Here is a 72,089-nt window from a genome sequence, read left to right as displayed (position 1 = left end):
GGTCCTGCAATGAAAAGAATTCTGGTGTATAAAGAGCAGGAATTATCCATTTATGTGTGTTTTGGTTTGGTTTTTTTCTATTTTAAAGCTTTCCCCACCACCTATAATAAATTCTATACTATGGTATTCTCTGTATTTCCTGGCTTAAATACATAAGAAAATGTTTTTAACCATTTAAGTTTTATCTCCCTCCAGAATGTCTTTTTCATAGTATTCAGAAGCTTAGTGAATAAATTCTAGAAACAAAGCAACACAGTTAAGTCCCCTACATACGAACCATCAAGTTGCAAACTTTCAAAGGTACGAACATGCATTCCATCAGTGTCAGGCGTAAGTGACATTGCAGCTTGCCCTCTGTCTCCTATTGCTGACGATCCTTCAGCTCTACCATCTCCCACCTCCTCTCCCTCCTCCATGACGTAACTCTTCTTGCCTGTTCACTTGATGCCAGCCCCTGTATGCCAGCTGCTGTACTGTACTACTGTACTTTTCAAGGTACCGTACTGTAAGATTTAAAGTGTTTTATTTTTGTGTTTGTTTTTTTAATGTATTATTTGTGTGAAAAGTATTATAAACCTATTACAGTACAGTACTATGTAGCCGATTGTGTTAGTTGGGTACCTAGCCTAACTTCGTTGGACTTAACAAACAAATTGGACTTAAAAAATGCGCTCCTGGAATGGAACTCATTCATATGTAGGGGACTTACTGTATATCAGTTTGTAATAGAAAACTTATATTTCTACTTTGGTGTCAAAGGTCAGCAGATACTCTGCTCATGGTAAACTGACACCAAGCCACAGAGGAAGGAAAACTGTTCTTTTCTATAAAATTACTGTAAGATCAGAACTGGACATGCTGGGCATTGTTTCAAATCCTCTCTGCCTAACCTCTTAATCCAGTCATCGATACAGTCACGGCCCTTCACCTCCAAACTGGACTGGGACCCTCTCACTTCCTGCCCCAGCTTCTCTAATGCCCTAGGCTGGGATGCCTGCAGAAACTTGTTGCTCATTGCAGAAACATAGTCAGAAAGTTCAGAATTCACTCCTGAGACTGCTAAATCAGTTAATTTGATAATACTCTCAAAACTATTATACTCACCATACGTAACCGTGCTGACTTGACAGAAGGCTACTGGTATGGCCTTCTAAATATCTATTGGACGTGAACAGTCATTTCAAAAAGCCACCTTACCATTTCTACAAATTGTTGATGGATTTTTTTCTTTTCCTGAATTGGCTGATTAATGTGATCCTCTAGAAACAAGCCATTACCCAATGGCTCAACTTAGCCCCTGATACTTCAATTTTACTTTACATTTCTCTTCCTTCAAAGGTTTACTTGTAAAGATATCAGTAATTAAAATATCATACAAAAAGGGGCTTCCCTGGTGGCGTAGTGGTTGACAGTCCGCCTGCTGATGCAGAAGTTCGTGCCCCGGTCCGGGAAGATCCCACATGCCGCGGAGCGGCTGGGCCCGTGAGCCATGGCCGCTGAGCCTGCGCGTCCGGAGCCTGTGCTCCACAACGGGAGAGGCCACAACAGTGAGAGGCCCGCGTACCGCAAAAAAAAAAAAAAAAACTCTCACGTATCTCTGGTTAATCCATCACTAATGTCCTTTGACACACACACACAGACATACTTGACCACCACTGCCACCTCCATTACATATCCTTGCATTTAGTGTTAGCACTTCTAAAAGGAAGGAGAAATTCATCTTTGGTCAAGCGACACAACCAGGGAGAATGTTCCATCATAATATTTCAACTGCCAAACAATACATTCTATCACTACTGTTACAGTATTTAAATTTCCACATGGCACCATTTATTTGGTAACTTCTAACGTGGCCCACTATCACAGAAAGATATCTGAAGGAATGCAGTATAGCCTAGTTCCTTGAGAAAGGATCGATAAACAAACACGATCAGCGTTTACACTTGCCTCAGCTCTGAAATATGCACAATAAACACAGATGAGAATATCCAGAACCCAGCGCTGAAAAAAACATCTTAGAGGAATAAAGAAGTGGTATGTTTCAACCTGTTAGAAAGATGATGATTTCATAAAATCTCTTAATCTCTTAACACAGAGTTTAAGATGTAGAAATTACTCAACATACAGTGCATGTTAGATATTAGGATTCAGAGGAAAATCTGATGTTGCCTTATGTAGTCTTCAAAGCTCAATAAGTATTTTGCATGTTTAACACTACATAATACTCATGCAATGAAACACTTGCAGTTATCTTCATATTGAATTTATTCTTAAATCAGTAAACGGATTTTCCCATATAAAGTTATTTACTTATGATAAGTCAGAAGTAACAACAAAATTTTCAAAACACAAATCAGCAAACTAGAGATTTTCATTCTCAAAAGTCAGCTTAGCCTTCTCTCTATAAGAGGAAACACACACACAAACACACACACAACACCCACACACACACACACACACCGTGCTTAATATGTAATCTAGCTATGCTCTGTACATTTTACCATCCTAAATTTACTTTACTTTGCTCAGGAAAATTTCAGCAAGGAAAAGGACAGCTGTGGGAAAGGGAGTAGGTATTTGATTTAAGTTTACACGCATTTATTGAGTGTCTATTCTCTGCCAGGAACCTGTTACACTTGGAAGATAAATGGTAACTTAAATGCACACACAGTCCCTCTTACAGAGTTTATATGTGGCAAAAAAGCACAGACTCTCCTACCACACTTTTATTCTGCTCGTTTGTTCATAGGACTTACTTTTTATTTGTATTTATCTATTTGTCCACTTATTTGTTTGTAATTTGGGTTCTCCAACATCAGCTGATACACCCATGAAGAAAGGACTCATGTCTACTTCATTCATCACTGTAAATCTTGCCCCTAATAGATGTCTGGCATGTTAGACAAGTAATTGACTATGTTTGGGGTCCCCATACCACCCTCAGTTTCAATGATTCACTAGAAGTACTCACAGAGTTCAGAAAAGCTGTTATATTCATGGTATGGTTTATTACAGCAAAAGGATACAGATTGATATCTGCAAAGGAAAAAGGCTCATACAGCAGAATTCAGCAGAAATTAGGCACAAGCTCCTGGTGGTCCTCTCCCAGTGGAGTCATACAAACAGCACTTAATTCTCTAGCAATGATGTGTGGCAACAGGCATTAAATATTGCCAACCAAGGAGCTCACCTAAGCCTGCTGTCCAGGGTCTATTATTGGAGGTCAATCACATAGGTAGGAAACACTGACACTGGTTACTCAGTGACCTCTCCTGCCCCTTTAGAGGTCAAGCTGACACAATACTGCTCAAGGCCACCCTGTGAATCTCACTGTTAGCATAAAGTATCTGCTGTGGCCCAAGGCCTCAGGTGTACAAAGATACTCTTATCAGGCAGGATATTCCAAGGGCTTAAATGTTATCTCTCAGGAGCCAGTCAAGGGCTTTTTAGAGCGCTTTAAGAGTATATAGCAAAGGATTTAGCCTAATTTAGGGGTAGGGAATGTCTCCCTGAGTATATGAAAGTTTAAACTGTGATCTAGAAGATAAACGGAATGTACCAAATTAAAAGAGGGGGAATGTGAAAAGGGAGTAAAAAAGGAAGTGACAGTGGCAGGGATAGCACACCAGAGTGAATAAGCAGCACGGAGAAAATCTGGACACATTCATCATTTTTAAATTACTCCACCCGATCTCTGTAAAAAACATACATCGATGTTTACAGACAAGAGAAAACTCTCTGCATAAATTTCTTTTAGATGCATCATTTAAATTTCATACCAAGAACAAACAACCCCTTCCTCTGGCCTGTATAGTTTAGGCTCCAATCTTTCCTTAGTCTTCCTTGGTAGTTCACACACTTAAAAAACTATTTAGCGACATTTACAACATACCAAGTATCATGCAGGACTTTGTCAATATAGCAGCTAATCTCAGTTCTTGACCTTAGTGAGGAATTTTATCTAAAACAAATTGGCACGGTTTTACATTGTGAAAGTGTAAAATAAAGGAAAAACTATAAATAGGAATAACGGGTGGAATAAAATTTGTATGATTTAGATGTGGGTGGCAAGGACATCCTCTCTAAGAAATCGCATTTGAACTGAGATCTAAAAGACAGAGGAGTGAGCCAGGTAAAGCATGAACAGGATGGGGAAGAGGAAATGAGTAGCAGTACCGGAAAAAATCACAGGCCCGTCTGAAGATTCAGAGTGGGAAATACCTCGACGTGCCAGGGAACAGAAAGCAAGCCAATATTTCTGGGGTGTTATATGTAGAAGGGAAACTGGTCCAAGGAACAGGTAAAGTGAAAAATAAGGGCCAAATGATGGAAGTCCTTCTGGCCTATCACAAGAGTGTGCCTTTAGTTTGAAATGCAGGTACAGAGCAGAGTTCTAGAACCATTAATAGCCTGTTTGGGAAGGACAGCTAATGGCTAGTGGTTACAGCCAGCTCTGAGTCCCACTCGTGCCTAGATACGGCTGTTTCAAGTCCTTTAACACAACACACTCACATACACACACACACACACACACACACACACACACCAGACTTTGTGCTTTCAGACAAAGAGCAGACTAAGGAATATTGTACACTCCCCATTAGCTTTGGGACGGGGGAGTCCTGGGTTTACGCAAGGTCGTTCTTTGAGTCCAGAGCACCTGGACCAAAAGGATCAGATCTCCAACCCTGGTAAATGTATAGGCTTACCTATGACTCTCCTCCTCAAGGCAAATTTTTCACCTCCTAGCCCTGCATTCACTGGTGTGCTGAGTCACCCAAATTAGGCCCAGAAAAAAAAAATTAATGGCCCTCAATATATATCTATGTACTGGAGACATTTAAAAACTGTAACAGAAGTATTCCCTGTTCTTAAGTAGCTTGGAACATAGTAGGGAAGATAAAACATAGAAATTTTCTCAAGTTCAAGGCATAACTCACAGAAGGGAGAAAACAATAAGATACAGAGGAGGAAAAAAATGAGATCAGACATTATTTCTTGGAAGGAATATTTTAGCTGCAACTCAACTATGTAATAGCTTCAACAAAAAGAAACAGGTAAATGTATTAGGAAAATTTGCAAAAGCTCTTTGAATATACATGGGAAGCTACATGGATTGGTTGATCTTAGCTTCTACTGGTGAAGGCCAAACTTCTGTTTCCCTCCACATGTTCTCAGAACAATTTGAAAGTTCCCCTTTCTGTCCTGGGACATATGCACAATACAATATACTTCGTCACTAAAGCATCTGAGCTATGGGGTTTAGAGCAAAGTCAGGTGGGGTATTGAAAAATTCAAATCAGATAATGGAAATGTTTTACATCGGCTGAGCTTTCAGCTATGATTTCAAGAAGCCCAAAGAAAAAACGTTTCATGGACCTCATCACAAGACAGGAGAATTTTACTGAGAGTTCTCTGAATAAAAAATTAACCAAGGATGGTGATCAGGAGGTTCAAACTGCCGGTAGGTTAAGTCTCTGTGGTACTGCTTGTATCTTGCTATTAAATTTACCATAAACAAAACAGACGGGGCAAGGCTTGAGTTCCTTGTCCTCAAGAAGCAAAGCCTTTCAAAATGACACTGTGACAGGTTAAATTCCGCATGCTCTATTTGAAGGAAAAATAAGAGAGGTCCCTAACAGAGGTAGGTTTGGCAACACTAAAGAAGCATTAAAAATTCAGTTGCTCTCATTTTTATTTGCAGCAGGATGAGGATTTCTCTCCCTGTCCCAGACTTCCTTGTTTTGCAACCTCCTCCACTCTCACCCCTCATTCAGTACTATAAACAGAGAAGAGGGGCAAAGATGTCTTAGAACTCTAACACATTTATTGATTCATACATTTAACAAGTAAGTCCTGAACACTTACTAAGTACTGATAATCCCATAATGAGCTAATAAGGTCCAGCCCACAGAGCACATGTATTTTTATGGATCTTACGTTCTAGATCTTTCATCAAAATTATTTTGTGAAAAATTCTTTATTATCCAAAGAACGATGTGTTTGTCTTTGTGTTTCACCCTAGAGACTATTAAGAACCTACTCCTGCGACACACGGGGGGAAGACCTGGAAGTACCTCCCCAATATGGAACTAAGACCCTCAGGGAGGTGGAAGAAAACAAAAGGACTAACACACTGAAAAAAGGGAGACTATCAGACAAAGAAGTGAACTCCATGGTGCCTAGTCAAGATGTACTGACAAATTATTTAATGGAAAAATCAAGAATTAGCATGTACCATTTTCTTTTGGGTAATGGATTATATCTATACCCTCTCACACATTATAACAATAACCACAGAATTACATTTGAAGAACTCATTTTTCTCCTTCCCCCTGACCCTTTCCTTGGAGGAAGTTCTTCACTAGGGCAGAGTAAAGGGATGTTTAATATCAGCAAAAGAAATTTTGTTTTTATGTAGATGCTCCAATCCAAAAAAGTCTAAATCCTCCTCAACTGATACTCAGGATCCTGCCCTTTGGGGTAGAAAGTGGTTTCAAAGAAAGAACAAAGGGTGGGGGTGAGAATGAGGAAGAAAACAGAACACTCTGCCGTGTACCCTTCTGTTCACGCTATGAAGTGGGCATTGCTTTGGGCCCTCAAAGAGATGGAGCCTCAGTCCCTGTCATGAAAGACCCAGACCTTGAGAGGGTGTATTGTACCTCACAGTCTGGTCCACAGGAGACAGCCATAAGGAAGGCTCAAGTTGCAAAAGGAGAGTTTGCCTCTGTTCTGCCCAAGGGAGAGAGCAAGCTTCATATAAACAAAGATGCAGGAAGAAAGGCATGGTGGTGGTAATACCAGTTCACACAAAGGTACAGATCTAGAGGATCCCAGAGTATGTTAAATGTTGAGCCAGCCCTCCAGTCTCCCTGCATTATAGAGTATCAGTAGAATTTTCTGGGAGTGAGACCAGAAGATATAATTGGATTTCAAGGTTTGGAAAAGTGTGAGAAAAGGAAGCCCATCAGAGAAGTTGGAATTCAATTCAGCAGGAAATGTGAAATCAACCCAAAACTTGCTGTTTAAACAATGACGTCAGGATTAATAATTTGCCTGGAAAGGAGAATTTGCTATTTCTAAACTCACTGAGGTTGGGACAGGAGGACTTTAATTAGAGCCTAAGAAAAACTTAATACCTTTATATAGGTAATATGAGAAAGAGGAACTTTACACTCATTGTTCAGTTACTTCCTTTAGAACTGAATTGGAACATGATGGGAAAACATCACTATGGTAAGAAGGACAAGCTTCTGGACTTCCCTGGTGGCGCAGTGGTTAAGAATCCGCCTGCCAATGCAGGGGACATGAGTTCAAGCCCTGGTCCGGGAAGATCCCACATGCTGCGGAGCACCTAAGCCCGTGCGCCACGACTACTGAGCCTATGCTCTAGAGCCCGTGAGCCACAACTACTGAGCCTGCGTGCCACAACTACTGAAGCCTGCGCACCTAGAGCCCGTGCACCACAACAAAGAGTAGTCACTGCTTGCCGCAACTAGAGAAAGCCCGCGCACAGCAACAAAGACCCAACACAGCCAAAATAAATGAATGAATTAATTAAAAAAAAAAAAAGTTCAAAGTATGCCATTAGTGTATAATAGGAGCCTGAGGCTATTTATCTGAGAATAAAATTTTCCCAAATGCGTTAATACCAAGTGTAGCAGACCTTGAACTGTACCATAGTGAGATAAATCTAAATGATATAAGGAATTCCTAATATCCAACCCAGCAGGCCAATGAACTCTTCCTTGAAACTGTATCAAGCACACTAAGAACACACTCTTTGGAGTAAGATAGGATGACACTAGCTTTAACACCTTGGGCAAGCCACTTAACCTCTGGCTGCCACTGATGCAAGAGGGAGGAGATACGGGGATATATGTATATGGATAGCTGATTCACTTTGTTATAAAGCAGAAACTAACACACCATTGTAAAGCATTTATACTCCAATAAAGATGTTAAGAAAAAAAAAGAAGGCAGTTAAATATTTATTAATCATTGGTTGTGGATCAGGTGTCATGCAAACTACTGGTGTATAATAGAGAAACAGGCAGATGTAACCCCTGGCTTCCTAGAGTTTACATTCACGTGGAGATTATTCAAAATGGGAGTGAACAAACAATGCCAGTTTTGTAAAAGGAAGATATTTTTACAAAACCTTTGTTATGCTTATGTTATAGGTTATTGTGAAAATTATATAAAATAATGTATATAAATCCCTTCACTGGCCTACTAATAAATACTGAATAAGGCTTAGTTATCATTAATATTATTAGTGACACTGTGGGCTTCGGGAAGTTGCATTTGTAAAAGCAATTTGCAAATGCAACTTTTGTGGAAGTCTATAAAAGTCGAGTAAAAAATGATTTCAAAGCAAACAGATTCTCAGTTTCTAACAGGATACATAAGCACAGTGAAACTGACACTGTGCAAAAAGTATATATATACTTTGTTATTTTAAAATGACACCTACTATGGCAGACATCATTCCTTTATATCTAAGTGCTTTGCCATCCAATCACAGAATCAAGATCTAATTTAATGGTAACTGGCTACTTTGGACAAAGAGAAGCAAGAGGCAGGTTAATTGCATTACCAGAACATTAAAATAACCTAGGGAGTAATTTATTCTAAAGACAAAGAATCCAGGGCTAGGAACATTTTCACCAACTATGAAAGACATCCATGGAATGGGGCTGTGTTAAAGAAAAGCCTAGTAAAATTCACAGGCTCCCTTTTCTCAAAGTTTGCAATCTGAAAAAAATATTAAATAAGATAGAGTGGGTAATTTTTTTCAACTATAAGTTTTCTAAATATGGGAAAAACAGGTTAAGATTTAAAATGCAAAGACTTTACCAAACTGTGGTCTTCTAGTAGTCAAATCCTAAAGCTTACTCAAGATTCCCTGGTTCAGTGTCTGCACACAGCAAGCTTTCAGGAATTACTTGTTGGATAAAGCAAATTTTCTGGCCTTGTAAATTCCACTCTGTGTTTTAATAATTCAATAGCAAAGCTGAAAACATTGCTTAGTCATTCCTTATGCAAAGGCCTTGCATGTTATACCACAGTTTTATTAGTAAGCCAAGTATTTCAGCTTTCATGCTGTCTGACAATGAAATTAGAATAAATTTAACTGCACTATTTCCTCATACCCTTTCCTGTTCCTTACTAATCATTTTCCGTTATCAGCTGTTAACACGTGAACCATCACAAAACCCAGCCTAAGCCTCTACTGCAGTTCCCTATGTTCCATTGTCAAATGTTTAAAATAATTTGTTTTGATTTTCCAATGCTCTTAGGATCATAGGTGGTTCCATATTAAAGAGGAGGACTATTGAAAAAAGTGAGTTTGCTTAGTGATCACAAAAGGAATTGTCACAAAATGTACTGAACAAGTGTTAGCTGCTAGAAGTTTCACAGAACTTAAAATAACAGTTCTAAGTACATGTTCTGCCAAATTATTTTCACACTGAATGCCTACCATGGTCTGAAACATTATCCAAGCCACCATCAGTATTAAACTGGACCACTGCAATAGCCTTTTATATGGCTTTCCTGCTTCCATTCCTGTTCCTACAAGTTCATCACTGAGTGGGCAGAGTTATTGTAAAATTTAAATCAGATCATGCCACTCCCTTGTATAAATTGTTCCACTGCTTTCACTGCACTGGAAATTAATCCATATTCCAAACTATGATCTTCAAGGCCTTATATAGGGTTCTGGCCCCTGCAGACCTCTTCAATGCCAACTCATGCTAGGAACCTGGACCTACTATATGTGAACCACACTGGCCTTTCTATTCCTTGGGTGCACCAAGTACCTCTCTTCTTTAGAGCCTTTGCATCGGCCTTTTCCTTTGACAGAATGTACTACTCCAAGGTTTTTCTAATGAGCACCTTCTTATTCAACTCAGTTCTCTGCCCCATGTTTGAAGAGACCTACTGTCAACATCCAATCTAAAGGAGCAGCTACTCCTGAATTCACTCTCAACTCCCTCTTACTTCACACATTTATCACTGTCTAAAATATTGTCTTCAAGTATTTGCTTACCTATTGATTAGCCGTCTGTTCAACAAGCCAAGCCCACCCCTAAGATTTTCAACGCCCACTGACATATGTTTAAACATTTAAAAGTTATAAACCAAGCTAAAAAAACCTGCTAAATAAAATATATTCTATCTTCCTACCTTTGATAAAAAGGTTTAATAATGAAAGGCCCAGTTCAACTTTAGAATGCTCAGACTGCTTGATGTACTGTGCCAGAATGTGCAGCCTGGGAGAGGGGGGCGAACCCTGGCTCACGGCCCAACCCCTTTCCCTTCCCACCGTTTCACATTGTCCCACTCAAAAAAAAAGCCTCATATTAACAGACAAAACACACCATTCAGCCATGTCTCATCTACAGTTCCTCCTCCCAGACAAGTAACAAGGCCCTGGCCACTCCTGAGACAGAAGGGAGCACAACAGTGTCATACTAGAAGGGATTCCTGAAACAGGCTTGTGCACTCTCTACAAGTCGGCTCAGGGTGGTTTGGGCAGGGAATCCAAGTTACCTGGTTTATGATCTCAAAAGAGAGGCAAGTCAGCAGCTTCCCTTGGCCATTCGGACACCATGGCCAGTATGGAGGGATGTGCTGGGTAGGGCCAAAGTGTGATCCTCTTAATGTAAGGCCCAGGACATGGCCCTGCTTGTATGAATTTCAGAGAGGTATTGCAGTCTAAACCCCACCCCTATCCCATCTATAATCAGAATGCAAGTTCCACAAGAACAACTCTATTTTGTGTTTTCATCCCTAAACATTTCTAAGCACTTAGTATGTGCTTAATACATATTTGTTGAATAAATAAATAGTTGGTACTTGAATGTTTATGGAAATGCATACAATGTTTTAACCTTAAAATATCTTTATGAGTGTCTAGATACTTGTATCTTCAACTTTTTAGTCCAAAACTTGAGTACAAGTGTGGGGGGCCGGGGCAGGGGGAGATGAGTTCAAGTTCACATACTAACTGTTAGAACTAAAAACGAGGATTAAAAGGAGCCAGGTATTCCAGAGTAGAGACAGTTACTGCCACCCATCAGATTGCAATTATGTGGAATACATTTTTTTAAATACTAGACTTTGCTTTTTAGAGCAGTTTTGGGTTCACAGCTAAATTGAGAGTATAAAGTGTTTTACCCTTCAAGTAACACAGGAGAAAATGAGAAATTTAAGATCCACACTTCTTCACCAAAAATGATAGGGAACCGGGAACTAAACCATGTCAAGGTTAGGAAGGCCAACAGGCTGACCCAGGGTCCTCCCTGGCAGGGGTCCACTGTTCTTTGGAAAACTTAGAATCCGGAGACGCTAGAAACAACCTGAGATCTGCTGTTGGACCTCTCAGAGCCTATCAGATGGGTTCAATGGACTGCATGAAAACTTTCCCTTAAATGTGATGGTCATCAAAGAATAAACATCTAGAAAACAGGGCTTCCCACCATCATCAAGTTTTTCTCATCAAGGAAAAGCTATTGGCTCCAACTCAAAAGGAAGAATGTCAGTAGTCTGATCATATGGCGAAAGAACCATAGCAATAACAACGACAATCATCATGGCGAATGTATACTGAGTTTAGCTTTGCAAGTCACGAACTTCTTGCCCTCTCCACTCCCCTTTCTCTCTAATCCGAGGTGCCATCAGCCCTCACCTGGTGGACAGCAGTAGCCTCCTCACTTAGGTCTCTGAGCATCCACACCTACCTCCCCTATCTTCATGCTGTGACCACAATTCAAAATGCAAACATACTCATGTCAACACCACCAACACCTTATCCTTCTTAAAACCCTTCTGCAGTTTCTCAAAAATCTCAATTAAAAAAGAAATCAGACTCTATAACATGGTCTAAAAGGCCCTACATGTTCTGACGCCTGCTAGCGTCTCCAGCCTCATCACACATCACTCATCCCTCTTGTTCCCTGGGCTCCAGCCACACTGGCCTATACTCCGTTCCTCAGAAGCCTCCTGCTCCCTGCTGACACAGGGCCTTTGCACGTCTTACTCTCCACGTGATGAAACCTCTCCTCTCTCTCTCCCCATCTTCCCTTAGCTAACTTCTACTCATCTTTGAGATCTAACTCTGATGTCACTTCTCAAGGAAGTTTTCCTGTTCTTTCAGACTCAGAAAATACCTCAGAGCTATAATACTGTATTGGTTTATTTCATATCACTTGTCACAGTTAAAATGTTACACATATTTGTGTAGTTATTTAATTCATAGCTGTCTTCTCAACTAAGCTCACAAACTCCCCAACTTATAGGTTCCATGAAGGCAGAATGAGTGTGCCTTGGCTCACCCCTTTATTCCCAGAACTTAAAACCGTTCCTGGGCAAGTGACATCAGCAACATGGCTGAATAAGACATCCCTCGTTGTATCCAGCCCATCAACAACAACAATTTGGCATCCATCCACAGACAAAAGTGCCTTTGGGGGAGCTGTGGGATCTAGCACCATACACCAAAGAACCCAGGAAGAGTCTCGCTCACCCATACATTAGATAATAGGCATACAGACCTTGGTCCTGACTGTGGACACTGCAGGGTGTGTGAACTGGCTCCAGCCACTCTCAGCCATGGTCCAGGAGGCCCTGGAGAACACTGTCTTGGACAATCATGCAGATAAGAGAGTCCTTGAAGAAGTCCAAGTTTCCGAAAAAGTTCCAGCACACTGTTGGAGAAAAAAAAAAAAGAGTTTAGATGCATTGAAGACTGGAGGAAAAGTTTCCCTTTACCCATGTCATGCTTCCCCCAGGGTGGCACAGCTCAGTGTGCCAAATGAGACCTGCTAGGCCCAGGATTGCTCCCACAAGGAAAACTGAGAGCATGTAGGTGAGTATCCAGCTTTCCCAGCTATATGAGATGTTGCCATAATCCCATTTCTCTCTCGCCCCATCCCAGGTGCTAGGTCATGAGCTGCATGAGTAGGAGAGGGAAAAAGCTGAGAGAGCTGCAGACAGGACTCTCAGATGGCTTTAAAGAGACATAGATCCTACCAACTACATCATAAACTACACCAAGAAGCCTGTCCATGAGACACTGGGGATGCCTCACCTACAGATACCCCCAATTAACCCATGGGTATCCTCGGTGCTCTGGGTGCCTTGCCAACACATATCCCCACCCTGCAGCTAGCTCTCTGTGCCTGCTCCAGATGATGGCAGAGCCAGTTTTGGAAGATGGCTAATGAGCACATGCAGAAAGCTGACCTGAATCTGTGAGCTAGAGACAGACCATAAATTTGAGCTTGAGTTTGGCCCTTGAGAAAGCAACAGGAAGGCTGTCAGCATTTGGCCTGGTGCTTTTCGGGGTGGAGAGAAACCATGCGCTCTTACATATTCTGCTACAAGAGGGAACAAGAAGCATGGAGCAGTTATATCCACAGAAGGTCTGAGAAAGCCTCATATTTCCTTAGTAGGGCTGATGGAAGATATTTATTTCCCAAGGGCAGTTTAGTAAAGACAGGAGGAGGACGTGACTAAAATGTAAATAAGACAGCAACAGAAGACTACAAGGAACATGAAAAAAATCAAGAAAATATGACCAACAAAAGATCAAAATAATCATCCAGTAACCAACCTCAAAGATATGGAGATAAGATATTGAAAATAACTGTTTGAAGGAAGATCACTAAGCTACAAGAAAACACAGAAAGACAATTCAACAAAATCAGGAAAACAATATGAGAACAAGATAAAAAATTTAACAAAGAGACAGAAATCATAAAAAAGAACCAAACAACAATTCTGGAGCTGAAGAATACAAGGAATAAAATAAAAAATGCAACAGACAGAATCAACAGCAGACTAGATCAAGCAGAAAAAATGATCTGTGAATTATAAGATAGGACAAGAGATCTTCTCTAAGACATGTTATAATAAAACTGTCAAATATCAAAGACAAGTAGAGTTTCTTAAAAGTAGTAAGAGAAAAGAAGTTGCAATTTACAAGGGAACCCCCATTAGGCTATCAGTGGATTTCTCAGCAAAAACCATTTAAGCCAGGAGAGAGTGGGATAATATATTCAAAGTGCTAAAAGAAAAAACTGCCAAACAAGAATACTTTACCCAGCAAAGTTGTCCTTCAGAAATGAAGAAGAGATAAAGACTTTCTCAGACAAATAAAAACTGAAGGGAGTTCATCACCACTAGACCTGCCTTATGAGAAATACTGAAAGGAATTCTTCAAGCTGAAATGAAAGGATGCTAACTAGTAACATGAAAACATATGAAAATATAAAACACATCAGTAAAGGTAAATGTAAAATGTAGTCAAATTCAGAATACTATTATACTGTGATATTGTGATGTGTTAACAGCTTAATTCTAGCATAAAGGTTAAAGGACAATAGTATTCAAAGTAACTATGGCTACAATAATTTGTTACTGAACATACAATATAAAAAGAGGTGAATTATGGCATCAAAGACATAAATGGAAAGGAGGAATAAAAAAGTAGAGTTTTGTATGCAAAAACAGTTAACTTGTTATCAACATAAAGTAGATATTTATAAGAAGTTTAATGTAAGCCTCATGATGATCACACAACAAAAACCTACAGTAGATTCACAAAAGAAGAATAGAAGGGAATTAAAGGATATCACTATTAAAAATTATCAATTCACAAAGGAAAGCAGCTGGAGAGAGAAAGGAAGAATGGAACTATGAAAATGCCAGAAAACAATTAATAAGATGGCATTAGTCAGTCTTTATCTATCAATAATTAATCTTAATGTAAATGGAATAAGTTCTGCAAACAAAACACACAGAGTGGCTGGTTGATTTAAAAAACAAGACCCAACTATATGCTGCCTACAAAACGCTCACTTCAGCTTTAAGGACACACTTAGGCTCAAAGTGAAGGTATAGAGAAAGATATTCCATGAAAGTGGAAACCAAAAGAGAGTAGGGATGGCTATACATGTTTCAGACAAAGTAGATTTTAAACCAAAAATTATAACTAGAGACAAAGAAGGTCACTATATAATGACAAAGAAGTCAATTCATCAAGAAGATATAACAATCATAAATAATATATGTACCCAACATCCAAACATCTAAATATATTAAGCAAATACTAACAGATCTGAAGGGAGACATAGACAACAATACAATAATAGAGGACTTCAGTACCCACTTTCAAAGGTGAGCAGGAACAAAAAATCAAAAGGAAACCTTGGACTTGAACTATACTTTAGACCAAACGGACCTAACAGGCATGTACAGAACATGCATCAAACAGCAGCAGAGTACACATTCTTCTCAAGCACACATGGAACATATTCTTCAGGATACGTTATGTGATAGGTAACAAGTCTTGGCCAATTTAAGAAGACCGAAATCATACTAAGTATGTTTTCCAAACATAATAATATAAAACTAAAAATCAATAACAAGAGGAAAGTTGGAAAATTCACAAACATGTGGAAATTAAACAACACACTTAACAACCAATGAATCAAAGAATAAAATCAAAAGGGAAATAAAGAAATATTGAAACAAATGAAAATGAAAACAAAACATACCAAAATATATGGGATGCTGCAAAAGCAGTGCTGAGAGAGAAGTTTTAGTAATAAACGCCTACAAAAGAAGCAAGACAGGTTTCAAGTAAACAAAATAACTTTATACGTCAAGGAACTAGAAAAAGAACAAATGAAACCCAAAGTTAGTAGAAGAAATAAATAACAAAGATCAGAGCAAAAAGAAATGAAGTAGAGACTAAAAAGACAACAGAAAAGATCAGTGAAAGTAACAGCTGGCTTTTTGAAAAGATAAAACTGACAAACCTTTAGCTAGATTCACCAAGAAAAAAGAATGAAAAGACCCAAATAAAATCAGAAATGAAAGAAGGGACATTACAACTGATACCACAGAAATATAAAGAATCATAAGAGACTTACTATAAACAATTATACACCAACATATTTGGCAACCTAGAAGAAATGAATAAATTCCTAGAATTGTACAACCTACCATAACTGAATCATGAATAAACAGAAAATATGAACAGCAAATAATGAGTAAGGATTAAATCAGTAATCAAAAATCTCCCAACAGGGCTTCCCTGGTGGCGCAGTGGTTGAGAGTCCGCCTGCCGATGCAGGGAACACGGGTTCGTGCCCCGGTCCGGGAAGATCCCACGTGCCGCGGAGTGGTTGGGCCCATGAGCCATGGCCGCTGAGCCTGTGTGTCCGGAGCCTGTGCTCCGCAACGGGAGAGGCCACAACAGTGAGAGGCCTGCGTACCGCAAAAAAAAAAAAAAAAATCTCCCAACAAAGAAAATTCCAGGATGGTTTCCCCAATAAATTTTACCGAACATTTAAATAAGAATTAATGCTCATTCTTCTCAAACTCTTCCAAAAAATTAAAGAGATGGCAACATTTCCAATCTCATTTTATTAGGCTAGCATTACTTGATACCAAAGCCAGATAAGGATGCTACCAGAAGGAAAAAAAACTACAGGTCAATATCCCTGATTAATATAGATGCAAACATTCTCAGCAAAATATGAGCAAACTGAATTCAACATAGCATTAAATAGATCACACACCATGATCAAGTGGGATTGATTCCAGGGATGCAAGGATGGTTCAACATATGCAGATCAATAAATGTGATATATCACATTAACAGAAACAAAAACAAAAATCATATGGTCATTTCAATAGATGCAGAAAAAGCACTTGACAAAATTCAACAAGGTTTCATGATAAAAACTCTCAGCAAAGTGGGTATAAAAGAAATGTACCTCAACATAATAAAGGGCACATATGACAAACTTATAGCTGACATGACACTCAAAAGCTTTTAGTTGAAAATTTTTACTCTCAGATGAGGAAAAAGACAAGGATGCCCACTCTCACCACTCTTATTCAGTATAATACTAAAGTCTTCACCAGAGTGATCAAGCAAGAGAAAGAAATAAAAGGCCTCCAGATCAGAAAGGAAGAAGTAAAATGTTTGGTTGCCGATGATGTATCATATAGTATATAAAATCCTAAGGACTCCACCAAAACCTGTTAAATAAATGAGTAGAGTTGGAAGACAGAAATTCAACACAGAGAAATGAGTTGTGTTTCTATGCATTAACAACAAAATATCTGAAAAATAAAGGAAACAATCCTATTCACAATAGCATCAAAAATAATAAAATACTTATGAATAAATTTAATCAAGGGTGTTACTTCTGTGAGAATGGCTATTATCAAAAAGACAAGTAATAACAAGTATTAGATGGGGAGAAAGGGAACATTCATGCACTACTGGTGGGAATGTAAATTGGCACAGCCACTAAGAAAACCAGTATGAAGGTTCTTCAAAATTTAAAAGAGAACTAGGCATTTCACTTCTGGGTATATATCCAAAGAATATGAAATCACTCTCTTGAAGACATATCTGGACTCCTATGCTCACTGTAGCATTACTACACAGCCAAGAAATGGAAACAACCTAAGCGTCCATCTATGGATGAATGGATAAAGAAGGGGTAGTGTGTATATATATACACATACCTATATACATGTACATATATTTATTTACATATATATATAAATGTATATATATAATGGAATACAATTCTGCCATAAGAAAGAAGGAGATCATGGCTTTGGGACAACTTGGATGGACCTTGAGGGCACTATGCTAAGTGAAATAAGTCAGACAGAGAAAGACAAACACTGTATGATGTCACTTATATGTAGAATCTAAAAAAGATAAACTCACAAAAACAGTGTAGAATGATGGTTGCCAGGGACTAGGGAGTGGGAGAAATGAAAGATGTTAGTCAAAAGATACAAATTTCCAGTTCTAAGATGAATATATTTTGGAATTTAATATGCAGAATGGTGATTATAGTTAGTAATACTGTATTATATACTTGAAATGTGCTGAGCAAGTAGATCTAAACATTCTCAACACAAAAATGAAACGGTAATTATGTGAGGTGATGAAGATGCTAACTGACCCTACCGTTAGTTGGGTTTTGCAATATATACATTTTGCAATATATGAGTAGCAAATCGTTACACTGTACACCTTAAACTTACACAATGTTGTATGAAATTATATCTCAATAAAGTTGGGGAAGAAAACATTCCTAGCACACATTTGGTGCTTCATAAATAGTTCTTGAATAAGGGAATAGGTAGAATAAAGGAATAGTTCCTTGTGTGCAAAGAACTGTGTTCTGCATTATTCACATTATAAATGAGGAAACTAAAGCTTAAGAAGTTGAGTGATTTCCCCAACATCATATATTCAATAAACTGGTACTGCAGCCAGGAATCAAGCCCCCATTTTCTGACTGAGAGCTTCTATATGCTCAAAAATACTATGTAATAATATGTCTGCAAAAATTTACTTCACCTGCCTCCCCATATCTAACTTTTCTTCCATATCATAACTTCATTTGGAGATAATGTTTCAGCAGAAATGAAAATATTCCTAAGTTATTCTAGCACTTATTTTCAAATAGCAATGTGAGGCCAGTCTTTCAAAAACATTCCCACTTTTTATGAAATGGAAAAGACGTTCAAAATGTATTTATTTACCACAGATAAATTGAAAAATAATGTCAGGTACCCATGGTGTTATACTAAATCATTCCATTTTCTTTCCTGAAACAAATGGTATTATCAACCTCATGCCACACAAGTCTTATACTACCCTGCTCCATGGTATTGAATTAACCTTTACCTGACATTTCTAGGTAATCATTTTGGGAGCCATCCAATAAATCATTTAATAAAATGAAAATGGAATAATTTTGCAGAAAGAATGTGTGCTCATTTTAAGTACTCCTAAGTGGAGGCAACTGCACTCAACAACAAAAATAGCTCTTTGCATCACCAAACATAAACGAGTGGATTGGCTTTCCACAAAGGCAGCCAGGAAGTATCTGGCCATGAACCAGAATAGGCTTCTTAATGGCATCCTCAAACAAGGACAACTATGCCTGTGGGGTTTTCTTTCCTGCCCCCTTCCCTGTTTGTGGCCACTGAATTTTGCAACTGATCGAAAAAGCAGATTGCTTTTTGCAAGGACACTGCATCACTGTGTGGTATAAAAACTGGTAACTAAAACTCCTTACCATTTAGCTTAAGAGATCACTTGTCTTTTGGAAAGAGAAGCTGACATCTACTTTAAAATATGGAAATGGATGGAAAAGTCACCTTGAAGAGAATTTTGGTTCTGCAAAAGGTCATTTTAATGACTTAGTTATGCCAGTATAAGGAAGTGGGAGTCAGTTGTTACATTCTTGAGTACCTTAGCAAATCTTCACTCCTTCATATTCCAGGTTGGTTTCTCAGAACGAATAGACTAGTATGCCTAAGGAGGCTAGAACCTGAAGGAGGGAAAGGAGTCATACCTGAAATCCTTATCTTTGAGATCTGATGTTTGGAAATTAGAGGAGTGGCCCAGAATAGCTTCAACCAAGGCCCAGTGGTAAGACAAGGAAATAAAATTTCTTTGAAAAATGAGGCTACTACAAGCTGGCAACTCTGCCTCAACTCAAGAGTCTGAGATTGTAGGAAACGGTAGATTTAATAGGAAAAAATAGCTTATATAGCTGCTACTTCCTCTGAAATACTTCCTTTATTGAGTGCTCAGATAAAAAGATCTGCCATTTCACCTCATATGGGATCTTTGAACACGTACACAGCAAAGACCTTTCTGAGGATTTTAAATGATAATAATTGGCTTGAGAGTAATGCAATCAATGTATCTAACAGTAAGTAAAAAGCACACAATAGTGATCAATTAGGAGTCCCCCTTTAACAACAATGAAATCAGGATACTCATTACTTTAAAAAGCACTGGCATTTGTTTACATTCCATAAAATAAGGACGTTTTGCATCTCTGCGAAGTGTATACCTATAGATCAGTGGTTATCAAATAGGGGCAATCTTGCCCTCTCTCACAGAACATTTGGAAATGCCTAGAGACATTTCTGTTTGCCACAACAGGGTGCTGATGTTGACCTCTAATGGACAGAGGTCAGGGATGCTTTGAAACATCCTACAATGCAGAGGCCAGTCTCCCGTAATAAAGAATTGTCTATCCAAAATGTCAGTAGTACTGAGGTTGAGAAACCCTGATATAAATCAAAAAGAAACATCTTAAAGTCACAAAAAAACATACTCAGATCTCATTACAAACTCCACAAAAGTCAATGAATATGAAAACTGACAAAAACTTTGAAATCTTTCCATTTTTCAGACACCTGATTAAGTTCTTCATCCCAGGAATACATTCATAAAGGCTACGGAAGAAAAACTCTTCAGTCATTCTTTCCAGTATAATTCTAAATCCACACTGACATTCTGGAGGTGTATCTAGGACAGGCTCTGAGAATTTTATCTATACTTAAATGGACAAGCCAAGTTACTATACAGTACATTATGGGGCATTTTGTGTACTTGGCAATTTGGCAAAGAAACTGAACAACCAAAACAAAATTTTAATAAAAAGCCAGTGCCGTAAAGTAATATCTAGAAGCAGCCTGGGGCCACCTAAAATGAGTTGTTCTTTGATTTCTAATGTAGTACTAAGAGTGTGAAGTCTGGTCAAACAGAAGAAATTCTGAGTCCCAGCTTCATTTTAACAAACTGTTCTATTGTAGAATCCAGATTCACATACCTCACCTAAAAATAATGATTGTACTTATCTCAGGGGGTAATTATGAAAGTTAAACTAGATGGTGCTTGTCAAAATATTTAGGACATTAACAGCCTGACACTCTACAAATGTAGATAATAGTGACATGTTCCAAGCTAACCTAGGTAAGTGTCACAGGATGAAACTTGATTGAAAGAAGAGAATTTGGGGGATTTTCTCTATTGAAAGTGTCTCTTCTTTTAGAAAGTTTGACTTTCAGTAAGACATCAATTTAAGCCACTAAGATACTGAAAGACAGGGGAAAGCTTATGCATTACTTCATGCTGATTCTAAATCAGGGTATTTTGTTAATGTTGATATAAAGTAAAAACCCTGTCACAAAGAATAGAGTAATAATTACACAGGATTTCCACAGTTTTACTATTACAGAACTTCAATTGTTGGATGACCAATTTAAGTATCTCAGGATCTCACCTAAAGAAATAAGTATAAAAATAAAAGATAATAAAGACATGAAAAGTGACATAGTTCTGTTGGAAATTACAAATTTATGCACTTAAACAAAACACAATAAAACAAAACAAAAATTAGCATAATTGTCAATTTAACATTAGCCATATATGATTTAGAGGTGAATAACTGAATAAATTCTCAACTTCTCAATGAGAATTTCTTAGGGGACATACCTACCTTGTCTAATAGAGAACATACTACCTACTCAATAATCCCAAGATATCTACCCCAGGGTACCTATCCATGCTATACCATTAATATCATTTGATTCATAACCCTTCCAGCTTGAAATCAACTTCATACTTTGTCCAGTTATACACCAATGGCCCAGTACATACACATAATTTATTGTTCCAAGTGGGTAGCTAAATCTATAGCCTTCAAATGATTTACACTTTCCTATGCCCAATCTGTTACACATGTCATAATCTTGATATTAGAGATATGATTTTGGCCTAGGATTTTGAGCCTCCTGGACACTAATAAAAGAACTAGACAGAAGCTATACAAGAAGAAAAGCAGCTTTATGATAGAGTTTGCCCAATCCACCTTTTATGTTGCAATACTCCATTGTCAATAAACAAAAACTCACATGCTTTAAAAAGCAGTGCTTTTGTGTTACCTCAGTAAGCATGAAATTCTCCATAGGTTCCCATCAAAAATCAAGGAATAACAACAACAGGAGCAAGAAAGTTATGAGAGGTACCACAAACTAACAAAGTACCTGGAAAATGGTAGGAAATCAATAATGTTAACTATATTTAATATTACTAAATGAACTCAAAATATCAACATTTAAATCCAGTCATTTTCTAGAACCAGAATACAGAGAGCATAAAATAATTTACCTCACAAACTTTCGACCTGTATCCAAATATCTCCAAGAGACTTTTAAATTATTTCATTATGTGGGAATTTACTGTAGCAAATTGCTTTATATACTTGTTTAAATAAAAAGAACATTAGTTGACAGCTGGAAAATTATACTATATGCAGAATAATTTTATTCTAATTATATGACTAGAGAGAATATGTATTATTTTATCCATTGTTCATCTCTTTCTTTTGGAAGATTTCTCTCCCCTAGTCCATGTAATTTGGGGAACTGAGATTGAGAACCATTAGAATGGCATAAACATGAGCTTCATGGGGACCTTTGCCCCCAGTATGGAGAAAGTATGCCTGAGAAATACAGGGGGTATAGAAGAAATGGGATTCCAAATATAAAGAGAGATAGTCATTACAGTTCCTGATCATTCCTAGCAAGGATTTTAATCTTAAGATTTTATCTTAAGACTAACGGGAAGCCATGAAACCACCGAAGAGAGTCAATGAGGAGACAAGCATGGTCATGTTAACACATGGCAGAGATAACTCTGACTACAGTGTGGGACACAGTTTGGATGGGAAATAGAGTGAGTGTGTGAAATCCATTTTAGAGGTTATTTTTGACATTCTGGCAAGAAATCAAGGCATCTTTTCATGTGGGTCTTCCCTGACCAATATCAAACCTGACAAAGAGTTTATCCCCAGCTACTATGTACTTTAATGGTATCTTTTTTTGCATCATATTTATCTCAATTTAAGATGTATAATTTGTATGCTATAGTTTTTTTTGTAATGCCTGCTCGTCACTAGACTTGCCCATGAGTGGCAGGGATTGCATCAGTTTTATTTACTTCTTTTAACTTCAGTACATAGAAGAGGGTTTAGTTCAGAATTTAGGCCCAACAGATATTTGCTGAATGACTGAATGAATGGCCAGCTTAATAAGAATTGACACTAACCTTCATTGATCTCAGAAATATGGTTTCAATAGAAATGCTATCTCTGGACACATGATAAATAGAGATGAAAATAAATACATGGCTGAACACTTATTTATATCAATAATTATACATGTAGAAGATTTTTTTTCCCATGGCTGTCAGTAAAGGAGACTGTTTTTATCTTTCTTTTGCTCAACATTATACATTCCAACAAACAGAAAATTAGCAGAAGTTGTTGAAAATTGGAAGAGTGGAAAAGAGTTGGACAACGTATAGGGCAAATCCTTTGACTACTAAGTAAAAAAGTTGCCTACAAACTAAATCTACATCAAGATCCTAAAGCAATCTTGACTATCTAATTACTAGTCTGATAGATTTTTGTACATTTTCACTCACTCTCCAGTAAATTAGTTTGATAATATAGAAAAAGAGTTCCTTTAAGGTTACTATAGCTCTAACTGAATTTTCAGTCCCTTCCCCCTCACCACTGTAGGAAAGTGTACTGTTCACGGTGCTGAAACTACAAAGATGGATGACTAAACTTTCTGAAGGTCTAAACACAATCTCAGCTCTTCTTTTTGATGCATGACCACAGGACCATAAGTCTGTTGCTGGATTCCTAATGAACCTCTCCCACTGGCTTAGTGAGATAAGGCACATTCTAATTATTTACTTTCAGGTTCTGAAATCACATTGAGCACAAACCAGCACAGAATCAAATCATGTTTTGACTGACGAATCTCTCAAGCAATACTGAGTCATACTTTAGAGAAGGTGATATTTTGCAAGCACTGCTTAGATTTTCCATAATATGACAATAAGTAATTTGGATTGTTTTACAAAATTTGAATCTGTTTAGATTTAAATAAGAAAGTATTTCATCTCTGTATTAGGAAATATATGCTATACTCCTACTGTGTGTGTCTGTGTGTTTTTTTTTTAATAAATTTGGTTCTACATAAAAGTAATGTGATGATTTCTTTTCACTTGTCTCCCTTGGATAATATGGTTTATTCTATATAAAGTCTCAAACGAAACTTGCAACATTACCTAACAAATGGGATATATAGATTATAAATGCATTATGGGAAGGTATAGGAAGCCGAATTTGCTAAGTATATTATTTCTGTGTGCCCTATCTAGGTTCTAAAATGAGTTGGTTTCTGAAGTTGGAATCATTTCCAATTATTTCCAATGGTTAACATTACTATTATTCACCATAAAAGAAAAATAATCTTAGCTTCCTTTTTTGTTTATCTGTTACTTAGCTACTTTCTTATCATAGAGCTCTAAATTCAGTTAGCAAATGTCCTTTTGAGCTCTGGATGGAAATTATTTTGGCTGAGTTCCTTAAATCAGGAAGATAAATAAGTACTTAAATGGATATGACTTGTGCCTTTGAGTAAATGTCCTGGGAAAATTATTGTCTTTTAATTAATCTGCTTTCTCAGAACAGATAGCTAATTTTTTTAATTTGCATGAAACTTGGGACATTGTATATATTGTGTCATGCTCAGTTTAGACCACAGTATGTCAGATTAAAATCATATTCCTGTAAGAAGAGAAAGAAGTGAGAATTACCGAATATTTCAATAAAGTCTTCACAACAACCTAGACAGAGTTTGGGAACAGATGTTGGAATTCTCTAAAGATAATACCCCAAACTTAACCACATTCTGTTCTTCATGTCCATGCTCTATGACCACCTGATAGGGGAAATTAATTGATTTAAATAATGTCTTAGTACTTTAGGAACTCAATGAATTCTTTAGAACACAGTCACTTCTTTCTAATTTTCATCAATCTTCAAAAAATCATGTGTTCCTTTAATAAATATCTAATCTCTTTTTCTATTTTCTGCACTGTGTTGAGGCATTTGCAAAAGAAAAATAAACACAACTTACATCTCTATACTTCTCTATGGCTTGCAAAGGGTATTTCACTACATTTCATTTAACCTGCATAATAATACAGTGAAGTAGCTCTCTGGAAAACAGACCCAAGGGAGGTTGCTACTCACCCAAGTTCATATAGACAATGACAGAATTGGGACTTCATCTGGGATTTCTGACTATAGGTCCAGTGTGTTTATAATTGTTGTCAACCATGATGTCTGACCTAAAGAATATATGATTGAAAACAAAATGCAAACAAATACGGAAAAGTTTAAGTACCACATTAAAGAGGCAAATCTAAATAATTTCAGGAATTTTTCTAAAAAATCTAAAAAAACAAAATTCTCTCAGAATTTTTACTGGGAGGGTTTCCCAGATGCTTTCATAAAGGAAAATCAAAGAAGCTTCTCTATGACTAAACAAACTAACTAAAAATAATGTAAACCAGATGAGGTAGAAATAGTACTTTCCAACAGCAGTACACATTTAAAATATCATTCCCTATATTTCCATGTAGATGGCAATTCTATAGAAATACTCCATGTTTTGCTGTTTTATTCTTGATGATGCTTTGGAGTAATATACGATGAATTATTATTTGCTGCCATAGACATTGAAATGGAAACTGGAAGTTAAATTTCCTAAACATTTCCAAATGTGCAGATATTCCATATTTTGAAAGCAGTTCAACTAGTATTGGTCTACACTCTTTAGTCTGCTTTCTGATGTTAACATTTAATGAAAAAAATAATTCTTTAAAAATATGGGTCAGAAAAAATTATGCTGCACTTGATAATCCAATTAATTTGATATAATGAGGAAATGAAATCACTAGCTCATTTACTGCAGAGCATATGGTAAGTACTTTACTACTTTTGGCCCACAGTCCACTAAAACTATCAAGAATTACAAAAACTGGACTGATATTATAGAAAGTTGTACATTGAATAATGCTGGTCCTTGCTGAGAAAGAAAGGGTGGGGAAAAAAAAACCCAGACATTGTTGCTGAGAGAGAAAAATAAAGCCCTTAGTGTGAAGGAACCTACATGTTATGTGACTTTTTAGTGACTCACAAAGAAATCACAGCTAATAAGAAATTTTCTATGAAATGAGTGGGTTGGATAAGAAATCCATTCTAAAATTCATTTCAGCTCTTAAGAATGATGCTATTTTCAAAAGTCTGATTCTTTTATTATAAGAAATATTCTGATTGCAAGTAGCAAAACACATTTCAAACTAGCTTGAGCTACGTAAATAAATAAGTTGATAAGGGGTGAGCCTAACTCAAAACTCAAAAATAGTTCGGAGAAAATATTGAGATTATAATACAAAAGAGAGATGATGATGGGGAGAGGCCGCCTGCCGATGCAGGGGACACGGGTCCGTGCCCCGGTCCGGAAAGATCCCACATGCCGCAGAGCGGCTAGGCCCGTGAGCCATGGCCACTGAGCCTGCGCATCCGGAGCCTGTGCTCCGCAACAGGAGAGGCTACAACAGTGAGAGGCCCGCGTACCACAAAAAAAAAAAAGAGAGAGATGATGGTAACCTTGACTAGTATTATAAGCAGAGATGGTTAGAAATGGAAAGGCACAAGAGAAATTTCTGATGGCAAAAACAACAGAACATTTTTACTTTATTTTTTTTTGCGGTACACGGGCCTCTCACTGTTGTGGCTTCTCCCATTGCAGAGCACAGGCTCCGGACGCACAGGCTCAGCGAGCCCGCTCCGCAGCACGTGGGATCCTCCCGGACCGGGGCACGAACCCGTGTCGCCTGCATCGGCAAGCGGACTCTCAACCACTGCGCCACCAGGGAAGCCCAACAGAACCTTTTGAATGATTGGATATTGAAGGTGAGGATGAAAGAAATACCAAGGAAAGCTTGTTCTTGTTTTGTTGTTGTTTCGTTTGTATTAACAATTCGATAGAAGAATTCAGGGCAGTTTGGGGCATGTTAACTCTAAATACTTTTGCATAGCCTGGGGGAAAAAGTAAGATATAAAGTAGTGATATAGTTAAATCCATCATTTTTCCCTTTAGGATTTTTCCTTTGCGAATCAAAAAATATATTCCACCCAATGTCACAAAGGTCCCTTATGTTTTCTTCTGTTGGTTTTACAATTTTATTTTTTACATTTAAATCTTTAATCCACAGAGTGTATAAGCTGAAGGGAGAGTCAGGTTATACAATTTCTAAAATGATTTTCCCACAGATGAAGGATAACTATGTGCCATGAACTGATGATGATCTCACTGCTGGGGACTTAAAAACAAAACAAAACATTTTTTTCAGTAGAGGCATTAATAAATAATTATTAAAAATGGTCTATATTTACATGAGTAGGCTTAAACCATATCCCAGATAATTACACATTGGTGTTGAAAAATGCCATGGAGATTATCTAGTAGTTCTACCTCTGGAATGAAGACTCAGAAGCTCAAAAAACTTAGTTAGTAAACAGTATGTAAGCAGAGCTGAGACCAGGACCCTCTTTTCCCAGTACCCAAATGAGTTTTTCTTGCCCTCTTCCATTTATCGATTCATCAGCTATTTACTCAGCATCTATTATATGCAAGGCATGTGTTAGGTCCTATAGAGATGTCAAAAGGTCGGTCCCCATGGCCAAGATTCTTAAAATATATTGGCAGTACAACAGTATACACAAAATCTATACTACAAGAAAGCACATAAGGACCAAACAAGTGGTTAGACATAGCTTTTGAGTTCAAAAGAGAAAACAAGTCAAAGGTAGTATTTCTTTCCAGGCACTTTGCTAAACGCTTTACAGGTCTTCTCTCATTTAATCCTTAAAATGCAACTCTATAAGATAATTATTATTAAACTCACTTTACAGATGAAGACATGCTGAGAGTTTTGGGTGATGTGCACAAGATAACATAGCTGTTAAATGTTCAAACCCAGGCAGTGACTCCAACTACTGTACCCCACTGTTCACCTACAGTAGTGGGAAGGATGACAAAATTTCGGAAAGAATACGAGATTTGCCCTGGGTCATAAAGTATACATAGTATTTCCAGTCATGACAAAGAGAAGGAATATCATGGACCGAGAGAACATATTGCAGGCATCAGGAAAAACATGATACTGCAGAGTTGGCAAAGTACATGAGTTCATGTAAAGCGGTATTAGAAAATTAAGATGGAAAGTTAGGAAGGGACCAAATAGTCAAAGAGTATGAGTACCAAGCTAAAGTGTTGGGCTTTATATTGTAGGCAGTGGGAGATATTAAAACTTTCTGAGCACAGGAGCAGCAGACACAAAACAGACTTTTACTAAGATTAATCTGGCAGGAGTACGGAATTTAAAAAGAGCAGAAAGACCCAAAGAGGAATTGAAATATTTTGAAATCCAGGACAGCAGCCTACACTAGAAATAATAACCAGCCAGATTTGTTTACGGAGTCCTCACCACCAATAACAACACACCAGATTTGTTTCTTACCAGCTCTGAAAAAAGATGTCCTCACTTTCAATGTTTGTTTTTACTCACTGGCACCATTTTCAATTATAATTATGTTCAATAATGTTTTGAAAAATTGAAATGTTGATTCTTAATTACTCAAGGTTTTTGGTTTTGCTAGAGGATGAAATTATTGAAGATTGACTCCAGTTACCAAAGAGTCCCTAAGTAAAATAGAATAATTGGCATATCTATATAAAATCTGACCTAGACTGCATATGTTCCAAATGTTTCCCATTGTAAAGGACACCTCTATGCATAAATTGTTGAGAATTCAGCACATTACTTGTGAAAAAGGATATTATAATCAAGTTATAATTAAATTTTTAAAATTTTTTTTTAAAAAATTATTCTTACATAAGAATTCTTAATGTCAAGAATCTAAGAACCTGTGTGTCTTCTTTTTAACAAGGCAGAAAAGAATATGCAGTAAAAAGAAATGTTCCAAAAATGAGAGGACTAGAAAAGATAAACCTTTCTAAAGAGTCTCCCCCTCTGTTCAGAGAAATAGAAGGCCTATTCTGAGCATTTCTCCCCAACTCTATTTTCAGTGACACTATATTAGAGGCTAGAAATTGGCCATGCTGGGAAAATACACACCATGGAAATCAGAAAATACTACAAATGTGGGCTTTTTTCAGAGAATTTATTTGCCAACAAATTTGCCTATTTGTTATCCATAATCATATATGTTCCAAATATTTCCTATAGTTAAAAACCCCTACTCTTATAAAAATGTTTGAGGACTTCGAACTTGAAATAGAAATTTTAGAGAGACTTTTGAAATGAAAAATTTCACATACTTTTGTTTTTTAGAGAAGTTTTCTAATATTTATAATGTTCCCTTTGTTATGGCATGGCTCAATAATGTTTTGCCACTAAGTATTTTCCTTAAATATAATAGTCTAGTTCAGTTGTTCTCAAATATTAAAGTGCATCAGAATCATATAGAGAAATTAAAACACAAATTCCTGGTTTGAGAATTTCTGCTTCTGTGGATTTGAATTGGGGCTCGAGAATTAGCATTTCTAACAAGTTCCAGAGTGATGCCCATTTCCTGGTCAGGTACCACACTTTGAAAATTATTAGTCTAGTGTAGTACATTTTATTACCAACTAGAAAGCCATAAACAATTTCAAACATTTTTAACTTTCTGATAAAAAATCTTCTGAAAGGGAAAGGTCTACATTCTTATTTCATAATGCTTACCAGACATAATTTAATGTTTCTTTAATAAAGGATCTCTCTGGATCCCCCTGGGTCATTAAGTCATCATTTGGACATCAGTTCTCATTCTTCAGAATTTTAGATAGAATAGATGATCAACATATATGCTACTGTGACCCCAGGATAGCATCTCTGAGAGTTTTCCTTGGTAATCTGTAGTTAAAATTAAAGTTTTCCTATGATTTTCCTCTTTTCATAGGGGTAAAAACATTCTGCTATAATTGAAAGTTAAGATTATATTGTCTATATTTTTTAAGGCAACAGTAGCATTTAAAAAGTATAAAAATCCCACACATGTGAAAACTGACACCAAAAATGGCAGTATTTCAAAATCTAGCCCTGGTTGATCATTCTCTCTCAATCTCTCTTTCTCCACACACATACACACACACACCATTTCCATATTTATTATTGTCCCCTTAAGTTTGAGCAGTTATCTACCTTTCCTATAATTTAACTTTTCTTCCCCAAAGTAGAAATATCAGTATTTCCTTCTCAAGGATGTTGTGTGAACCAAGTAACTACTGATGGTTAATGTTAAGCAATATTACTGACAATGTTCAAATATTCAAAGATACACTATAATAGAGAATCTTTATTTTTAGCTGGAAACTGAAATACTTTGAAAAGCAAATAGGGAAGAGAAAATAGCTAGTAAAATGTCAAGGGACTCTTTTAAATTATATACCAAGAGTTGTATAATAAAGGGAGCATTATGCATACACCAAAGATTGTCTATTAGTTCATTTACTGATATATGCATTTGCTTGTTCCTTCATTAAACTAATATTTATTGAGTACCTACTATGTGTTAAGGACTATGCCTTGGGGATACAATACTGAAAGTAAACAGACATGGAGCCTGCCCTCAAGGATCTCAGCGTCCACCAGGGCATAGAGATATGAATGAAATAGGCATGTTAACGGATGTATCATTCTAAATTCAAATAATTTATCCAAAGTAAAGAAACAAAATGTTATGAGCGCATATAATGAAAAATGACTGATCTACATTTGGAAGTCAAGGCAATAGTCCACAAGGAAATGACAGTCTTGTTCTGAGAGCTGGAGGATTAACAGGAGTTAACTAGGCAAAAAGAGAACAGCGTTCCAGAGGGAGGAAGCATCACACAGGTAGGTCCCTGGGCTAAGTGAGAGGATGCTAGAGTGTTGGAGGACAGGAACGAAGACAGCTTAGGCCTGGTCGTGGGAACAGAGTGGAGCAAGAGACTGAGAGCGAGTGAGCACATAGGATGGATAAATCATGGCAAGAACTCTACCATGGTAAGAATTTTAATGAACCTGAGAACAGCAGAAAGGCATAGGTGGGTTACAAGAAGTGAGGAGACATGGACAGCTTTGCTTAAAAGATTGCTACTCTTAAAAGATTGAATATATCCTTTGGATATACTGCATCAAATAAAATATAAAATTAATTTCACTTTATTTTACTGTTTTAATGTGTTTAATAGAAAATTTAAAATTTTATATGTGGCTTTCACATTTCTCGTGGACAGTGCTATTCTAGAACTTTATTTTTCTCTACTGCTTTGAGCTAAGCATTGGAGAAAACCCAACTGGTGAAAAATCAGAACGCTCTTTCCTCTCAGATAAGCTGACTACTACTAAACACTTAGACATTGCATATTAAAGATGATGACCAAAAATGAAGATGTTAAAATGCATAACCTCAAGGAACTTAACAAATCTGTGATAAAAAGCAAGGAACCCTATTTATTAGAACTTATAAGTTCTAGGCAATACATTTAACTTTTTCATTATGACATTTATGAACTCATTGAACAATACCCAGTAATGATAGTTATACCAACATAGAAATACTCATATCAAACCTGATTCTTAAATTGTGACTCACACAATATGAACTTAGACACATAATTCATACCCCATACTCAGATGCTTAGCCCAAATCAGTAGAAAAAAAGTTCTACAACAGCACTGTCCTTGAGAAATAGAATGAGAGCCACATATAAAATGTTTAAGTTCTCTAGTGGCCATATTAGAAGAATTTTTAAAAAGTGAAATTATTTTAATATGTTTTATTTAACCCAATATATCCCAAGTCTCACCACTCCAATGTGCTGTCAATATAAAATTATTACTGAGCTATTTTACGTTCCTTCTCTAGTACTGTCTTTGAAATCCAGTGTTTATTCTACTCTCAAAGCACATCTCAATTCAGAGTTTTCACATGCCAAGTGCTCAACAGCCAAATGTGGCAGGTGGTTGCTGTAATGAACATCACAGTTCTAGAGAGAAGTGATTTTAGAATCTTGTTCTGACTCCATCACTAAACAAGGTAACCTTGAAAATGTCACTTAAATTGTAAGTTTCATTTTGTCATCTGTGAGATGGGCATAGTATCCATTGTATCTGCCTTGAGAAGTTATAAGAATAAAATATTAAATTTTAAAGTAATTCAACGTGTTTCACATTATAAGGAATGACTTTGATCTTACTTTACTTTCATGATTTTTATCCCTCCTAAATTAATAATAAACACCTAAAGCACTCAAAAGGATTACTGTTACTGTAACTACTACTACTACTATTATTACTATTATTTGTACTGTGGTTTTAAAAATATACACTATGTGATGTTTAGTTTTCTCTAAGTGAAATTAGAACTCACACAAATGTCCCTTATGAATGGAGTCATTAGCCAATATTTCAAAAAGAACATGCACAGGAATTTCAATAAATTGGAAATACTTAATGATGCTAATGTGCAAATACTGGGCAGATAGATGACTTGCTGATGGGTACCATATGCATTTCCATTACCAGAAAATTGGAAATAGCATAGATTATGAAGGAAATAATGAATAATAGCACAGAATTTTAATTGATACTGAAATACTCTAAGTTTAAATCACGATGACATATAACAATGCTATGGCAGCAACTCTAGATTTCTATCTTTATATAACTGCTGAAAGGTAAGTGAAGTTGAATAAAGTGTTTGGCACTTAATTTTTTTACATATCTTAATGTTATCCATTTGATACAGAAGATTTTGATTGCTTAGTTGATTATATGCAGCATAGCAAAGCATAATAAATGGGGTTTGACTCCTTTCCTACAGCTCGAGTTCGTCACTGTAACTAGTATTTTGTGTGGTAAGGAGACTGGGTGTCCTGTCACTGATATTCTTGAAGTCAGTTCCAAAATTCAAGTCCCTGTTACATACAAAGTGCTCTGCTAAGATGGATATAACACCTCACCACAATTTTTTAAATCTGTTACAAAGGTCAAAGTCACCTGAAGAAAATTAAGTTTTACAATGATTCACTGTGCTTTGAAAAAAAATGTTACTGCCTTTAAAATCCCCTCGGCAGTAGACTGATTGGTTGAATGTCCCCAATTATTTGCTTTTCTGTGCATCCATGCCTATTTTGCTACATGTCTTTGCAGTAATAATTACTAATGAGATTGAATCTATTCTCTCTTTTTACATATTTTTTTATTGTGGTAAAATATACATAGCATAAAATCTACCATCATAACCATTTTTAAGTGTACAGTTCAAAGACATTAAGTACATTCACATTGTGCAATTATCACCACCATCCACCTCCAGAACTTCTTCATCTTCGCAAACTGAAATTCTGTACCCATTAAACACTAATTCCCCATTCCTATCTCCAGCCCCTGGCAACTATCATTCTATTTTGTCTACACAATTTTGATGATTCTAGGAACCTCATATATGTGGAATCTTATAATATTTGTCCTTTTATGACTTATTTCACTTAGATTAATATCATAAAAGTTCATCCATTTTATAGCATAGGCAAAATTTCCTTCCTTTTAAGATGGAACAATATTCCATTATGTGTGTGTGTATACCACATTTTGTGTATCCACTCATTTATCAGTGGACACTTGGCTTGCTTCCACTTTTGAGCTACTGTGAATAGTGTTGTTATGAACATGGGTATGAAAATATCTGTTTGGGGTCCTTTCTTCAATTCTTTTGGATACAGACCCAGATGTGGAATTTTACATTTAATCTTTTGAGGAATGACCATACCATTTTCCCCAGGGGATACACCATTTTACATTCCTGCCAGCTATGCTCACTTCCTTGCCAACACTTGTTATTTTCTTCCTTTCTGATTACAACGAAACTAATGAGTGTGAAATGGTATCTCATTGTGGTTTTGATTTGAATTTATTCCCTTACTCCTGAATCTGACTTTGGTACTAACTTTGGTCAATGGAATATTAGCACAGCAACTCAATAATAATGTTTAAAAAAATGCTTATGCCTTGCTCTCTGCCAATAACATGGGAAGAACAAGCTCAGGCTTGCCTGTTGGAAGAGGGAATATGAGGAACAAAGCTGAGTTGCTCAAGTCATCCCAGACAAGGCCATCCTAGATTAGGTAATAGGCAGCTGATCCTCAAACATGTGAGTGAGGCCAGCCAAGATGAGCAGAGCTACCCAGCTGACCTGCTCTGAGTGCAGAGACACAGTGAGCCCAGCTGACATCAACCAAGCATAGCCAAATCAGCCAAACCCAGTTCAAATCAGAGAAACTCCACAGACTTGAGGCTAAATAAACTATTATCTTTGCTTTATTTTGTAGCCGTATCTATGAATACATAATCTTTTGGGATAAACCAATGAATAAATTATTGCATGAAACTCTATTGTTACATAATGAGTCAAGGTAGAAGTATCAGTGGCAAGAATGTACCAAAACAAAAGATCAATTAATTAAATGTTGCCAGAGTACAGTGGAGCATACCATTAGAATCGAGATGGAAATACTGAATTTTGCTTTTTTTTAAGAAAGTACATTTTCCTTTCTCCATCCATTCTTTCAAACCATGGCCAGTGTGTCTGGCTCCCGAAACCTCTTTCCAAGAATCCATAACTGAAAAAGGGAAGAATCAAGGGCATTGGTTTGTACCTATGGAAGACCCAAAAATTTATGAATCCAGGCATGACCATCTTTCTCATAGTTCGAGATGAAAATCTCATTGGCTACACAATTTTCTTTTCACTTAACCCCACTCCCTGTGACCTATGGTCATCTTATGAGCCCTTCCTCTATTTTGTACCTGGCCTGTTATAGGCTTGTATGTTTCCTGCCTGACCTCTGTCAACATTTGAGTCATAACCCTGATCTGGAATTATGACTTCCTTTGGTTTCTTCTCATTGTGTTCCCTGGAAATGTAAATTTTCAGAAAACAGAAACAAAACATGACTTGGATATTAGGAATGTTATGCTTGGTTTGCTATTGAAGATAGCTTTATTTAACTATGGAAATTCAAATTCCAAGAACTTTAAACACAGTATTAGAAACAAGTATGTTTTTTCCCCATTTGGTTTCTTTCTCTCCAACATTTTGGACGGTATTCTCACAGATGTCATTATCATCATTATTTTCATTACTCATGAAATGAGCCATGTAGCATGCTCAAGTGGAAGCTAAGGAGGTTGGTGCCAATTTTTGTCCTGTGATCAATTTGCAGTGGCTTGCTGTTCTGGTCTTGACTGAGAGAGATTAATAACATCTTAAGGTAAAATGCTATTGATTCATCTACTGTTAAAAAAAATCCCTATTCCCACAGAAATTTGTTATTTCTGATTCATCAGATCCTTTTATTTAGTTCTTTAGTCTAACAACATTATTTTTATAAATAGACACCCTTCCCCAGCAATGTCAGAGTATACCAATACCACAGGATTTTATTAAATGCATTTAATTGAGATGGGCATGCCAAGGGAACACTTCATTTCATAATAATAAAAAAAAGCAAAAAGAACAAAATCTAGTCCCAATTTCCCTACAGAAATATCATTTCAAGGATAATTTTTCAGTGTTATAACTTATGTCATGAGAAATGCATCAAAACTATTTGACACATAAGAAGTCATCTGATATATCTTTTCTTAACCTATGTAACAAGAATGTCTAACCTGGAGAACAACAGGCCACCAAGGAGACCATGGATTAAAGTCAGGCAGTCCACGGGGAGGGGTAAGGGTAAGCTGGGTGAAGTGAGACAGTGGCATGGACATATATACACTGCCAAATGTAAAACAGGTAGCTAGTGGGAAGCAGCCATATAGCACAGGGAGATCAGCTCGGTGCTTTATGACCACCTAGAGGGGTGGGATAGGGAGGGTGGGAGGGAGGGAGATGCAAGAGGGGAGAGATATGGGGACATATGTATATGTATCACTGATTCACTTTGTTATACAGCAGAAACTAATGCAACAATGTAGAGCAATTATACTCCAATAAAGATGTTAAAAAATTATATCCTTCGTTTCTCACTAATCTGTACCTGATTTAGCTTTTCCTTCAATCATGAATGCAGACAACAAATTCCAGTACTGTTAGCAGAATCTATGGTTCTATCAGGAAAAATCAAGATATTTTTGTATTACACTGCAGTTGTTGCAAATAGTTCAATATATTAATGTTCACCACTACTTCAAAATTATGGTAATAATTAGGTAATAATAAATCCTATTATTGTGTTGAAGAAGTATATATGTTACTATGTCACAAGTTCGTTTTTATTCTGTTTTGAGGATTGTATTTAAACATCATAGGTTTCCTTTAATCGTAGGTGTTCTATTTTTTACCTTTAATAATTCAAAAAAGAGGTCCATAGGTTTTACCATGTTCCCTAAGAGGTCCATGGTACAAAATTGCTTAAGGACTTCTGCTTATCAGAAATATATTCTCTGGTGGAAAAGGCTTGTTGAACCTCTTAAGATAGCGAAAATAGCATCCATTTAGGAGAGGTGAAATTCGATGAGTCACTAACCGAAAATTTTGTGTGGGCAGCCCCAAGAAAAACTAAAATAAGCAATATCTGAGGCAGTCCTCCTGTCTCTGAGCTCGATGCCCTAATTCTGCCTGTGCCTAAGTTTACCCAGGACCCCCTGGACAGCATGCCGTTTTCCCTCCTTTCTTGGAAGTTCTCAAATGTTGAGACTTTTATCAATATTCCATTAAAACTAGGTCCCTACTACAAATATAAAGTACTGACAGGTGTTTTAATGTTCAGTGCCTTATTGGAAAATTATCTGCACTTTTACAGAAGCTTTATGGAGCCAGTGTCACAATTGATTACAGAAAATTCTCAAATGTGAGGAAAAGAAAGAAGACACTGTTGACAATCAGGAGTTCATAAGCTCAGGCTTCTCTACTCACCTATATTTCCAAAAACTCTAGAAAAGGTCAAGCTCACAAACTGGGCTACGCATTAGAGGCAAATTCCCAGGTTTGAGTTAAACTAGGGATATGAATTCTACTCTTTTGCTAAATTAGAAAATAATAAAAATCACAATGTAAGTTTTTTTCTTCACACCTATGAGAGACCCTCTGAAAGCAAACAGGTTTGGACCAACATTCCAAAATCCAGATGTTTTCCAAAGCTCAACATATCTGTAGGTGTCTTCAACCTAGCTTAGTTTGTCCCATGTCATGCCCTCTTCTTAGATCTGAATATCTGAATTAACATATATTCGTTTCTAGTAAGACGAGCAGCATACGACATGAAATATCACAAGGCAGCAAATGATTCAGCCAAGTTTTTTCTTCTTCTCTCTCTCTCTCTCTCTCTCTCTCTCTCTCTCTCCATTCCTCTATAATCTAGGGCACCCACTGGATCAGTAGAGGAACATTTTAAGACTTTAAATTTTAAGTTGAAATTGGATAGTTTTAAACAAAAACTGTATTCACATTTCTCTGCCACCCTCAAGGGAAATATACTAACTGAAGATCACATTGAAAGGGAGGTGTATTCAGACACTTCCTGGGTTTTTATATTTAACTTCCTTTAGACTCAAAGCAAGAGCACAGGGAGCCCACCTCCATTTCATAGTCTGTTAGCATGTTTCATAAAGGAGGGAAGAGATGACTGAACAGTTAGAATGTGTAGCAACTCTAACTATGTGGGATGCTGAATAAGATTAGCAACAACCGAAATGCTGAGAGGCCGACAACATCCTCAGAAACAGAGTTAAGAAAAGTCTCGGCATCAGAGATTTAAGAGTGTAGGTCTGTTCCCAACTAGCTTATTATAACAGGAAGATTTAAATTTAGTACATAGTACAGAGCAAACCTGAAGATGGCTGACTCTCTTTGGTCAGGAAATAGATCTTTGACCTTTTTTGAACTGAAAAACTTCAAGAGTAAAACAAACACCCCTGATGTATGAGGTTCACGTATATTCTAATGCACTCAGCAATTAATAACTGCAATGTCATCTGTAGGAGGAATACAGCATTATTCCACTTGGTCACATCCAGAGCCCCTCTGCTTACAGGCCACATCACTGTCATGTTTTGCTTACATCTAGGATCAACATACCCTAAAGAATATGTGTTAGATAAATATAAACATCTTGACAGGTAAATGCAAGTATGGACAGTAATACCTTTGAAAAGCACAAATTAATATGACTTACTTCTATGAGAAATATTTATTCACTTAATTTGGCCCTTTCATACAGCTTCTGTTCTTACCTTCCCCAAATATCATTTATCATTTAAATAAATAGTTGTATTTATTTAAAAGCTTTTGGACTATTTAAATGAAATTACACTTAAACTACTTGCAAGGGCAGAGGACAAGGCCTCAGATTTTGGCAGGATCTCTGCCATTTGTTCAATTAACTCACTGATGATCTGAAAGTAAATATGGTATTACAGGGAGTTACATAATGCCCATCTACGTGACAATCAGCTGAACTTTATTAGCTCTCTCCGAGAAGGCAGAGAGCCAAAGTCATGATGAAATGCAAGCCTCCACCTGGACGCAGCGTGGGGATGGGGATTCAACAATTCACAAAAAGTGCAGGGTTACCTGAATCTGTAGGTCAAGCTCAGGGTTATGGCAAGGATGCCTCCCTAAATTTTGTACCTTGGGTTCCCTGCTTGCTGCACCCAGCCCTGATTTAAATAGTATGATCATTTCAACCACATTTGACATTAGGACACACAGCATACAGGAAGGCAATATTGTCCTTAGTGTGGCTTATAGTACTGAATCAGAAGTACTTGCAAAACCTGGTAAAATTGAAATTTTTTTATACCAAGTCCTTAATCTACTGAGAGAGATGTTCAGAGAAGGAGGCCTGATAATTTTCATTTATAATCACTTGAGGAGATTCTGATGCATTCTAAAATAGATCCTCAATGCAACAGAATGAAACTGGACCCCTATCTTGCGTGATGCACAAAAATCAACTCAAAATGCATTACAAACATGAACATAAGACCTGAAACCATAAACTTCCTGGAAGAAAATACATGGGGTAAAAGCCTTGACATTGGTCTTAGTGATGACTTCTGGGATTTGACAACAAAACCAAAGGCAACAAAAGCAAAAATCACCAAGTGAGACTACATCAAACTAAAAAAGCTTCTGCACAACAAAGGAAACCATCAACAGAATGAAAAGGCAACCTATGGAACGGGAGAAAATATTTGCAAATCCTATGGTAAGGAATAAATAAATCCAAAGTATATAAAGAATTCATACAACGCTACAACAACAACAAAATGATTAAAAATGGGCAGAAGATCTGAATAAACATATTTCCAAAGAAGACATACAAATGTCCAGCAGGTACAGGAAAAGGTGCTCAACATCAGTCATCATCAAAGAAATGCAAATTAAAACCACAATATGATAACATCTCACACCCTTTAGAACGGCTATTATCAAAAAGACAAGAAATAGGGCTTCCCTGGCAGCACAGTGATTAAGAATCCACCTGCCAATGCATGGGACACGGGTTCGAGACCTGCTCCAGGAAGATCCCATATGCTGTGGAGCAACTAAGCCCGTGCACCACAACTACTGAGTCTGCACTCTAGAGACCGTGAGCCACAACTACTGAGCCCGCATGCCACAACAACTGAAGCCCGTGCATCAAGAGCCCGTGCTCTGCAACAACAGAAGCCGCCACAATGAGAAGCCCGCGCACCGCAACGAAGAGCAGCCCCCACTCACTGCAACTAGAGAAAGCCCGTGCGCAGCAAGACCCAACACAGCCAAGAAAATAAAATACGATAAATAAATTTTTTTAAAAAAGACAAGAAATAACAAGTATTGGCAAGGATGTGGAGAAAAGGGAACCCTCGTGCACTCTTGATGGGAATGTAATTGGTGCAGCCACTATGGACAATAATATGGAGGTTCCTCAAAAAATTAAAAATAGAACTACCACACAATCCAGCAATTTCACTTCTGGGAATTTATCCAAAGAAAATGAAAACAGGATATAAAAGAGATATCTGCACTCCCATGTTCATTACAGCATTATTCACAATGGCCAAGATATGGAATTAACCTAAGTATCTGTCAATGGATGAACAGATAAAGAGGTACACAATGAAATACTATTCTGCCACGAGAAAGCAGGAAATCCTGCTGTTTGCAACAACCTGGATGAACTTTGAGAACATTACGCTAAATGAAATGTCAGACAGAGAAAGACAAATACTGTATGACCTCACTTGCATGTGGCACATAAAAAAGCCAAACTCACAGAAACAGCGTAAACTGGCTGCCAAGGACCGGAAAGTGGAGGAAATAGGTGGAGGTTAGTAAACGGGTACAGATTTTCAGCTACAAAATGAAGTCTGAGGATCTTATGTAAAACATGGTGACTATAGTTGATAACACTATAGTATATAATTGATATTTGCTAAGAGAATAGAACTTAAATATTCAAGGAAATAAGGAAAGAATGGAGGGAGGGAGGGAGGAGGGGAAGGAGGGAGGTCCTTCAAATACTTGCTATATAACCGAATGACTGATTGAATAAACAGAAGGCAAGTGAAGACTTAGGCGTAGTTTGGGAGTTACCTTGTACTCTGGGCATTTTCCTTGAACTAAAAGAAACACAAGGCAGAAAGGAGAAAAATATCTGCATGTGGATTTACCCATTCACATAACTTATCACGTTGTTTTTCCTAAGAGAACATATTCTAACATCTTTAAATAATTTCATGTAGAAATATTAAATTTAGTCTGCAATATTATTTTGTACTAGATAAAAGCAAATACTATTTTCTCAGGTAAGTAAATTGAAAACAAGTGGCAATTCAATTTCTTAACTTTTGTGATCTTACGTTTTTTAAATTTCTGGTCCCCAATATTTTACTAGCCTGCTCACCCAGAATGCTATTAAATTAACAAAATATATGTTCTTAAAAAGTCAGACAGAGTACCTTAACAGAAATCATATATGCACTTAAAATGGGAGCACAAAATAAGATACAAGATTTACACTGTTCTTCAGAAAGCATAGGATTGTGATATTTCCCTCTAGGAGAAAAGGTTATCTTTGGAATCAAACTTTAGGTTGTTTACAGAAGAAATACTTCCGTTTAGGAAGCCGGAATAACGACAGGGATTGGCATTAGACTTTTGATTGTGGAAAACACCTATGACTGTATTTTACAGGTTGGCATACTGCTGCTGGGAAAGGAAGTTTTATGTTTTACAGTCTTGAATTCATTTTTGTTTTTTATATAATATACAACTCCTGTGGGTCCACTGAAGCCTTACTCAATAGATACTCTCTGTTATCCCATTTATTACAGCAATGATTATAATATGAAAACATATTTTGGTGCTAACAAAGCCATACTGTAGGCTTAATAGCTAAAGTAGCAGAGCAGAATGGCCCACCAAGGTACAGTTTCTGAGAAAATATTGCCACAGAATGTTCATCTAGGGAAAAAGAGATTGTTTCTGTGTGTTAGTTCAACATAGATTATAGTACTTTGGGGGATTACTGGATGGTGTTTTGGAATTTGGGGCTTCTATGAATGTGGCAAAATCTTTTTCTGTTTTCTAGGAACAAATGCCTAGGTTAAAGTGCAGTAACCAGGGTAACAGATTCTGAGAAAAGATGAATCCTCAGTCTTTTTCACCCAGTCACTAGCTCCAGCTCCCAGTCTCATCAGCTTTGGCCCTTTTCCCATAGGTAGAAGGAGAAGATAAATAAAGTTGTCAACACCGAGACCGATGTGATAAAGAAACCGGAGAGTCAGACAGAGAAAGACAAATACTGTATGATATCACTTACACGTGGAATCTAAAAAATAATGCAAATAAATGTATATGCAAAACAGAAACAGACTCACAGACATAGAAAACAAACCTGTGGTTACCAAAGGGAAAAGGGAAGCAGGGAGGAACAAATTAGGGGCATGAGATTAACAGATACAAACCACTAGGTATAAAACAGATAAGCAACAAGGATATACTGTATAGCACAGGGAATTATCTTGTAATAACTTATAATGGAGTATAATCTGCAAATATACTGAATCACTATGCTGTACACCTGAAATTAACAAGCACAATAAATCTCAAGCAATGGAAATATGAGTTTAACATACACAAGAAATAAGCAAGTAACAGGGATGTTAGGAAAATAGGTCTCTGATTTGTTTAGGGTATTTCTCTAGGTAGCCTTTTTAGTAAGGCTGAAGCATAAAACAATGTTTTCCAAAGTTGAGCCTTGGACGACCTGCACAAAATCACTTGGAGAACTTATTGAAAGTGATGTAGTCAGAAATCTGTTCCTCTCTGTCTCTCAAGTCTGCTTTCCTGTGTTGGCATCATCTTCAGGCAGGCTCTCTCCTGAGATGTCACAGGCTGCTCCAAGATTCCTCGTTCTGCACAGGTAGCAAAACAGAAGCTCCTCTGCCCCAGCCTTTACTAGATTACATTCTACTGGTCTGACTCATGTCACATTGATGATTCCTGTACCAGTCATCGTGGAAGGGGGTGAAATATGTCCACGCCTGGGTTGTTTGCCTAACCATGGTGCCAAGATAGAGGTCAGTCTCATCCAACTCTTAGACTGTGGTAGGGGCAGGTACTCCTCAAAATCAGGCTGCAGCTACTAAAAGACAGGAAACTAGATACTGGCCTGGCAGATACAAGATATGCCTTTTACAAGACAGTTTATATATGTTCATTTAGTTACTTTTTAGATATTAATTTATACATTTATTGGTACCATTCCCGTTCTAAGAAGGATTTAAGAACAAACATCTGCTATTTAAAATCCCACACATGACGGAAAGAGATGAGGTCTCCACACTAGAGTCAACCTAGATATGAAGAAGTGAAGCCTATCTGCTTCGTTTTTTTAACGATTTTATTAAGGTATGATTAACATGCAAAAATCTCTACATATTTAATGTACACAAATCTATGAGTTTGGAGATAAGAATACATGCATGGAACCATCACAACCATCAAGGCCACAGACATATCCATCACCTCCCAAACTTTCTTCTCACTCCCTTTGTTACTATTAATATTGCTATTTTTATTTTCTGTGTCTGGTAAGAACACGTAACATAAGATCCACATGGGTAGCCCTGGAGCACACTGTGCTAAGTGAAAGAAGTTACACACGAAGACAAATACTACATGATACTACTTACACGTGGAATCTAAAATAGTCAAACTCATAGAAGCAGACGATATAATGGTGGTTGTCAGCGGCTGAGGGGAAGGGAAATGAGGAGGTGATGCTCAAAGGTTACAAAGTTTCAGCCATGCAAAATAAGTTCTGGAGATCTACTATATAGAGCATAGTACCTATAGCTAACGGTACTGTATTGTATATTTAACATGTGCTACCAGAGTTACTCATATGGTTACAGTATTAATCAACGTAGAAGCTCCCTGGGGGTACTTTTAAAATTCTTAATTGTTTTTTATAATTTCTGCCCTTGCTCTGCATTTCTTTGCCTCGTTTACTTCTACACCTTCTTACTTCTCATTTTTGCTCTCTATAGTTTGGCCTTCCCACAATCTTCCCATGAGCTTAAAATGGTTTAGTTTGGAAAGCAGACCAAGAACATAAAACTATTAAAAGCATCACATGAATTTGGAATTGCATTCAGCTGCTAAAACAGGCCTCAAATAACAGTTGTTTGAGCAAGATACAGTTTTATTTTCTCAATATGGAAGCCCAGAAGAAGTAGGACAACCAGGGCTGATATGAAAGATGGACAATATTCTCATTGTCCTAAGCCTCTTCCATCTTACTGTCACATTGTCTTTAGCATGTGCCTTTCATTCTCAAGGTTGTCTCAATGGAAACAGAGAATATGCCACTGCAACCATAATGTTCCCAGAGAAGGGTGGAAGATGGGAAAAGGGGGAAGGACAGACAGCATGCATCTTGTCACCAAGCTGCTCCCTTTACAAATTTTTTCCTGGAGTCTCTACCAAATAAATGACTCCTGCTTACACATCAGTCATTTTTATCTGCCAGGAAGACTGGGCATTGCAGGACTTTGGTTTTGTTTTTTGTTTCTTGAGCAGGGCACATTGCTTCCCTTCCCTATCTCCACAATTCATGGAAATGTTACTAATGAAGAAAGAGAAGATAAATATTAAACAATTTACAATGTTCAGCACAAGTGAGTATCCATTGGTTCTTGAGACTCTGCAAATTTAAACCTCAAACTCAAGAGCAACTCATTGTTTCTTTAAGAAACTCTCCCATAAAAATCTTGATAACGCCTCCCACAAATTAAAATGAAAATCAATTTGACTTTAATTTCATCCAGTTTGATTAGACAATAAACATTAAGGAGTAATTTAATGAACAGGAGTGCTCATATTTTAAAAGATAATGGTATCATAAAGTAGAGCCACTATACTATAAATGGGCAATATGCATTCCCAATTTCTCCAGGGGGAAAGGTTTATTAGCCCAAATCCCAGACAGAGGTAACACCTTATTGTTATTGGAAACTCGGTCATATAGTTCTCTGCTACCAGATAAGAAATCTAAGGAAGCCTTTTGTTTATACAACATGGGTAACTCAGTTCCCTAACCTGCTATTAATGTCACCTCATTGGATCCCAGGGCATATTCTTTACCTGAGCCCACCAAATTATGTGTGTTTTCTGGTCAACAAAGGCAAAGGAACTTTTTATTAATTTGAGAGAATAGTGGAGCGTAATAAAATACAGTGAAACAACCATTCCCTTGGCATAAACATCCATTTACTGAAGAACAAACTGCAGACTTAGTCATTTAATTCTAAGAATCCCTCTAGTCCAGATTGCTACATTCACTAATGCTTTCCAGACTGATCATAATTCTTCTACTTTTGCCTCCTTTGCAGCCTATTTTAGTTGGAAAGTTACTAACATCCCCCATTTCTAATATTGTAAATGGGTTGTCCACTGAAATGATGTATGTCATCTTAAAAGTAGGAGAGAAGCAAAAGAGCTCTGCTAGGCAATGTATCCCTACTATTAATGCTGTGGCAATATGTTTTCATAATTTGTTTTGTTTTGTTTGTAGTTTACTGCTATACCAGCATCAATTCCTTTGTGTGTGTGTGTGTGTGTCTGTGTGTGTCTGTGTGTGTGTGTGTGTGTGTGTGTGTGTGTCACAGGACCCTGATTTTTCTTTGAATATAAATTTAGTGGGAAAATAGATCAAGATCCCCTCAACTCCTGGCCAAGGGTGAGCAGGATGCCAGATGCTCTCTTCCTGGAACTTGAATTTTAAGCAGAAAAACCCACAGATTAAAAAGTTCAAGTTCATTCATCCAAAAGAAGTACCCTATAATCCATTTCTGCTCCCTGAATTTTCAGAGCAACTGTAGTTATTTATAAAGTTTACAATCTTTACACAATTGTTCAACAATTCTCTGAACTACTCTATATCCTTTTAACAAATATCTACTTTGCTTAGGCTTATCAGAGTTTGTTTTATTTGCTTTCAACAAAAGAACCATAATTGATATGAAGAGCGAAGACCAAATGTGATAATGCACAAGCCCCCAAAGTCCCTCTACATCCCTGAGTGCTGTGCTTCTAAAGCCAATGGGGAGAAGATAATCCCCCCCAATTCTTGAAAGGAAAATATAGGTTAACTCTACAGAAAAAGTGCTACATAGTTCCAAAAGTTTGATTTATAACTCAGAGCTTCTGCAGTTCATGTCCATGTCTTGGCATACAGGTATTTTTAATGATTTAATTCTAGCTGTCTGATGCACTGAAGGAAATTTAAAGATTTGAACCAATATACCACTGTTTTTAAAGTACAATTTTATTTTTTATATATATATATATATATATATATATATAGTGGTACGCGGGCCTCTCACTGTTGTGGCCTCTCCTGTTGCGGAGCACAGGCTCCGGACGCGCAGGCTCAGCGGCCGTGGCTCACGGGCCCAGCCGCTCCGCGGCACGTGGGATCATCCTGGACCGGGGCACGAACCCGTGTCCCATGAATCCGCAGGCGGACTCTCAACCACTGCGCCACCAGGGAAGCCCTTTATTATATTTTTAAGTAGAGAATTTAGTATTGCAAAGAATTAGATACTCTGACCTGAGCCACAGTAAGAAATAAGGGAAAAAAGATACTCAGTAGAAGGAACTTTGTTCCTAGAGCCCAACTAGCTTCAATCTTTACTACTCTTTATATTACATGTGGCACCTTTCAGAGAGACAGAAAAATAAGCCTTTTCCCTAAATGGTCCTTATCTTTGGTCTTCTTCCTATATCAACTATAAATTACAATTACTGGGAAATTAAAAGTGGCATTAGTTGAAGGTTACTACCTTGGTATAGGTGGATCAGAAGTTCTTTCTTACTTAATCGATCAAAATGCTTGGGCAGTATTATCAAAGAATAAGAAGCCAGCCATGAAGAACAGAGAACAATATTTAGGGAAAAAATAGAATACTATGCACATAAATTTCTATTGTCTTCCTTTACTACACATCTCTTCTTCCAGCCTTCAATTTCATGCACTTATAGTAAGAATTTTTTTCTAGTTCATCTCTATAGAAAAAAATAAATTAAAAGCTCAAACTCTTCTTTACAGATTGCTACTTATCAAAGTTCTGAAGGGCTTTCAAACCATCTAATAAGAAAACAAGTTGTCTTTGGTACATAAAGAAGTGCAAAATAGTATTTGACAATAACAATTTACATTTTACTTACTCAACTGCACATTTGATTACCCATATCCAAACATGAAATTGGTATTTCTTTCACCAAATTTTAAAGCCGAGAAACAGGATATAAAATGATAAATGAGGAATAAACTGGTTTCCTGTGAAAGAATTTTAGGGATGCTTAAAGGAAGAAATAAAGAGAATCAATTTGAATTGTACTAGCATGGGAAAATGATTGCTTTCTGTTTGCATTGTGGAAGTATAGTGTTATGGTGTATTTATGTTTTATTTATTTTTCAATTGTGAACTATTTTGTGCATAGAAAATAGCACCTATAATGCTTAAAGTTTGTTAGATGTATGGTTTAAATAATGATAAAAACAACACCTAGCACCCAGAACCTAGCTTAAGGAAGAGACCCTTATGGGTATTTTGAAGATCTCTGCATGTTTCTCCCTGAACAGAGGCCCTCCATACCCCGCTGAGAGGTAACAGCTGTACTAAATTTCTTTTAATCATCATTTGGTTTTCCTTCGACTTGCCCTACAAACAGATGTCCCTAGTTGAAAAGCTTGCTCATGCATGTTTTTAAGGTTTAGGTAGATCTTTCCACCACTTTTATTTATTGATTGATCCGCATTGTTTTTAAAATCCATCTACGTTTCATTACTAAATAGTAAACCACTGTAGGCACAAACCAAATTTGCTTATCTACTGTTTTTAATGATGGAAGTTGGACTGTTTCCTCTATTAAGAAAAAAAGCTGTGATAAATACACGTATCTTATCACTTAGAAATGTGTAATTTATCCAAGGTGTGAGCGTACAATACCTTATACAATTGCTGTTCTTAAGGTACATGCATCTGCTTTTCTCCTAGATAATACTAACGTTTCCCACGTGATTATACAGTTGACCCTTGAACAACAGGGGTCCACTTATACAGGGATTTTTTAAAAATAAACATACTGGAAAATTTTTGGAGATTTGCAACAATTTGAAAAAACTCGCAGATGAACCTAGTAGTCTAGAAATATCGAAAAAATTAAGAAAAAGTTAGGTACGTCATAAATTCATAAATTATATGTAGATACTAGTCTATTTTATCATTTACTACTATAAAATATACAGAAATCTATCATAAAAAGTTAAAATTTACCAAAACTTATGTATACAAACTGTACATGGCGCCACTTACAGACAAGAAAAATGTAAACAAATGTAAAGTTGAAGAATTAAGTCATAACTGCATAAAATTAACGGTAGTACATACCGTAGTCCTGTTATAATTTCACAGCCACCTCCTGTTGCTACTGCGGGGAGCTCGAGTGCCGCATCAGCTTCACACGCCAGAGACGCCAATCATCTCCACCTGAGCCCGTGCGTCTCGCCCGTAAAATCTCATCTCGCGGGAACATGAGCTCTCGCAGTTCTCGCGTGTTTTCCATCGTATTTAGTGAAATACCTTAAACCTTGAATAACACCATGAAACCCATGCAAAGTGCTACTAGTGGTGCTGGAAGTGCTCCGAAGAAGCAGAGAAAGGTCATGACATTACAGGAAAAGTCTGAATTGCTTGCTATGTACCGTAAATTGAGGTCTGCAGCTGTTGTTGCCGCCATTTCAAGATAAGTGAATCCTGTGTAAGGACCATTGTAAAAAAAGAAAAGCAAATTCATGAAGCCATCCCTGCAGCTATACCAGCAGGCACGAAAACCTTGTATTTTGCAAAATAACTTTTAATCTCTTATTAACAATGCAGCTTCTATGTGGGTGCAGGATTGTTATAAGAAAGGATACCTGTAGACCCTAACAGGATTGGAGAAAAAGTGAAGTCAATATATGACAACTTAAAGCAAAAGGAAGGCAAAGTATATAAAGCTGGAGAGTTTAATTCCAGCAAAGGATTGGCACCATATAAAAAACTTCAGAGAAATTAGAAAGTCAGACAGAAATTACAGTGTATTTCCATAAAGTTTGCCGAGTGTGCCTGCCCCTCTTTTCTCCCTTCACCTCCCCCACCTCTTCTGCCTCTGTGACTCCTTAGCAAAACCAACCCTTCCTTCTCTTCCTCCTTAGCCTACTAAACGTGAAGGCGACAAAGATGAAGACGTTTATGATGATCCATTTCTACTTAATGTAGTAAATAATCATCATGTTGTACACTTAATAAACCTATCTGTTGTGTATGTGTGCGTGTCTTTGTGTGAAAATCTAATAACTATATGGAAAGAACTATTTAAGATGTTTTTGTGTCATCATCATCATCACCTATGTATTCACCATTAGAACATCGTGTACAAGACAGTCTGGATATTAATCCTATGAGAGTCATAAGTATTACAAATACATCATTGTTTTTAGTTTGCACTTTCATGATTTAGTCTTTTGATAAATGTAAGGTCTTACCTTTAATGTAAAGTTAGTAATTTTCTCCTGTATAATTTGACGGTTTGTGTCGTGTTTAAGAATATAATAAAGAATATGTTTCTCGGGCTTCCCTGGTGGCGCAGTGGTTGAGAGTCCGCCTGCCGATGCGGGGGACGCGGGTTCGTGCCTCGGTCCGGCAAGATCCCACATGCCGCGGAGCTGGTGGACCCGTGAGCCATGGCCGCTGGGCCTTCGCGTCCGGAGCCTGTGCTCCGCAACGGGAGAGGCCACGACAGTAAGAGGCCCGCGTACCGCAAAAAAAAAAAAAAAAGAATATGTTTCTCTAAAAATATGTAATTACATCTTTTATAATTAATGTCACCAAGAATTGATGTTTGTGTGTGGGTCTGTAGAAGTGGGATTCAATTTCATATCTTTCCACATAAACAAACGTGTGCCCATTAACTTTTTTATTGCTAAGCCCACCTTTTTTCAAATCATCAGTACAGCACTTCTGTAATATAATGTTTTCATATATAAACATGAAATATTTGGATATATGGATATATTTCTAGGATTTCTAACATTCCATTGATTAATTTATCTATTAGCAAGAGTTTTTTTGCACCTGCTGTTGCTTCTACCTGGAAAGCATCTCCGGCAGGTCTTTTCTTGGCTTACTCTTTTCTCCATTTAGGTCCTTTTTTCAAAGGGTACTTTTCTGACAATTTTAACGTAAAATAGTCCCCATTCTCTCATTTTTACCCCATCTCATATTGTATTCACTATATCCTTTACCACTGCTTTATATTTATACTTACTTGTCTGTTTATTGCCTGCATCTTCCATTAAAATGTAGAACCATGAGAGCTGAGACCTTGTCTGGCTCATTTATGCATATTCGGTGCCTTTGGAATACTTGGAAGATAGTAGGCATTTAATGAGATGTTTTTCAAGGAATAAATAAAGAAATAGGTATAAAGTTTGCTCTGTCACTTATGAGATGAGGAATCTTGGGCAAGTTACTTAATCATTCTAAATGGCACTTCTAAAATGTCCATATTATTTCCTTATTTGTAGGCTAAGGCTTAGGGATAATGTTTATAATGTGCCTACGATGGTGCCTGGCACACAGAAAGTGCTTTGTAAGTGGTATATACTATTATATACCGTCCACTGATAAGAAGAAACAAGATGCAACTTGCCATCAAGAAAACCCCAAATATCAGGGCTTCCCTAGTGGCGCAGTGGTTGAGAATCCGCCTGCCGATGCACGGGACACGGGTTCGTGCCCCGGTCCGGGAAAATCCCACATGCCGCGGAGCGGCTGGGCCCGTGAGCCACGGCCGCGGAGCCTGCGCGTGTGCGTGCTGAGCCTGCGCGTGCGCGTCCGGAGCCTGCGCGTGCACGTCCGGAGCCTGCGCGCCGGGAACCTGTGCTCTGCAACGGGAGAGGCCACAACAGTGAGAGGTCCGCGTACCGCAAGAAAAAAAAAAGAAAACCCCAAATATAAAGATACAAAATATCAAATGAGAATTTTGGACTCTGATTATAAAAAAATGAAAGATATTTAGAGAGAACCCCCTTGAACTACTTTAAATAGAAGAGGGACTCCATTAGGAGATTACAGTGATATCTCATGGAGCACAAGACTGGAAATGGGGAACGCAAGGAGTCCTCCTTCTCCCCCTCTCATTGCTGCTTCCCTCTGCAATTAATTTAATGTCTTCTTCATTTCAACTAGCTTTCTGTTTTTTAGTTAATAGAGTAGCCACAGGCTACTGAATTTATATGTTACAAATTCAGCCAATCAAAAAGAGGTCAATCTTATTTTTTCAAAGTCCCAATTCCAAATTTTCATGGAAAGGATTGATTTGACTGCTTTGATTTATAGACCTACCATTCAACAAATTGGTTGTGGTTAAAGAGCAAGGGTCATATTGTACAAATATAGCAGCTCCCTCTAATCCATGTGGGTGGAGAGAGCAATTACCTGCTCCCCAAAAGGAAGCAGACCTCAATAAGTTAAGGGGGCTGAGAGGATCATGGATAGGCATCCACTCTCACTATATTTTTTTTGAATGTTAACAGTGTCCTTTAAGCATCAGCTCACAAAAGAACCACAATCACAGGCATAGTACAGTGAAAAGACCACTACCCTGAAAGTTAAAAGACTAGGTTTCCAGTATCTAGTTAACCAGCTGGAAAAATTCAGAGAAGTCACTGTACAGTAAAAGGGTTAAATTAAACAGTATTACTTTTTATTGCTTTAAATGTTTAAAATTCAATCCTTTCAATGATGGGCTAAATTCCAGGATATGTTGATGACTATAAATAATATTTATTTTTCTCCAAAGTTAAAGGCAGATAGATATTGGGATTGACTTTCCTATCATGAAACTCTTATTTTACCTGGCATACTGAATGGCTCCAAAAGGGCAAGGCACTGAGAAGGATATATTTTTCTTCCCTCATTTGACCTAACATTCCTCTGGAGGGGTCACTCCCATGGTGACAGCTTCTGGGAAATTTGACAGTACCATCACCAATTAAAGTGCCTCTTTTTCTTGACAGTCAGTACCTATTTTATTCTAGATGTGCAATTTGGCCTCTTTCTGTCATAAACCTTCTCTCTTGGATGGCAGTTTGAGGAAACAGACACCGCTACTTGATTTCTCTCATACCATGCGAAGTTTCAGCCCACTGAAATCTCATCCACATGGCACTAATTCATTTTCCCTTTACAGCCCTCAAATTCAAAAGGCACTATCCACAGGTCCACGAGGCAAAAGACCAAGTAGATAATAGTTTGCAAATGATATAGACAGCAAAGCCATTAAGGTAAAAAAAATAAAATACTGTGTTTTTATTCCCGTCTTGCCCCTAGGTTCTTCATGACCTTTTTTTTTTTTCTTAGATTCCATATATATGTGTTAGCATACGGTATTTGTTTTTCTACTAGAGAATGGATTTGAGGATATGGGGAGGGGGAAGGGTAAGCTGTGACAAAGTGAGAGAGTGGCATGGACATATATACACTACCAAACGTAAAATAGATAGCTAGTGGGAAGCAGCCGCATAGCACAGAGAGATCAGCTCGGTGCTTTGTGACCACCTGGGGGGGGGATAGGGAGGGTGGGAGGGAGGGAGATGCAAGAGGGAGGAGATATGGGAATGTGTGTATATGTATAACTGATTCACTTTGTTATAAAGCAGAAACTAATACACCATTGTAAAGCAACTATACTCCAATAAAGATGTTCAGAAAAAAATACTGTGTTAACAACTGTATTACAGTAATGTAGGCCACATTCATACCTGAAAAAGAATGATTAGAGAAGCTAAGGCTTCTTTTTCTGAGCAACCACCAGAACCGGTATTAAGCTAAGATGTTTAAATAGGTTATCTCATTTAATCCTGTCATAAAATCTCCATTCTTAAAATGAGGAAAAGAAGGCTTGAAGAAGAGACTCCCAAATTACACAGAAAAAAAAAAAGTATTGTTTAGTGCAAGTTTCACAAACTCAAATGTTCACAGGAGCCAAGCAGGTAAGACAAACGAATAAATTAGGTGTGGCACTTGCATATTAAACAAGAAAAATTTTCTTTGCCTCTAGAATTAAGAGTACAGCAACTTTCAAGTATACAATACAGTATTATTGACTATAATTTTAAATGTTCTCACCACAAAAAAAGAAAGGGTAATTATGTGACACGATGGAGGTGTTAGCTAATGCTATGGTGTTAATCCTTTTGTAGGATATAAGTGTATCAAATCAACACGTACATCTTAAACTTAGACAACGTTATATATCAATTATATCTCAATAAATCTGAAAGAAGAAAAAGAGAACACTGTCTCCTTTTCCTTGAAAATCCCCACCCTCTAGATCCATCCTTCATTTTTGAAGGTACATTTTCTCTATTATAAGAAAGGCAACAATGTGAAAGAAATGGTCACTGCTTATTGTCCCAGCTTTGCAGTCAGGACAACAATATAGAAGGATAGATATTATGGCAAACTGTAGAGGTCATGTCTTGACTAAATGGAGGAGACAGAGTAACTCTATAGTTGATAGTTCCCCTAGGATATGGACACATTTTTCAAGGGAAGATGCAAGTCTGGATTTTTACATGAAGTCCTCCAATTTTTAAATGCTGGCTCAAACAATTTAAAAATATAATACATAGGCCAAATAAAATACACCTGTGGATAAGTAAAAAAATGAAGATTCTGGATAGTGCACACCTGGGTTTGAAACCTAACTATGCCACATAACAACTATGTCCTTAGCTTCTCTAATCCTCAGTTTTCTCATTTGTAAAATGGAGATTAAAAATAGTACCTGTAAAAGAATCATTAAAAGGATTACATGAGATAAAAAGAAGCACTCAGTACACAGTAAATGGTCAATAAATGTTAGCTAATGTTTATGCTAAGTAAATGAGTCAGGATTTAAACTAAAGTTTACCTTCCTCCAAAGCTCATGCTTTTCACATTATATCACCATTTATTTAACCAGCTGAGGATCCTTCACAGTGATTTAAGGACCTCTCCTAATTTTGTTCCATCATGTAGTTGCTTTCCCCCCATATAATTGTGATTAATCCCCTGAACTTACTTTAGCTAGCACACTTAAAAAGCTAAACATTGGCTTTGGTCACCAATAAAAGAAATACCCAGAAAGTTTAGGCTCAACTGTATCACAAAAGTTGTTTGTGCATGTGAATGTGTGTATGTATGTGTGTGTGCGTCCCATATCTCACTGTGCATGCCAAGATGTTTACATATTCCTAAAACCAGCGTATTTTATGATCTCAAGATGGCTGCTAATGCATGGTATACATGCTTCCTTATCCACATGTAGCAGGAAAAGAGAATATCTTTACTCCTGAATTCTCAGCAAAACCCTGAATTTCACTTCTATTAGAACTAAGGTGACATGAGAATGGGATGGCAACCCCAGAACCAAAGCATACAATCAATGAAATGAACTGATCTGACTGGCTTAGTCTACCTAGGTTTTTGGCTTCATCACTAGATGCCCACAAGAGAAACTGGCAAGTGTTTTCAAAAGGGATTGAGGAGAGGGTTATAAAAGAAGATATCAACAAATGTCCACTAAACTGGTTTTGAAATTTTGTTTGGAGAATTGAAGGGTAAGTTTTATTACCAGGGGGTGTTGAGATAGCCATGGACTGCACCAGTTATGCTCAGTGATAATTTTACATTAAATAATGCTACACTTTAACACAAAGTAAAGTGATACTTAGTATCACAAACTCTTACAGCTTAAAAACTACAAGAAATCTTAGAGAGCAGCTAATGCAACATATATATTTGATAGATAAATAAAAATGTTTCCTGAATAGCATAAATGTCATGCTTAACATCAAACTTAAAAGTTAATTGTAACTAGAATCCATATTTCTCTATTCATATTTATGTTTTCTTTGAGCAGCTTGGAAAAAAGATACAAAACAAACCTCAATCTTTATAGAGAAAATTTAGATTGATAAAACATAAAGCAATTTTTAAACCAGACTTACATTCTCTAAGTACTTCTAAGAGAAGACAACTGATGGATCCCTGTTTGAGGGAGGAAATAGATAATAGTCTCTACATCTGCCTGGGCACATGCTATGGTCCCACATAGTAATTCATCTGGCTTGATGTATTTTCAAGTTCTCCAGCCTATAATATGAAAAGAGAAAAGAGAAGAAGAAACAGAGAAAGGGGATGGGAAGGGAAGAGAAGGGAAGGGAAAGAAATAGCTTAATTACTAGACCTTGTATTTTGTCAAAGGCGAATCTTTTTCAAGGTTTTCAGATTTAGAAAAAAAAATTATATTGTTCTCGGATTTTGTCTCTGCCAACATCAATAGCAGAATATTGTCAGAAGTGGTAAGCAATGCTATACTAATACAATGCAATACCATACCAGACCATACCATACCATGCCATATCATACCATACCATACAATGCAACACAATACTATATATATATACACACATATACAAATATATACATATATATGCTTCACTTGATAGGGAAACCAAATCCATTATAAAATCTACATCTTTACAAGTTTTTTGTTTGTTTAGGGATAACAATAGTAGTATGATAAACCTGTGTTCTATACTCCTAACTTGAAAGTTAAAACATTGTGTTTTTATAGCTTTCAAAGATATTCCATAATTAAACCCTCTAAAAGGTAAAGAATCTGTGCATATCCAAAGCAAGAAGAAAAATAAGCAAAGATTTTATAATGACTTTTCCCAAAACATACATTTCTCAATCTCACTATTCTTCCTGGTATTTTTCTCACATAAAAAAGTATGATTTATAGCCTAGACTTTTAATGGAATAATGATCCTAATGTTAAGATTAACTATGGTCTGGATGGAACTGCTGTGTCAAACAACAGAACACAGGTTGAAAAAAGCCAATTTGGGGTTTAAATTAAAGATTGAAAAAAAGTTTTTTTATCTCTCTGGAAATAATAGCCTTCTTGGACTACGTGATTATCATTGTGTCCCTAATTCACTGGTAAATAAAGATTTACAGAGTATATATGTGGCTGCACAGCAAATAATCTTCGAACTACTTTTACCACTAGTTCGACCGTTCGTTGGATGTTATTCATCAATGTTTCACTTCAGGGAAAAAATACTTGGAGCAGTGTGAAAATTATTTCTTTAACAGATAGCACCACATTTCTTTTTGTGGAGGGAACCAACTTTGTGTAGGAAATGCAATGAAACAAAAGCGAGTTCGGGAAAAGTGAAAGTGGTGATAGGTTGGCAAAAACAAGCACAACAGAAGAAATATTTAAAATTCTCCGCACTGGAGAAAAAGAGATAAAGTATCCTCTTTTGGTTGCCTTTAATTACCTATTGTATACACAGAGAATCAAAAGTGGGGAAGGTGTGAGAACAAAGAAGAGAGAAGGAGGCATAAAGAGGGTGAGGAAACACAACCAGGGAGCCTGAAACTCAACTTCTGGAAATAGCTACAGGACTTCTGAAAACAGGCATGTCTTACTGTGAATTTTAAGTTCTATGTGTTTCTTCAGGGTAAAACTCTCCATCTACTCAAAAATTCAGGAAAACCTGGACACAAATTCCTTAAATAAATGGTTTGGTGAAAAGTGAGGGGGAAGGCTAAGAAGGCTGCTTCTTGGTTCATGTGGTGTGAAACAGAGACAGAGGCAGAATGGACAGACCATCCCCAAACTGACCTTATTCATCAGAAGATGATGACTTTATTCATCACTCATCTCAAGGACCTTAAATAGTATCTGGCATGTAGTAGGTGCTTAATAAATATTTGTTGGTTGAAGGAATGAATGCATGAATTAATTAATTAATTAATGGAGAATTTGAAAGGCAGCAGTGATTTTAAGAAAGTAAGCCCTTTGGGAACCATGCAAATCCTGGAGAGGTGGTCATACTGTTATATATGAAATGAAGTTTCAAGTAATCTTTTCCAAATCTTACAGGTCAATAAAAGCCTGTTTAACATCTAGGTTAACATTTAAGACTTTTAAAAATCATTGTTTCAAGAATAAATATGACCAAAAGGTTTGGTTTTTTTTTAATCTTAAAGTATCTACTTTTGCTTGCCTTTAATTACCTATTGTACAGAGACTCAAAAGGTTTCTAAAGTTACTACTAAAAATAAATGTCCAGAGCATAATTTAAAACTACTGGAAGAAAAGCATCCTGAAATACAGCTTTATAGACACTCTAGTTAAACCAAAAACTCTATCAGGCTGATTTCAAAGTATTAAAGGGTTAAGGCTAACAAATTACCTTAAAACTTAGTGGCTTAAAAGAGCAAAAAACATGCATCACCTCCCGGTTTCTATGGATTGAAATGTAAGAACTACTTAGCCCAGTGATCCTGGCTTGGAGTGTCACAGGAGGTTGCAGCCATGATGTTGGCCACGGCTCAGTTTTCTGAAGGTTTGAATGGGCTGGAGGATTTCCTCCCAAGGTGGTTCATTCAAGTAGCTGGCAAGTCAGTACTGTTTCTTGGCAGAAGGACTCAGTTCCTCATTACAAGGATCTCTCCTTAGGGCTGCTTGAGTGTCCTCACAAGACAGCCAACTTCCACCAAAGCAAGTGATTCAAAAGAAAGACAGAAGCTTCAGTATATTTTACAACCACCCTTGAAAGTGACACACCATGACTTCCACCACATTTGATTCATTAGAGGAAAGTCACCAAGTACAGCCCATAGTCAAGAGGAGGGAAATTAGGCTCCACATTTTATAGACAGGCGTGCCAAAGGTTTGGGGGACACATTTTAAAACCACCACAATTACTGTGAGTCAAAAATTTTAAGTATTCAGTTAAAAAGCTATATTTTAAATATATGTTGTACTTCAGTAATATAATGCAATTTAACAATTTAATGACCTTTTTTTTTTTTTGGCTCCGTTGGGTCTTTGTTGCTGCTCACGGGCTTTCTCTAGTTGCGGTAAGCGGGGGCTACTCTTCGTTGCGGTGTGAGGGCTTCTCATTGCAGAGGCTTCTCTTGTTGCAGGGCATGGGTTCCAGGTACGCAGGCTTCAGTAGTTGTGGCACACGGTCTTCAGTAGTTGTGGCACGTGGGCTTCAGTAGTTGTGGCTCGTGGGCTTTAGAGCTCAGTAGTTGTGGCGCACGGGCTTAGTTGCTCTGCGGCATGTGGGATCTTCCTGGACCAAGGCTAGAACCCGTGTCCCCTGCATTGGCAGGCGGATTCTTAACCACTGCGTCACCAGGGAAGTCCCTTCACTGACTATTATTTTAGCAATTAGAAATGCATTATTTAGCAAATTAGAAGTAAAGTAGTCCGTGAAGAATATTCCTTTACTGTGTCACATTATTGAAGAATGTTGTTAAAATTAGATCTTAAATACAACTTCTTTAATGCCAAATCAGCAAGGTCTGCCAGGTTGATGAATTTTTATCTCATTTTTCCATCTTTATTCATTATTCCTGACATTTTTATTTAATTAAAACTTGGCCATCTCCAAATGAAATTGAAAATAGTTTTTAAAGACAGACATCAATGCTTTGCATTCTAACAAAGGACAACGTGTGTATAGTTTCATGCATGCATTCCCAGAAAATATGTAGGTATTTATAGGCACTGTAGTGTATCAGAATAAAATTGATAATTCATTAAAATCACTTTAAAGAGCTGTCCTTGCCATGGGTTTGAAGATGAACTTCTAGCTCACGACATTTCCTTTTGAAGGAATCGCTTTAAGAACACAAGTTATATTAACCTTAATGTACATCACAACAAGAAATAAAAAATGTCATAGTAAAAACATTCAGTTGAAGAACTGCTACCCTTAGGCAACACAGAGAATGTTACCACCAGGCTTTGTAAAACAATAAGTATTTGATATCTTTTAGGGACCACTACTAAAGAGTTGTTATGAATGAGGATATTAGATCTTAAGATTCCTATATCTATTTGTGCTTTTGATTAATCACTTATAAATTTAAACAACAAAAAATCATGGAGATTGTTGACATACAAGAAAGAAAATTAGCATTAAATATTAGAGATCTTTCCTAAATAATGCATTGTTTGAATAACCAGACTTGCTTTAATTAATATTTTCCATTGCATGTTTATTCATACCAGAAAGGGGAATAATTCATGTACAGACTATTGAACCAATTTTCTGCAAGTGTTAGAGAAACAGTGGACACCTAATTTGACCAGAAATGGAAAAACATGACTGCTAGCTGATAATGATCATATTTTACTCTGAAATTATGGGTCAAAATTGTAATGTTTACCTCCCTACTTCACTTAAAAACTTGTTGTGCTATTTTCCCACGTGTAATCTCCTCAAGGAACTTCTAATGTCATTGAGGAAATTAGACCAGTATATATAGAAGGATCCCAGAATCCCATTTAAGGCAGTATATGAAGAAGTCCTGGGTTTTAATGATTATGGTATAAGAGGTCACACAATTCCAACACTGAATGCACCTCTAATATATATATTAGTATCCCTTTAGCTGAGGCCCTATGAATAACATGATTCCTGTTAGAAATGGAAGTTATCAACAGATTTTTCAAAGGTTCTAAGGGCAATATAATTAGTAACAATAAAAGATATATAACCCATCAATAGTATAACATTTAACTGTTCATATACAAATTTTAATACTAACGAGCATCTCTTCCTCAAAGCAAGTCATACGTAAGACTTACATTCCAAAAGGAGGACTCCATATGTACCTAGACCAAGCCAGAAACAAAAAATGAAAGTTTAATCTAGTGTTGTATTTGCAAGTTTTAATAACTGGAATCTTGAAGAAAGTAAATAATTCTGGGTTAACCTAAGTTTTCAGCATATTTGCCATTCATCACTGGGTAGAGTATAGTCAAATTTGATCTTTTGCATTGACAGGCATTTTTAACTATATATTTAAGGTAACCACAGAAAATAATATCATCCAACACTGATCCATCATAATAATTCATGATTAGTATTTTCTCAAAAAAAGACATTGAGTTATATGCTATTATAACCATATTAAATGCTTATTCATACTAATACAAAAAGAAAAACATAGTCACCTACTCACACAAAGATTTCTAACTTTATAATAGCTAATGATCTTCCTAATATTAAGAAACCTACAAAACTCTAGACTGACTCAGATGCTCCACTGCAGACTAAACATTCTCGAATAAAAACCAGAGCTGGGCAGTAGTTAAAGCAGCAAAAACAAGTTTTACTCAGGACTATCGCAATAAGGTAAAAGTGACTCAGTACCAAACCTGGATTAATTGCAAATACAGGGCAAGTGGGAATATACAGCCCAGGAGTGGAAGGGGAGGGAGGGTAGTGGATGGAAAATTATTAAGGGGAACACCAGGGATAAGGAGAATTTCACCTAAACTGACCTAACAGGGTTCTTTGCTGAAGATAGGCCAGGGTAATTAGGCATCATCTGGGGGTGGTGAAGGATGAAGAACCTGATCAGATATAGAGGGTGATCAGATATTGAGGATGGGGGTCTCTTGCTAAACTGACTTGGCAGGGTTCTTGCTAAAACTGGATTTTACAAGGAAGTATACAGGTGAGTCCAGGAGAAGGTTCAGGAGCCTAACTAAAGTTTGGTCAATCAAGCAAAGAATCTGTCAACATAAACATAGATGATTTTAGGATACATACTTAGTGATGTACAATCACTGCATGATCATTTTCATAGTTAACATCTAGTTTCAAAAAGTTCTAAGTGTGAACACACTTATCAGTAGAGTTTAAAAGAAAAAACTACAGTCATCCTTCAGTATGTATGGGGGATTGGTTCCAGGATCCCCCACAGATACCAAAATTGGACGGTGCTCAAGCCCCGCATATAAAATGGCATAGCATTTTCATACATAACCTACGCACAACTCCCATATACTTTAAATCATCTCTAAATTACTTATAATACCTATTGCAATGTAAATGCTATGTAAATAGTTGTAAATAAAATGTAAATGCTATGTAAATAGCTGCAGGCATGGTACAAACTCAAGTTTCGCTTTTGGAACTTTCTGGAATTTTTTTACAATACATTTTTAATCCACAGTTGGTCGAATCCATGGATACAGAACCTGCAGATACAGAGGGCCAACCGTATTTTTTTTCATAATTGTGAGCACATGGAAGGTCATTCTAAACATATTTTCAAAGTTCAAAACTGTAAAGAAAGAGGCTGATAGATTTGAAAACAGAAACATTTCAGAAATTTGAATAATAAAATGCCATTATCAATGTTTACAAAAGACACACTGGCCTCAGCACTAGTCCATTGATCCAATAAGAAGCCTCCACCTTAGAATTTCTTATATTCACTGTTGCCCCTACTAGGAACTCTGTTGCTCAGGTCTCCAGATGTCCTTATTTCTCTCACTTCCTTCAAATTACTACTCAACTGTCACTTTCTCAGTGGGGCCTTTCATGACCACTTTATATAAAATAAATGACACGCCTCCCCAAAAGAAGCAGGTATTCTTATTCCCCCTTACCCTACTTTATTTTGTCCAGAGCATTAGTCCCCATCTGACATACTTTGTACTTAGTTGTTTGTTTATTTTCTGTCTCCATTCCCACTCCAAATAAAAGCATGATCCATGAGGTTAAGGACTTCATTTTGCCACTGCCATATCCCCAGTAACTAGAATGGTTGCTGCTCCATAGTCTGTGCTCAATAGGTTGTCATTAAATGAATTCCTAAAAGAAAAAAAGGATTTTAAAATATTGCTACATGCTGTCCAGATTACCTTCCCAAAATGTTGCAGCAGTCACCACTATATGTAAGAATGACTGTAACTGCTTCCCCATACTTTCACCAACACTAGACATTATCAATCTATTGTGTATTTATTTATTTATTATCAAAAGGATAGGTGTAGCTTTTATCAAATGAATAGTCAAACCTAATTTATAGCCAGGAGTATATATTTTTGTTGATAGATTCCTATGTAACACACTATACAGCATGCAAACAGAAACAATGCAGACAAAGTTTCAGAGTTAATATCCTCAATAGTTCATGCTCGTGCCTTTTAGCTCTAAGAATTAAAATGCAAATAAAATACATCTTCAGGGGAACCTGTGGAAGGCAGTAATCCCTCCATTTCAAGAAAGCGTCTTTCAGCCAGCACCATCCTTCTGTGAAATAAGCAATTTCTCTGGCAGGTCTGAAAGAAAGAATGAGAAAAATGAGAGGATCACTCATTATAACTGCCCTCCTGGAATCCTTTCAAGAATATGCTTCCATGACGATAAAGAGAATTCAGAGGCTAAGAGGCACTCTACTAAGATTTACGGGAGGTTTGGAATAGATCCACATGAAAGATAAATACAAATGTGCAAAAGAAAGACGGATGTGGCAGTGGTAAAGACATTCCTCATGTGACATGGAAGACCCCAAGGAACAGTGATTCCGGGGATGCAAACTCAGCCTGATGAATAGCTCTTGAGAATGACAGTTGTAAAAGAACATCGAGCAATTGGAAGACCTATGGGGAAATTGGCTTAGAATCTGAAACTAGATGGTCTGCATGATAAAGATTCTAAGGCACAGATTATCTTTAAAACATCTCAGTGTTCAAAGACCACTGCCATACCCAATGTAGAAATTACAAAGATGGGCCATTCTTTGCATAGTTCTGAGTTAATACAAATAATAGCATAAACCAAAATTAAAACAACTTTCTGCCATTCTTTTCTTTTCAAGTTATTCTTTCCTCTCATATTTAATAGGATTTTAAGAAGTAAAATAGCTGTCTTTCCAAATTGCAAACTATAGATGTTCTATATAAACGCCATAGTCAGGCTTACTTCTAATATTAGCCAAATTCCCCATCTGAGAGACAGAACTTAAGCTGGCATTAAAGCAAAAAAATAATAATAATAATTAATTAATTAACTACTGCCAGATTACAGAAGACTTGGATCATTTCAGTGATGTTGCCAACAGATGGCAAATTCAGAGCAATGGGAGGTAATGACAAAATAATTACTTCTCAAGCCAAGATCCAAGCTAAGAGTGTGCTCTCTGAGAAACAATGATTCTGCTCACTGCTGAGGGAAAAGACATACACACACAAATATTAGGAGAAAAATAATCAAATCTATAGAAATTAAGGCTGAGAACTAAGGTTAAAAATATTCTAGTAGAAGGAAAGGAAAAGGGGAAGGAATATTTTAAATATGCCAATTAAGAATAAAATTATATTAAAATTATTCAATGGTAATAATGCTGACCTTTTTAAAGCAGTTATATATAGTCCATGTCCTTTTACAAGTATGTCCTCATTCAACCCACAGGAACGCTATGAGCTTGATTTTATTATTACCCACATTTTACAGATAAGGAAACTGAGGGATAAAGAAGTTAAATAACCTTCCCAAGGTCACAACTTGTAAGTGGTAGAGCCAAGATTCATTGCTAGACATTCTGATTCCAGAGACCCTACCCTGGACATCACACCACTATGTATCAGGTTAAATGTTGCATGTAAACACCCAAAAGGCAGTTTAACTTCCTGTTTGAAGGCAACCCAGCTCTGTAAGCCTAGTTCACTATGACGGCATTGCTCTGCTCGCATAAAACTCAAAGATTCATTGATTCAAACATTTAATTAGCACTACGTATAACACAAACATCACATCAGGCACTAGAGAGATGACAATTTATTTCCAGCTCAGGAACAGCTTATAGCCCAGCAGGAAATAATACAGATATGTAAACAAAAATAATCATAATGTGATACAGGAAGTGACATCCTATGAGGTACATTTAAAATATAAAAAGTTACAGACTTACCAAAATACTATTGCATTTTTATCTCAGGCAGGGAGGGGGAAATGAGAAGAGAGAAAAGGATAAGAAAGAAATAATGGCTGAAAGCTTCCCAAACCTGAGGAGAGATTCGGATATTCAAGTTCATGGAGCATGAACATAGGTCATGTTAAAACTTCAATTCAAAATAATCTTCTCCAAGACACAGCATAAGAAAATTGCCTAAAATCAAAGTCAAAAAGAGAGTTTAAAAAGCAGCAAGAAAAATCAAATTTCTTTCATACAAGGTAACCTCCATAAGGTTATTAGCAGATTTCTCGGCAGAGACATTACAAACCAAGAAAGAATGGGAAGATATATTCAAAGTGGTGAAAGAAAAAAAACTGCCATCCCGAGAATACCCAGCGAAGTTATCCTTCAGAAATGAAGATGAGATAAAGAATTTCCTAACACCTACCTCACAAGAAACACTGAAAGCAATTCTTGAAGATGAAATGAAAGGATACCAACTAGTAACATGAAAACTTATGAAAATAAATAGCACACTAGTGAAGGCAATATATAATCAAATTCAGAATACACTAATACTGTAATATGGTGGTATATTAACCACTTAACACTAATATAAAGGTTTAAGAACAAAAGTAATAAAAATAGCTATAGTTACAATAACTTATTAATGGATACACAATATAAAAAGATGTAAAGTGTAACATCAAAAATATAAAATGTGGAGGGGGAAATGAAACAGTAGACTTTTCATATGCAATTGAAGTTTAGCTGTTATCAGCTTAAAACAGACCGTTATAACTATAAGATATTTGAGGTAAGCCTCAGGGTAACCACAAAGCAAAAACCTCTAGTAAATACATGCAAGATAGAGAAAGACATTAAAATATACTGCCATGGAAAATAATTAATTTACAAAGGAAGACAGCAAGAGAGGAACAAAGGAATAAAGGAATTACAAAACAGCAAGAAAACAATTAATGAGATGGCAACAGTAAGTACTTACATATCAATAATTACTTTAAATGTAAATGACTGAATGGAGACAAAATAAGACCCAACCATATGCTGCCCACAAGAGACTTACTTCAGCTTCAAGGACACACATAAGCTCAAAGTGAAGGGATGGAAAATGTTATCCCACACAAATGGATACCAAAAGAGAGCGGGGTAGCTATACTTATAGCAGACAAAATTAATAGACTTCAAGTAAAAAATAGTAACAAGAGACAAAGAAGGTCATTATATAATGATAAAGGGTCAATTCATTAAGATAATATAACAATTGTAAGTATATATGCATCCAACATCAGAGCACTTAAATATATTAAGCAAATATTAACAGATCTGAAGGAGTAATAGACAATAATATAATAATAATAGTAGGTTACTTCAACATCCCACTTCAAAAATGGATAGATTAATCCAGACAGAAAATCAATAAGGAAACATTAAATTTGAACTATACTTTAGACAAAACAGACCCGACAAATATATACAGACATTCCATCCAACAGCAGCAAAATACAGTTTTCTCAAACACACATGGCATATTATCCAGGATAGGTCATATGTTAGGTAACAAAACAAATATCAAAAAATTTAAAAAGACTGAAATTATACCAAATATATTTTCTGACCACAATGGAATGAAACTAGAAATCAATAACAGGGGAAAAATAGGAAAATTTATTAAAATGTGGAAATTAAACAAGATGCCACTGAACAACCAATGGGTCACAAGAAATCAAAAGGGAAATCAAAAGAATACCTTGAAATGGATAAAAATGAAAAAATATACTAAAACTTATGGGATGCAGCAAAAGCAGTGCTAAAAGGGACGTTTATAGCAATAAATGCCTACATTAAGAAAAAAGAAAGATCTCAAACAACCTAACTTTACACCTTAAGAAACTAGCTAAAGAAGAATAAACTAAGCTCAAAGTTAGAAGAAGGAGGACATAAAAAAAGATCAGAACAAAAATAAATGAAATAGAGAATGAAAAACACAGAAATGATCAATGAAACTAAGAAATGATCAATGAAACGAAGAGCTGATTCTTTGAAAAAATAAACAAATTTGACAAACCTTTAGCTAGTCTCACCAAGAAAAAAATGAGTACTCAAACAAGTAAAATTATAAATGAAAAAGGCAACAGTACAACTGATAAAACACAAAGGATCATAAGAGACTACTATGAATGATTATATGCCAACAAATTGGACAACCTAGAAGAAATTAATTAAATTTTTAGTAACAAACAACCTACTAACCCTGAACCATGAAGAAATAGAAAATCTGACAGGTCAGTAACCAGTAAAGAGATTGAAGCAGTAATCAAAAACCTCCCAACAAGGAATATCCCAGGACCAGATGGTTTCCCCGATAAGTTCTACCAAACATTTAAATAAGAATGAATGCCAATCATTCTCAAACTCTTCCAAAAAATTGAAGAGTAGGCAACATTTCCAATCTCAGTTTTTTAGGCTAGCATTACTTTATACCAAAAACAGATATGGGGCTTCCCTGGTGGCACAGTGGTTGAGGGTCTGCCTGCCGATGCAGGGGACACGGGTTTGTACCCCGGTCTGGGAGGATCCCACATGCCGCGGAGCGGCTGGGCCCGTGGGCCATGGCCGCTGGGCCTGCATGTCCAGAGCCTGTGCTCCACCACGGAAGAGGCCATGACAGTGAGAGGCCCACGTACTGCAAAAAAAAAAAAAAAAGACAGATATGGATACTACAAGAAAAGAAAACTACAGGCCAATACGCCTAATGAATACAGATGCAAAAATTCTCCAAAAAATACTAGGTAACCAAATTCAACATCACATTAAAAGAATTTTAGGACTTCCATGGTGGCACATTGGTTAAGAATCTGCCTGCCAATGCAGGGAACACAGTTTCGAGCCCTGGCCCAGGAAGATCCCACATGACGCAGAGCAACTAAGTCCACACACCACAACTACTGAGCCTGTGCTCTAGAGCCCGCGAGCCACAACTACTGAGCCCACGTGCCACAACTACCGAAGCCCACACACCTAGAGCCCATGTTCCACAAGAAGAGAAGCCACTTCAATGAGAAGCCCGCGCACCGCAACAAAGAGTAGCCCCCGCTCTCCGCAACTAGAGAAAAGCCCACGTGCAGCCACGAAGACCCAATGCAGCCAAAAATAAATTAATTAATAAATTTATTAAAATAAAACAAATAAAAGAATTTTACGCCATGATCAAGTGGGATTTATCCGTGAGATGAAAGGGTGGCTCAACATACAAAAATCAATAAATGTGATACACCACATTAATAAAATGAAAGATTAACATCATATGATCTCAATAGATGCAGAGAAAGCATCTGACAAAATTCATCATTTCATGATAAAAACTCTCAGCAAATTAGGTATAGAAGGAATGTACCTCAACATAATAAAGGTCATTATATGATAAGCCCACAGCTAACATCATACTCAACAGGGAAAGGTTGAAAGCTTTTGCTCTAATATCAGGAGCAAGATAAGGGTGCCTACTCTCACTCATCCTATTCAACATAGTACAGAAAGTTCTAGCCAGAGCAATTAGGCAAGAAAAAGAATAAAAGGCAAAAGGCATCCAAACTGGAGAGGAAGAAATAAATTGTCTTAGTTTGCTAACGACATGATCTTGTATATAGAAAATGCTAAAGAAACTACCAAAAAAACTGTTAGACCTGGTAAACAAATTCAGTAAAGTTTCAGGATAGAAAATCAACATACAAAAATCAATTGCATTGGTATATACTAACAATGAACTATCTGAAAAAAAGATAAAGAAAACAATCCCATTTACAACAAAGTCAAAAACAATGAAAACTTAGAAATAAATTTAACCAAGGAAGTGAAAGATCTAGACACTGAAAACTATAATACATTCATGAAGAAATTAAAGAAGCCACAAATAAATGGAGAGAGATCCTGTTTTCGTAGGTCAGAACTAACTAACATTGTTAAAATGTCCATACTACCCAAAGCAATCTACAGATTCAGTGCAATCCCTAACAAGTTTCCAATAGCATTTTTCACAGATATGGAAAAAACAACTTTAAAATTGTATGTAACCACAAATGACCCTGTACAGCCAAAGTAATCTTGAGAAAAAACGAAGCTAGAGGCACGATACTTCCTGATTTCAAACTATATTATAAAGCTATAGTAATCAAAACAGTATGATACTGGAATAAAAATAGACACATAGACCAATGGAATAGAATCAAGGGTGCAGATTGAAACCCTTGCACATGTGCTCATATAATTTTTGACAAGGGAGGCAAGAATACTCGATGGGGAAAGAATAGTCTCTTCGATAAATTATGTTGGAAAAAAATGGATAGTCACATGCAAGAGAATGAAACTGGACCCCTATATTACACCATTCACAAAAATGCAATGCATTAAAGACTTAAATGTAAGGTCTGAACTGGTAAAATTCCTGGTAGAAAATATAGCGAAATGCTCCTTGCCATAGGTCTTGGCAATGATATTTTTGGATGTGAAACTAAAAGCACAAGCAACAAAAGCAAAATCACCAAGTGGGATTATATCAAATTAAACAGCTTCTGCACAGCAAAAGAAACAATCAACAAAATGAAAAGGCAACCTATGGAATGGAGCACATGTATGCAAACCATATATTTGATAAGGGGTTAATATCCAAAATATATAAGGAACTCATATAACTCAATAGCAAAGAAAAAATTCTGATTTTAAAATGGGCAGAGGACTTGAATAGACATATTTCCAAAGAAGATATACAAATAGCCAACAGGTACATGAAAAGTTGTTCAACATCATTAATCAACAGGGAAGTGCAAAACAAAACCACAATGAGATACTACCTCACACCTGATAAAATGACCATTATCAAAAAGACAAGAAATAGCAACTGTTGGTAAGGATGTACAGAAAAAGGAGCCCTTGTACACTGTTGGAAGGAATGTAAATTGGTGCAGCCATTATGGAAAACAGTATGGGGGTTCTTGAAAAAATTAAAAATAGAACTACCATATGATCCAGAAATTCCACTCCTGGGTATTTAACTGAAGAAAACAAAAGCACTAATTCAAAAAAATATATGCACCCTCATGTTTGCTGCAGCATTTTTTACAATAGCCAAGATATGAAAATAACCTAAGTGTCCATCAATGAATGAACGGATAAAGATGACATGATTATTATATATATACACATATATATGTATGTTCATATATATACATATATGTATATATACACATATGTACATGTATATACATATATTATACTACACACACACACAATGGAATACTATTCAGCCAGGAAAAAAATGAAAGCTACCATTTGCAACAACATGGATGGAACTTAAGAGCATTGCGCTAAGTTAAATGAGTCAGATAGAGAAAGACAAATACCATGTGATCTTATTTAATATGTGAAATTTTAAAAAACAACAAATGAACAAACAAAAACTAGTTCATAGATACTTGCCAGAAGTGGGGGGTAGGAGATAGGTAAGTGGGCAAAGGGGGTCAAAATAAATGTCATGGAGATGTAATGTACATCATGAGGATTATAGTTAATAATACTGTGCTGCATATTTGAAAGTTGCTGAGAGTAGATCTTAAAAATCTTGATCACAAGAAAACCAATTGTAACTATGTATGGTGATGGTGATGGATGTTAACTAGACTTACTGTGGTAATCATTCTGCCATATATACAAGTATCAAATCATTATGCTTTATACCTGCAACTTATGTTATACGTCAATTATAATTATAATACCTCAATTTTTAAAAAAGTATTCAAATATAAAATGCAGGCTACGGCAAAAGAAAAGGCAAAAAAAATTTTTTTACATAAGCAGTACTCTAGTTGATAACATTTTTTGCCACAGGGGCTTAGATTAACAATTCTAAACAACTATATATGTATACTGGAATTGAACAATGAAGTAAATGGATGGTGGGTGGTGGGAGCAGGTTTTTCACTATTTGAGAGGAAATTATAGACAAGCAAGGGGACAAGACTAGAATGACCCTTGTGGTAATGGATTAGAATGGGAGACATCAGTATAAACTCATGTTTAGCTTAATATAAATATAGATGGAAATGTATAGGAATACTTACAGATATGTGTATATGCACAGGTTTATATACTTACATATACTTCCTTGTTCTGTCAGCTGTGAGGCCTAAGAGAAACAACATGCCAGTAGCAGCTAACACACCTAAAGCCCAAATTTTGATTTCTAATACCATGCTCAATAAAAAGAATCCAAAACTACCTGGAGAAATGTCTGATTCTAGGACTTGGGAAGTAATTATTCAAGATGAGCATGAAATATCTTGTACAGAGTAATTTTAAAAATAAGCCAAGGGCTTCCCTGGTGGCACAGTGGTTGAGAGTCTGCCTGCCGATGCAGGGGACACGGGTTCGTGCCCCGGTCCGGGAAGATTCCACATGCCGCGGAGCGGCTGGGCCCGTGAGCCATGGCCGCTGAGCCTGCGCGTCCGGAGCCTGTGCTCTGCATCGGGAGAGGCCACAACGGTGAGAGGCCCACGTACTGCTAAAAAAAAAAAAAAAAAGCCAAAATTGGTAAGGGTATGTCAAAATGGTACAGAAACCAACTGCAAGAGCTCCCAAAAGCCAAAGCTGGAACAATTTGAGCAGCAAATAATAAAGTTGTATTAGATTATAACCCAAAGTGTAAAATACTCATAAATCCATACTAATCTAAATAACTGATTGAATAAATAAACAGAGGGAAAATATAGAAATCTCAATCTGACCTGGAGAATATTCTGCAAAATACATGAACAGTACTCCTCAAACTATCAAGGTCATCAAATACAAGGGAAGTCTAAGAAGCTGTCACAAACAAGAGGAGCCTAAGGAACCATGACGTGTAAATGTAATGTGGTATCTTGGATGGGATCCTGGAACAGAAAAAAGACATTAAACGACAAAAACTAAAGAAATCTGAGTAAAATCTGGACTTTAGTTGGTAAGAATGTATCAATGCTGGTCCATCAGTTGGGCTAAATGTATCATACTAATGTATATATTAATAATAGGGGAAACCAAGTATGAGGTTTTATGGGAACTCTCTGTACTATCTTCACAACTTTTGTGTAAGTCTAAAACTACTATAAAATGTAAAAGTTTATTAAATATAAACATCTATCATAAGAAATAAAAAGAATTTAAAGAACGTATGAATCAAATTGAATATTTTTACATTTATGAGTTTCTAAAAAGAAAAATAGCATCCTATGAATATGTACCTCCAAGTATTACGTGGTTAAGTACCTTAAAAACTTATACACGAGAAAGATGGACATTTTTCTCAATACGTAAGAATATTACAAGAATAGAGCAACTTTTTAGCAAATTCCAAGAAGCAGGACTTCTGAAAAAAATAAAGGACTCAAGTAAAAAGTTGCAGGACAAACCTGAAGTGGACAGAATTGGTATTATTAAAGAATAAGACTGTCTCCCTGAATGACTCTCGATTCCTAGGAAGGCTTGTTCTTATTTTCTAACCAAAACTTTCAAAAAGATGGGCTTGAAATGAACTGCCAAAGACTGAATGGACAGTGGTCAATTGTCAAATCAACTGAACAAAAGAGGATCATGGACTCTCAGAGCTGGCAAAATCACCAGGGTCAAACCTTTATTTCTTACATGAGGAGGCTGAGATGCAGAGAGATGAGGTGTCTTGTCCTACAAAATACGTGCAGCTGCTGATTCAGGATTCTAGAGCCGAATTCCCTCTATCTCCAGGGCCATGCTTCTCCCAGTGTATAACACCAGTGACAGCGAATGACTGCTACCTGTTACTTCTTATAGCCATTGGTTCCCCAGTACACTCTCATTCTCTTCCTTCTCTTGGGATAGACAAAGGTTTTTCTATCACAATCCACTTACTCATTGAGCATATACAGAGACTCAAATAGTTCTCTATGCAGTACCCCATGCATCCTCTACCCAGGATAAGAATTGACACAATTGATAACAGTAAACTTCTAGTCCATTCCTAAAAGACAAGAAAAGGTACTAATATAAAGCAGCTATGCCCTAAGGTGACAAGATAATACTGGAACTGGAGTGAACAGCCTCCTACCATAATAAACCCAGAAACTTCATTAAAGTAATGTTTGCTTATTAAACTGGAACCAATTAAAAGTAATCAACAAAAAAAGTGATCTATTTCTTCTACTATATTAATTTAATTTGGGTGAGAATAATCTATACCTCGAATTAATCACTTCAATGGGAGTTGGTTAAAACAGTTAGGTTTTCCAGCCTATCAATTTTTAAACTGAAATGGAGAAAAACACAAAAGCAGTTCAGTTTAAATAAAAGTACTTTGAAGCTTTGAACTTCAAAATAATCAGATATTGAGCAGACATAGCTATTTTTCCAACGTAGCTCCTAATTAGTTTTCTTCGGTCTGAGGCTGAGATGCATCTAATAAACTTGCAAATTTAGCAATTATCTGCAAAAATCTTTTCCTTTAAATAACTTGAGAGTTGTCTCCTGGGACTAAAAATATAAGCAACAGATAGAGAAATGTTTAAAAATGACAAATTTGCCTGGCTAAAATATACTTAGAAATGTGAAAAATCTGTGCTTAAATAAGTTACCTCAAAATTGCATCACGTGACCATGAATTTCAAACTTATTAAACTTTCAAAATCTCAAAGGTGTAAGGAAAATGTCAGCAGTTCCTGGCAAGCAAGAGTAAACTTTATACTATGATAATGCTTCACAGACTGCAAAGTCTGAATTTCAGAGCAGAAAGAAATCTCAGCAACCACCTAAATGAAATTCTGTGTTTCACATTTGTTTATTATACTTACAG

The 72,089-nt window shown here is 36.8% G+C and overlaps 1 long non-coding RNA gene across 2 annotated transcripts; it reads right to left on the bottom strand.

Annotated features, from left to right (window-relative positions):
- Positions 1-49,225: 49,225 nt before the first annotated feature.
- On the bottom strand, positions 49,226-66,570 carry LOC117202207 (uncharacterized). Of its 2 annotated transcripts, XR_004484408.2 has the most exons (4): positions 63,324-66,570; positions 61,511-61,598; positions 54,433-61,128; positions 49,226-50,322 (listed from the first exon to the last, which is right to left on the bottom strand). It is a non-coding gene; the product is annotated as an uncharacterized LOC117202207 (long non-coding RNA). The 2 variants fall into 2 exon arrangements; XR_007476751.1 differs by having other exon boundaries at positions 54,433-61,598.
- Between the last annotated feature and the right edge of the window lie 5,519 nt (positions 66,571-72,089).

Source organism: Orcinus orca, chromosome 3 (assembly GCF_937001465.1).
Source record: "Orcinus orca chromosome 3, mOrcOrc1.1, whole genome shotgun sequence".
Lineage (NCBI taxonomy): Eukaryota > Metazoa > Chordata > Mammalia > Artiodactyla > Delphinidae > Orcinus > Orcinus orca.
This window is presented reverse-complemented; position numbering and strand designations above follow the sequence as displayed.